The sequence below is a fragment of the Spermophilus citellus genome (genome assembly GCF_964194105.1).
Source record: "Spermophilus citellus genome assembly, contig: SCAFFOLD_301, whole genome shotgun sequence".
NCBI lineage: Eukaryota > Metazoa > Chordata > Mammalia > Rodentia > Sciuridae > Spermophilus > Spermophilus citellus.
This window is the reverse complement of record NW_027672985.1, coordinates 1,010-73,098: the sequence shown is the minus strand read 5'-3', so window position 1 is coordinate 73,098 and position 72,089 is coordinate 1,010. Positions and strand designations below refer to the sequence as shown.

The window sequence follows — 72,089 nt, the reverse complement described above, 5'->3', positions numbered from 1 at the left end:
TGAAGTCCTCCACCCCCTGCACCGCTGCCTTGTGGTCTCTGAGCCTCCTGCCATCTTTCTCCCGCTGGACACCAGCCCCAGAGCTCTGCTCAGCTGCCACCTTGTGACTTCCTGTAGGAAGCAAAAGAAGGAGGACACCCCCCTCAATGCCTAGAGTCGGCTCTTTTGGGCATCAGGGTGCCCTGGGCCTCTCCAGAACCAGCACCTCTGCCCTCTTCTAGCAGGAGCGCTGAGTGGCTCTGCAGCCGGCACTGACAGCTGTGGTCGGCCAGCACCTGTCCTCTGTGGTCAGCCACGGGGAATAGGAGGATGGGACAAGTGTATGTGAGGTGTGGCAGAGTCGGGCCTGATTCTGCTCAGTGATGAAGAGCCGCGGGACCCTGAGCGCCATGCTTGTGTCCTTCAGCCCCAGGTTTCCTGATCTTTGAAGGGGGGACTTGAAGACTCACGTGCAGTAGTTTGGGGGTGAGCCATAGTTCGGGTAAAGCACACAGGGAACCCGGACAGCCTGTTGAGTTCTCTTGACTGTTCTTCCCACCCTCCTCCTCCTCTTTAGTGGACGCGCAGCCCTGGGTGACTTCCGCATTGCTCAGATCGTGTCAGCCACTGGGCACAGAGTGCTGCCCACGTTGTGGTTCCTGTCCCAGGAAACCCCTGTGGTTTAGAGAGAGGGACATGTTGGCGCTTAGGACACCAGAGGAGAGGATGTCCGGGGGCAGGCTCCTGTAGCCAGGGGCGCTCCTGGTTTTGTGGGAGCCCCGTCTTACCTTCACCCAGGGCAGATGGCGTTTTCAGAGCTAGCTGTCAAGGCTGAACCGGGTTGACGGGAGAACGAGGAGATGTGGGTGTGTTCTTTCTGAGTCTCAGCTCCTGCTCCAGAATGCGATCTCCCTTCTGCCCCCCCCCCCCAGAACCACACAGCCTTCCTCACTGCCTCTGTGAGCAATCGGCCCTTCTCCCTATTATCCTCTCTGCTTGGACTCCCTTCCCCCCATATCAGGGGCATTTAACCCCTGAGCCCCGTCCCTAGCCCTTTTTATTTTTTATTTAGAGACAGGGTCTCACTGAGTCACTTAGGGCCTTGCTGTTGCTGAGGCTGGCCCCCAAGTCACCATCCTCTTATCTCAGCCTCCTGGGGATCCTCAGCCTGAGCCACCAGCCTGGCTGCTTGGGCATTCTTTTTTTTTTTTTTTTTTTTTTATTTTTGTACTGGGGATTGAACTCAGCAGCACTCAATCACTGAGCCCCGTCCCCAGCCCTGTTTTGTATTTTATTTAGAGTCAGGGTCTCCCTGAGTTGCTTAGGGCCTCACCATGGCTGAGGCTGGCCTTGAACTCGTGATCCTCCTGCCTCAGCCTCCTGAGCCACTGGGATGACAGGCATGTGCCACCACCCCGGCTGCTCAGGCCTGCACGAGGAAAAACTATGATCAGCCCCTGACAGCCCCACTAAAAACACTCCACTAAAAACACTCCACAGAGCCTGCCTGTCCCAGGCACAGTGGCCCCTCCCTAGTTGGACTGTGCCCTGGGTGTAGGGGGAGGAGGAGTCCTTGGGACTTCCTCATAAGAGGGGCCTCCCGGTGGCCCACAGCACATGAGAAGGGCTCAGCGTCCTCCTGTGTCTGGGGGAATGCAGACCACGGCTACAGCTGGTGCTCTTGCCCATGCAGGGGGGTGACCAAAGTGGAGGAGACGGACAGCACCCAGTGCTGGTGATGCTGTGGTTAATGCAGAATCACAGATGCTGCTGGTGGGGGAGAACAGTGGCCCAGCCCCCTGGAAAGCCGCTGGAATTGACAGGCCCCGTGTCCCAGCATGGATTCTTCAGACCCCGCAGTGGCGTTCCGACTGCCCCACACCACCAGGAGCAGGAGAGCCCCCCACAGCAGGGTCCGCAGCACGAACAGTGTCAATGCCCCCCACACATGTGACAATTAAGGAAAAGGGGCCAGACAGACATGGGTGCCTGAGACAGTGTGATTTCATTTGCCTGATGCTCCAAAGCAGCCTGACAGATCTACAAAGGCAGAAAACGGAGCCAAGTGCAGTGGTGCACACCTGCCATCCCAGTGGCTCGGGAGGCTGAGGCAGGAGGATCGCGAGTTCATAGCCAGCCTCAGCAAAATCGAGGCTGTCAGCCACTCAGCGAGACCCTGTCTCTAAATAAAACACCAAGTAGGGCTGGGGAGGGGGCTCAGGGGTCAAGCACCCCGAGTACCAAAAATAAAAAACGACGACGAAGAAGAAAATGGAATACTGGCAAGGTCAGGTTCCTTTGTGACCTGGGACAGATGTGCTCAGTGTTGAGGACCCTCTGACTGTGCACTTGGGGTTGTGCGCCTGCTGGTCAGTAAAGGGCCTCCTACTTCAGAGGAGGCGACAGGGGAAGGTGGGCCAGCAGGGAGTGCCCAGTGTCCTGCAGCAGGGAGCCTGAAGGGTCTGAGTTCCCTGTTCTGGACGCTTCCGGGCCTTGCGCACGTGGTTCTTCTCCTCTGGACTGTCCAGGAGAGCAGAGAAGCCGGGAGAGGTCAAGTGCCTTACTTGAAAGTGCCAGCCGCCAGCCCAGATCTGCTTGTGCCCAGTCCCCTGGGACCCGTCTCCTCCAGGTTCCTGTAATTCTGAGCAGCCCCACTGTGACCGGTGGGATCCCATGTCTCTTTCCCCTTCTGTCTGGTGCCTTGGGGAGGGGGCGTGGGTGCAGGGACGGCTGGGCTGGCCTGCCCCACAGGCACCAGCAGAATGGCTGCCCCCCCTCATACTCCCCTGGAGCCTGGCACCCCATCTTGGATTCTAGCACATGCCACATTGCCTTGTGCTTATTAGCATTGGTGGCTGTCTTCCCAGCTGGGAAGGTCTGTGAGCACAGAGTCCTCGCTAGTCTGACTCAAAAGGTGATTCATCGCCAAGGGCTGGGGACACAGTGTCTGGCACAGAATAGGTGCTCAGTAAACGTTTTCAAGAAGAAACAGAGGAAAGTGTGTGTGTGTGTGCAAGCAGGAGGCCATGATGCGCTGGGGTTCCGGGAGGGGGAAGGAGACTCTTGCCCCCAGGTCTTCCTGGTGGAAGCTATTTGGAGAATGAGCCAGATGCCCAGAGTAGCCCAAGGGAAGGGGCAGGATGTGAACAGGCTGGGGTGTCTGGACCCGGAGCTCAGCTCAGCCTGGCCGAGGTGCTCCGTGGGAAGGCAGGCAGGCAGTGACCAAGCTACCCAAATAGGCTGGTGTGACGTTGCCAGGGGCCTGGCTCACTAGTGTGGCACTGGGGGGGGCTGGAAGCTGGAGAGAGATTTTGACTTTACAAGCCCAGGAGAATGAGGATTCCATTAAGAAAAAACCCAGGTGAGCCGCTGCACTTAGAGAAGTCTGAGTCTGGTTCCAGACATTCTTTTTCCATGGGAAGCCGAAATGACCAGCCGGTGATTGACAGCTGTCAGGCGGGGAGTTCTGTGTCCCCAGGGTGACAGTCCCTGTGATTTTGCAAGCCTGTGCTGTGTGCCAGGCCCCTTGACATAAGTCACTGCCATCCTGCAGCCATCCTGCGAGGCAGATCACGTTACTCGTGTTTTACAGACAAAAAAACTCGATCAGGATGAACAGGCTGCCGGAAGCCATGCAGCTGATGGATGCAGGCAGGTCTGTGGCATCTCCCTGCTCCCAGCATGTGCTGCTGCCTGCCCGGGTCGGCTCGCAGAGAGGCCTCGCCAACAGAATGTGGTCGACAGTGCCCAGCGCTGCCCAGCAGAGCCAAAAGAGGCCCCTTGAGGCCCCTTGGTGGGTCGCATAGGAAAAGTGAGCCATGCTGAACGATGTCAGTGGAGACCAGAGCTCTCTGTGGAGTCAGCAGGGCCTCGGGGGAAGTGGAAGAAACAGGCTTTGGCCATCCTTTCAAGAAGTCTCACCACAGAGGGGACACTGTCCTTAAGAGGGAGGGATGGAGCCAGGCATGGTGGCCCACGCCAGTCATCCCAGCAGCTCGGGAGGCTGAGGCAGAAGGATCACAAGGTGGAGGCCAGCCTCAGCAGCTTAGGAAGGCCCTAAGCAAATTCAGTGAGACCCTGTCTCTAAATAAAATCTCAAAAGGGCTGGGGACGGGGCTCAGGGGTTGAGCATCTCTGGGTTCAATCTCAGGTACTAAAATAAATAAATAGATAAATTAAAATGAGGGCGCAGAGAGGTGTAGAAACAGCCTGAACTTCCACAGTTATTAAATTGCAGATCTGAGATCTAATTGGGTCTTTCTGAATTTTCTTCTGTAAAACAGGAATGACCGCAGTTGTGACCTCCTAAGGTAGTTGGCTGGTTTGCTTATTTATTTATTTTTTAGTTGTACAGGGACATAGTATCTTTATTTATTTACTTTTATTTGGTGCCAAGGATGGAACCCAGGGCCGCACGCACAGGACACAAGCGCTCTGTCCCCTGAGCCCAGCCCCAGCTCCTGCTGAGGCGGCTTGAAGAATTAAATGAATGAATTCAATATTGCTAACAGATCAGACCTCTCCCTGTGCAAAGCTGGTTTTCTTGGTGCCAGTCGCTGACGCTCAGGGCCCGTGTCCCAAGTGCAGAGCACTCGTCGGGCACCCTCCTGGGCTGCCTCTGTGACCTCACCATGCCCCCCAGGTTGGGTGACAGCAGTGACGACGAGTGTGCCTTGTGTTCTGAGCATGATTTGTTACAGCCCCAAGTGAGCCCAGGAGCCAGGGCCTCTCATCGCCCCCACATGCACAGATGGGGACCTCCGCAGAGTGGTGGGACCAGATGAGGCAGTCAGATTCACTGCCACGAGGCCTGACAGGTGGATCCAGGGACCCGCCACTCAGCGGCTGACTGCTCCCAGGAGTCCCCGTGACCCCATGTGAAGATGGTCTCTGGAGAAGTTCGCCCTTCATGTCCCCAACTCCAGGGAGCTGCTCTCCCTCTCCTTCCGCCCTTTGTTGAATACTTTAAAGCAAATCCCAGGGACCGTGACGTGACATCTCTCCTGTGGACCTCGGTGCGCATCCTAAAACACATGTGCCTTTTCTGACATGACCACACTGTCCTCCTGCCTCAGCCGTGGACATCTGTCCATTCTGCTGCTGTCCTCAAAACGTCTTCTGGGGCTTGGGGTTCTGTCGCCCGGTACCAGGCAGGGCCACCAGAGCCAGATCCTAGGACTGAAGCTCATCACCCAGGATGTCGCATCACGCCAACACCTTGGGCAAAGTCTGCCAAGGTTCCCAGTCCCTTTTCTCCCTGGTGGCCTTGAACCTGGCCCAGAGACGTGCAGGTAGGCTCTGGAGATGGGGATGTTGGGCAGGGTCAAGGGTCATCCCACAGTTAGGGTGACATCAGCTGCGCTGGGTGGTGTCTCCTTGAAGTGGTTTCTTCGCAGTTCCTGGCAGTGGCTGGTGCAGTGTCTCCTGCCCCAGGGTCATTGTGTGTTGGTCCCCCGCCTCTGGCACACGAAGTCTCCTAAGTAGGCACCTACCCGGGAAGAGGCCCAGGCGCCTAGTGACCTTCCCTCCCTCTAACAGGAGCCATGACTGGGAAGCACTGGCCTTGTTCTTGGTGTGCCCTGCTCTTGGGTCCTGGTGCCACTGAGGCAGGAGCAGGCTCATCCGTGGCACGACCTCCAGCATCTTGTCCCTAATACTACCGTCATCTGATAAGCCTTGCCCACCCTGGTACCTTTTCTAACCATCTTTGTTTTTTTTTTTTTTGTTTTGTTTTTTTTCTATTTTCTGGTACCAGGCATTGAACCCAGTGGGCCTCACCCCTGAGCCCCGTCCCCAGTCCTTTTCATATTTTATAGAGAGACAGGGTCTCACTGAGTTGCTCAGGGCCTCGCTAAGTTGCTGAGACTGGCCTCCAACTCGTAGTCCTCCTACCTCGGCCTCCCAAGCTGCTGGGATAACAGATGTGCTCCACTGTGCCCAGTCTGCCGCTTCCTCTTGGCAGAGCTACCACAGATGGTGGCCTAACATGGTTCACTCTGTCCCTAGAGTCCACTCTGCAGTCAGGCCAGCTCTAGCACGGACCATGTGAGAGCCCAAGTTCAGGTGGCAGAGCGTCACTGAGAGTCGCCTCACAGCACCTGGGGTCGAGGCCTTGGTATTGCACGTGCTCAGCCATGTGCCATGGCTTATCCAGCCACGGGGCAGCACTGTGCGTATGTTTTTTATAATTGCTTGTGTTTATTTATTGAGTAAAATATGGTTCATAGTAGAAAAAATGCAGAGAAGCCCAAAAAATAAAACAGAATTGGCCTGAGACCTCCCACACTGAGAGACATGACCATTGTTGACCTCAGCATGCACATATCCCGTCCAGTGTGTGCAATGGGAATGTTCAGAATGTCTCAATATCTGCAAAACTGGGATCCTCGCCACAGATTCCATTTGGTAGCCTTTTAGAAACTCAGTCTCTGATGAACTTTTCCTCCAGCTCAGATCTCTCTGGACTTAATCAGTTCTGGCTGCTCCTTGGTCTGCCGGCATCTCCCAAGCACCCCTCAGGCACGGAGCTGCCTGGGCTTGTTTTAGAGACAAGGTCTCACTGAGTTGCTTAGGGCCTTGCTAAACTGCTGAGGCTGGCCTCCAACTTGCGATCCTCCTGCCTCAGCCTCCAGAGTCACTGGGATGACAGGTGTGCACCAATGTGCCTGGATCTATTTTTTTTTTAAATACATTTATTTGTTTGTTTATTTTTATGTGGTGCTCAGGATGGAACCTGGGACTTCACACCTGCAAGGCAAGCGCTCTCCACTGAGCCCCAGCCCCTTTTCCCCCCATTTTATCCACTTCTTTAATAAGACTATATTTTTAAAACTACGAACATAGCCGAGCGTCTTTTCATAAGCTCTTGGGCTCCTTGTATTGCTTTTGGGAATCGCCTCTGCAGACCACCCACCATTGTCCTGGTAGGTTGCCTCACATAGGTTCTTCAGAAACAGAAAGGGGACATTCATAACCTTAAATTCCCACCAACAGGAAAATGTTTCAATAAATACTGCCAACCCCCTTCTTTCTTTCTTCTTACTGTCTTCCTTTCCTGTCACCGTATACAAGTGGTTTGCCTTTCACTACTATTTTATAGGTCGTTTTTACATAGTATGGATATTAACCTCTGAATAATGTGTATTACAGATTTATTGTTCTGGTTTGTGGTTTTTACTACCAATTATCACATCTGTCATAAATCTAGCTGGGCAAGGTGGCACACGCCTGGAATCCTAGCAGCTCAGGAGGCTGAGGCAGGAGGATCGAGAGTTCAAAGCCAGCCTCAGCAACTTAGCGAGGCCCTGCCTCTAAATAAAATAAAACAAAATTTTTCAAAAACCACTGGGGATGGGGCTCAGTGGTTAAGCAGCCCGGGTTCAATCCCTGGTACCAAAAACACCATGTATTTTCCTGGTCTGTTTTCATTTTATACATCTTGGTCTTGGCTTTTTATTTTTTGACGTTTTGCAATGGGCCTTGTGTTGTTAGGCTGATCTTGAACCCCTGGGCTCAAGGGTCCTCTCATCTCAGCCTTTGACCCCTTGGGAGTGGCTGAGATGGCAGGTGCCTCCTGTCATGCCCAGCAGTTTCTGACATTGGGATATTTAAAATTCTGTATGTTTTATGATAAACTTAAACTCTCCCCCTTCCCCATTTACATTCTTCCTTAAAGAACACTATTTAAAATTTTTATTGATTACAAACGGTCACATTCGTTGCTTTGTCTGTCCATTCTGATGGGTCAGGGTCACCATCTGTCGCCTGACCCAGGGTGTTTTGCTGTTGTCTCCCCAGCTGGAACCCCCAGGTGGCAAAAACTCTGAATTTGGATTCTCTTTCGAATTTGACTCCTTTCCTAAACTTTGCTGGCTGACTTCAGATAAATTTAACTTTTCCATTTCTTTCTTCTTTTTGTATTGGGATTAAACCCAGGAGTGACTCACCCCTGAGCCCCGTCCCCAGCCCTTTTTCTATTTGATTTAGAGACAGGGTCTCACTGAGTGGCTCAGGACCTCCCTGAGTTGCTGAGGCTGGCCTCCACCTTGCGATCCTCCTGCCTCAGCCTCCCAAGCCACTGGGATGACAGGCGTGCATCACATGTCCTGCTAAATGCCTCATTCTTAAGTAAATGATAAAAACTCCCTTATTGTCGCTCAGGGTGAATAAGGTGCCACGTCGTCTTATTGCAATGTGTACAGCTGTTCAATAGCGTCCTGCCACGCCCTGAGGAAGTTCATCCCATGGGTGGACATTGTACTTGTTGTTTAGCTTGAGCTGAACTCTTCCTGTATGTAGTTGTGACTGCTAGGTTCTGGTCCCGCCCTATGGCCATGGCTACTATCCCCGAGCCACAGTGTACCTGCCTGTCGTGTGACAAAGCTGAAGAGTCTCCTCTCTGTGTTCCCTTGAACTGCCATCCCCTGCTCTCAGGGATCCCTCCCAGGAAGTGAACTGGGACTCTGGTGGGGCCAGGTGGAGGCCCCTCTGTGAGGGGAGGGTGGTCTCCTGGTAGCCCTGCCTGAGGCTTCCTGGGGTCTGTCTGGGGGCTTTCTTGGTCCAGCCTCGGCTCCCATGGCTACCTCTGTGGTCCTGGGCCACATGGCCCCGTGCCTGCTACTTGGGTTTTGTGTTCCGTTGGTGTCCTGATGCGTCATGTTTTGAGACAGGGCCTCTCTAAGTTGCCGAGGCTGGCCTCCAACTCCTCCTGCCTCCGTCTCTGGAGTAGCCCAGCAGAGCGCTTGTTCTGGGCCCAACCACAGGACCTTCACAGTGGCCTGTTCACCTCTGTCTTGTTAGAACAGAGGAGGACCCAGGGTCGGAACGTGGGCCTGGCCTGGCCCTTCTTCCCAGGGCTGGGGGGACCTCGCTTGTACGTCTTGAGACAGGGCTGTGCCGGGAACCCACGGCTGCCTCCCGACCTGCAGAAACCTGCCTTCTCTTCTGTTGGCCGGGCTGACATGGTCTTGTCTTGGCCATCTGCCATTTCTCTGAGTTCCCCAGAGACCTGCAGGAGGGGTTCCAGCCTCTGTGGTTCCTCTGGGAGACGAGATGCCCCCCGACTGCACTCCAGTTCCTTCCCATCCACCTTCCACTCGCCCTTTGCTGCCTACAGATCCTTCTCCTTGGTAGGAAACGGGAGTGGAGCGTCTCCCTCTCTACTTACTGTTGACTGCCCACCTTTCACCCCAGTATGGGCCCCTCTTCTTGTTCCTATCGCTCCTAATCCAATTTTAAAAGCTTTTTATTTCCTTTTCTTGTATTTACTTTTCCCCCCCATCCTTATCATTTTGCAAAAAGCTCAGCCTGATGGGCCTCAGCTCTCCTGGCCTGTCCCCCTCCAGGCCTGGGCCACTCCTTCATGTCCCCACTTGGGTCCGTGGACACTTTCCTGTGGGCACATGGAGACTCTGCTCAGGGGTCCTCGGAGTCGGGGGCTCCCTCCTGGAAGCCCGGGGTACGAGTCACCTCTGTGGTCTCTAAGACGTGTGCCTCCCTCCCCGAGAAGACCTGAGGTGGCCCCTCTGAGGAAGCCCTGTCCCCCATCCCTACCTGTGAGTGGCAAGCCAGGGCATGCCGAGGTGGGCAGGGGCCCTGCCTTGTGCCTGCTGAGATTGCTCACCAGGGGACTCCTTTGGCAGCAGTGTTGGTTGTGATGAGGGGGGCAGGTGCGCTGGACACCAGGTGGGCAGAGCCAGGGAGGTTGCTGTCTGCCCTGTGGAGCCAGGGACATGTCCCCACAGCAATGGAATTTGCGGGAAAAGCAAACTCTAATCTTGACATCTGTAATTAACGTTTTATTTGACTCTGAAAATTTAGTTTGCTAGCAGGTTAGCTTAGCTGTTCTTTCAAGCTGAATAATGATTTTGCTACACCACATCCCAAATGACTGAGGGTGGGGTGGGGTGCTCTGGGGCTCTCTAGGGACTCTTCTCTCTTGTGCACAAAGTCAAGCTCTTGCTCTTATTATTAATGGTTGCCTAAATTTCCTTTCAATTCCTCTCCCTGTGGGTTTCCTAAGCTAAGCTAACACTTCCCTGATTTCTGATGCCCTTTACAGTGGTGTCACAGCCCAAAGTATATGTATGCATAGATGACAGGCTCAACCAAAAGCTGTGAAAATATCTGTATAATATATTTTTCCATGAAATGTAAAAATATTATCATTATAACACAGTTAAAATTGTATCTTTACCTCAGTAACCCAGACCAGTGATCACTCAGGCAAAAGCAAGTTAGGTACACCTGACCTAGATATGCATATATAAATATGAATTTTATTGTGACTAAGGCACATGCAGTTCTTGTCACCTAGCATCTTCGCCATGCATGTATGTTGTAACTCTGTGGACTGAGGTGCAAAGTGCTTGGCTGATGAACTAATAAATACCATTATTAGAGAGAACCCATCTTCTTATTTTTTATCACCTTTAAGAGATAATTTACTGATTTGACTAAGTGGTTGAGTTGTTAGAGTATTTTAGCCACTTTTCATACATTCAACAAATATTTCTTGAACTCCTTCTCTGTGGCCTGGCCTGCCATCTTCATTGAGGATGCCACAGTGACATGCTAGTCGGGGGATAGAAGCAATGAACAGGGAATGACATTAATAAAATAACAGTCAGATGGTGATATGAGCCAAGAAGGAACAAACATGGAGCAATTGGTCATAGACTGGCTGGTACTACACCAGACCAAGGAGCCAGGGGACATTCCAAAGGAGGTCACTTCTCAGCTGAGACTTGAAACATAGGGGTTTAGGTTACAGCATCATGCTCTTATTTTTGGGGTCATCTTATGACTTGGTCATGAGAAAAAGATCTTCTTAACACACATTTAAATAAAGTTATTGAATATACATCTTGTGGATGTGGTTGTACAGTACACACTTAGTCTACTTCCTTTTAAAATCTTCACTCTCAATATGCTCAGCTTCTATCTACTTCCTTGTTAAGCTTCACCCTCAAATGCTGTCATATCACTGGAATTCATTTTAGAAATGTAAGTGGCAAACCTAGACCCATTAGCTGTAATTGATATAAAAATCCACAAAAGTTATTCCAGTGGGAACAGAACTGGTCTTGTAGACAAAAATAATGAATTCATTGCTCTACCAGCTGCCCTAGACACACACATCTCTACTTCTATCACTGACCATAATCATCCAACAAAATGAATCTGTAAGTGCTTATGATGAAGAGCAGTTACCAACACATGCAGGCAAGCATTCTTACATTCATATCTTCTGTGAATTCATCAGCCAGCAGTTCCCATGCACAGGGTAAGGAGCAGACATATTTCTTTCCAGGCAGTTTATCTATTGAGATGCTGTAGGATGCTGTTTATCTATAATTTTGGACTTCATATACCATAAGTCATATTGCTTATGACTTGTAGTCAACAGAGAGAGCCTTCTGAAGGTGTCCCCAAGCAAAGTTATAAGAGAAAAAAACTAGGCATATAACCTTATACCAATCAATTATTCTACCTAAAATCAATTTTTATATGTAAAAAGAAGATATTAAACCAGACAAATTCTAAGTTCTAATTTTAAAGAAATAATATCTGAAGATTTTGAGTACTGTATCCATTGAGAATATGCTTGGTGGTAATCAATGAAAAAGTTAATAGTAGCCTAAACAAATATGTTGGGTTTTCCCACATAATAAAAAGCCTGGAGGTAGACTTCAACAGGTTTTGGTTGAGCAATACCACAATGTTCAGGCCAGACTATCTCGTGGTCTTTCCCCATCTTGTAGCCTCCAGTTCACAAACTGGCTCCAATAATTGTAAAAATCACATCCTCATAAATGTACTGAATAACTGGAAGACTGGCCCAATCTATGGTTCTATATAGCAAACAAAGTGCTTTATAGACGCCCCTGCAGCAGCCAGAACCTCTGGTTTTATGTGTCACCTAGGCAACTATAAACCCAAGGGTGACTGCAGAGCTGGGTATCTTGTATCTCCACCCTGAAGAGTGGAGATCCCTCTCTCTTCATTCTGTCTACTACAATTATTTCATTTCTGTCTCCTTAATTATAACTCCTTCTCTGTTCATTTCTGTCTCCTTAATTATAACTCCCAGGATATCATGCCAAAATATAGGCATGGAACCAATACTAAATGATGGAAGAATTTAAATATGTGAGGCATTGGCTATAGGAAACATGAGTTGGGAAAACTAAAACCAAGGGAGTCAAATGGGAAGTCCTCAATGTTGTCAAAACAAACCAAGTCTAATGGTTGAACGGTTTTTGAAAAAGTTTTTTTTTTCTAATTTTTGGAAATACAGGTTGAATAAGAATCTTTTTTAAAATTTTCCTATTTTCTATAATTAGTTATACATAACAGTAGAATGCATTTATGCACCTTGATATATCATACACAGATGGGATATAATTTCTCATTTTTCTGAGTATACATTTGACAGAATCATATTGGTCATGTAGTCACATATATACATACAGTAATAATGTCTGTTTCATTCTACTGTCTTTCTTATCCCCACATCCCTTCCCCTTCCCTTCCATCACTTCCTCTATCTAACCTAAGGTAATGTTATTCTTCCCTAGTGCACCCTACCTTATTGTGAATTAGTATCTGCATATTAGAGAAAACATTCAGCTTTTGGGTTTGTGGGATTGGCTTATTTCATTTAGCATGATATTCTCCAACTCCAACCATTTACTGTCAAATGCCATAATTTTACTCTTCTTTAAAGCTGAATAATATTCCATTGAGTATATATACCACATTTTCTTTATCCATTCATCTATTGAGGAATACCTAGGTTGGTTCCATAGTCCAGCTATTGTGAATTGAGCTGCTATAAACATTGATGTGGCTGCATCACAGTATGCTGATTTTAAGACCAAACTTAACACCAAAAAAAAAATAAATAAATAAACCCAAATAACCCAATCAATAAATGGGCTAAGGAACTGAACAGACACTTCACAGAAGAAGAAATATAATTGATCAGCAAATATATGAAAAGTATTCAATGTCTCTAGCAATTAGAGAAATAAAAATCAAAACTACTATAAGATTGGGAATGGATCCACCATTTGACCCAGCTATCCCACTCCTTGGTTTATACCCAATAAAACTTTTAATTGTAAAGAATCATAAAGAAAACAAAAGTGACCCCCAAATAACCCCTGATATAATAATTTGCTCTATAAAACCTTTCTTTCCAAGCATTCTATACATTTTACTTCTTCCTCTGCTCCATTATGATAGGTCCTTCTGAAATCTGCTTCCCTCTATTGAATTTACCCTTACCCTGTCTGCACAGTTGCTGTGTTAGATTATTATGACGTGTTGGTGGTAAGAGCAAAGATTCAAGCCAGGCTGTCAGATGTCAATCTCAATACAACTCTTACCTGCTGATATCTCAAGCAAGTCACTCAACCTCCTTAGGGCTCAATTTCTTCATCTTTCAAATGAGATAATACCATCTCTCAGAGGAGTGTTGCAAAAGTTAAGTGAGTTAATCCTTATAAGACACTTAGTACAGTGACAGCCAAATAACAGTGTTCAATTAATGTCAGCTATTTTCATTATACGGATATATGTCAAGCAGTTTTATTAATACTGAATTGATAAATATTAAAATTTTTAAAAATATTTGACTTTTATAAATAGTCCATCCATTAATATACTCGAAGGTATACAGTTGTCTAATAATTTCCTAAGGATACAGTCCCTCAAACGTAGTTGCTGGACCAAAAAACATCCACATTTTAAATTCTGAGACTTATTTCTGAGTTTCTCATCAGAAAACTTGTTCCAGGCCATGTAGGGAGTGCTGGTTTTTGTGTACAAGAACACCTGTTTTCCCACACCTTTTCTAACACAAAATATTAATTTTCCAAACTTAGAGGAAAAAAATTCCATCTTTAAATTTGTATTTCTTTGATTAGTAAAAAGAATTAAAAATTTAAATATTTTTAACCATTTATATATTTTTTGAAATGCAAAACTACACTGAGATTCCATCTTACTTCAGTCAGAATGACAATTATCAAGAATATAAGCAAAAAATAAGTATTGATTGGGATGTGGGGATACTTTGCTGGTGGGACTACAAATTGGTTCAACCACTCTGGAAAGCAGTACGGAGATTCCTCAGAAAACTTGGAATGGAACCACATTCGACTGAGTTATCTCACTCTTCAGTATATATCCAGAGTACTTTAAATCAGCACACTATAGTAATGCAACCATATCAATGTTTATAGAAGCTCAATTTACAATAGCTAAACTATGGAACCAACCTAGGTGCCCTTCAACAGATGAATAGATAAATAAAATGTGGTATGTGTACACAATGAAGTATTACTTAGCCATAAAAAAGAAAGACTTCATGATATTTGCTAGTAAATGGATGGATCTGGAGACTATCGTGCTAAGTGAAATAAGCCAATCCACAAAAAAATCAAAGGGCAAATGTTTTCTCTGATATGTAGAAGCTAACCCACAATAAGGAGTAGTGTGAGAGGAAGAAGAGAAGTCCAGTAGATTAGACAAAGGAGACTGGAGGAAAGGGAGCAGGATAGGAAAAGGAAAGACAGTGGAATGAATATGACATAATTTTCCCATGTACACATATGAAAACAACACAGTGAATCCCACCATGATATACATCCATAAAATAGGATCTTAACTAGAATAAAATATATTCCATGCTTGTATAATTATATCAAAATGGATTCTGCTGTCATGTATAACTAAAAAGAACCAATAAAATTCATATTTTAATGATTATTTTGATTATTTCCCCCAGAAATTAACTGATTTTTTTTGTTATAGGTGTTAATTGTCCGATATGATGTTTAAAGAAAAAAATTCCAATGACAAGTGAGTTTGCCCATTTCCAAGCATTTTCTTTTGCATTCTCAGTGACTGTTACCAAATTCTTCTCAGTTTGAAAGAAATGTATAGTAAAGGCAAATTTTCTACATTTGTGAGACACATCTCTTTAGTAAAACCTATAAAAATGGAAAAAGTGAAAAGATAGCAGGGGCAGGAAGAAAACTGTTTTTAATGAGAATGAGGTATTGAATTATCTGCTTTATTTATTTTACTTTGAATATGTTTTGATTTGATTTACCATTATTTTTATCTGTCCCAAATTGCTAAAATGAGCCTCAACTTGTTTGCTAAGTATTCTTGGAGTCCTTATTTGGAGGGAATATAAGTCACATAGAGTACCTTTTTCAAAAAGCTTCCATTTACCTTAACATCACTTGGAGTTTAATTATATACATACCCAATTTTGGAGCTTAACTTTCACACTAAGAATGAGAGTCTCCAAAGATATAGGCCAGACAGCTACATATTTTAAAGACCCTTCCCAGGAGATTCTTACAAATACCAATGTTGGAAGAATTTAGGAAAATGCCAGTTTAATAACATCTATTTCTTAAAAAATAATGAAAATCATTCCTAAGTACCTATGTGCCAGTAACTATTCAGGAAATTAAACACTGAACTAAAAAAAAAAGTCCATATTCTAATAGAGCTTACTTTATAATGAAGAAAGTCAAACAACAGACAAGTAAATGTATATTATTACCCACAGTGGTAAGTGCTATTACAAAGAATAAAGCAAAGAAAAAGGAGGGAGATGTGCGGTAGGTTCTTCTTTATATTCTTTATATATTGATCAAGAATCAAACTTTCCTTGGTTTCTTCTGTAGACAATAAAGTTACTCTAATATCAAACTTAGTGACATTCCAATTTCTCAATTCACTTGAGTTAGGGGCTGTTCTCTATCACAACATGTGCTTGCTTCCTTCTGTCCTCACCTACTGGTGAGATAGTCCTGCAGACTACTGGCCCTATGGAGTATTAGAAAAAGATGGATTCAAAGGCGAAAGGGCCAGCCACCTCCATAACAAGATCATTAGCAAATTAAGTGTGGTAGACAGGATAGACAATAGTAAAGCATTGGCAAAATATAAACCAAGGCAACAATGATAGTCCACCCAAGCCTAAAATAAATGTTTGCCGGAATCTTCAAGAAATGTACAGGCCATGGCACTTGGAGGCATCCAGCACAATGGGTAGCACCAGCAGTTGCTGAGGCTCTGCTGGGAAGATGAGCTTACTGAGCATTCTCACTCATGCTTGGAGTAAAGAGAGGTCTAGGGGTGTGATCTAGAGGGATAAATTGAAAGGTTTGAAAGACCTTGAAACAAATCACTGGGCAAGAACTTTTAAGACTCTAAACATGAAATTCAGCCAGAAACCCATACCAACAGCTCCGCCTCTGTCAGAAGTAGCTGGAAACAGTCATAAACGTATTCCTTGGCAGTTAGAGTTGTCTGTGTAGCCCTGAGAATTCAGATTAGAGATTGTTAACTGGTATCCATGCATTTACTGGTCCACGACCCCCTGAAGTAAGCATACCTTCTATGTATGTGTTTGCAGAGGGCAGGGGAGCAAAGAGCACTGTGCATTTTTTCTAAGATGTTCCATATATTTCACTAAAGTGAAGTATAACCCAATAAAGCTCAGGACCAAGAAGCAGCATCCTATAGACCTTAAGATGGAATACATAATCCACCTCAGAAGGCTTCTAGTTAGGATGACTGTCATGAAAGGCTTTTTCCACATGGACCCTACAACACTGAAATCCTCCCTGAGAGTTGTAAAATGCCTCATGCCTTATGAGTTAAGTCCTTTGCACAGGGTGGTAAAAGCTTCATGTTCATTATTGAAGACTTGCTTTAGGCACTTTAAGAAAACATATCACTGTGCTAGTTCTCTATCAATTGATAATAAACCACTCCAAACATTGTGGAGGTGTTTACTTACAATTCTGTAAAGTCAGCACTAAGGGCTGGGTTCCGCTCAATGATTCTTCTGCCTAGAAATCACAAAACCTGAGTTTAGAATCTCCCAACATCACTTTTGTCACATCTATTAGACATAACAGGCTAGAAGGCCAGCCTAGGTTGAAGGGGGTTCAAAAACAGACTTCATCCCCTGATGAAAGGAGCAAAAATAAGATTGCCAAGAGGCTCCACACAGAAGCATCATTGTGAACATCTTTCAAACAATAGCACACTTGCATACTGAAAAATGGTATATCATCTGTGATGTGATTGCAAACATCACTGAAAAAAAATTAGTGGGAAAATTGTTAAAACAAAAATCTCAAAAAATTATTGTTGAAGTCTGACCGTGAACACATTTGGATTATTCACATTAGTCTCTTTACTTTCATGTGTGTTTATGATTTTTTAAATAAAAATGATAAAATAAGTTATTAAAACACACCCTCTCAATTAATCCTTACAATATTTTTCTCCTCTCCTTTTACATATGGGGATATTGAGATAGGGGCAGCCGAGTGACTAGTCTTTGCTAAGGTCACTCATATAATAAGAGTAGCTAATAATGAATGAAGCACCAGCACCCTTCCAAACACATTGAATATCACATCCTATATAATCCTCACAACAGCCACAGATGGTATTATTATATCCATTTCTTAGATAAGAAAACCTTTCTAAGTTCACAGGATAAGCAGTGAAAGTATGATTTAGATCCGAGAAATGTGGCTCTAAAGCCCTTATTCTGTAAAGAAGTTAAGCTGAGATTAAAATCAAGCTTTGTATGATTCCCATTCTACAGTGCCAGCTTGGGACCTCTAAAGCTAGGTGCTTCCTCCATCATATCCTTCAGTCCAAGACCTCTGTATGTTTCCTCTCCCAAATCTGTTCATTGCAAGACTGGATGGATTTACTTGTCAGTAGTATTCTCCTAAATATCCCAATCCCCCACACTCAATCAGAAATTTAACTAAATTGTTCCACATAATGCCCTTGTTTTCTTCCTATAAATAATGTAATGTGTCTATTAGTACTTTCCATACTGTGAGGTCTGATAAAAGGTTCACTCATTTTCCAATGCACATAGTGTTCTAAACCAAAATAATTTGAAATTTATTTTAAAGACTTTCCAAAGAAGCCAAATCTTATGGTAAAAATCCGTTTTGAAATTTTCCTTTCTAATACTTATAACTATCAATGTATAAATGTATTTATTTTAGGGTGAGAATTGTAAGGTTTCAGAGGCATCATTGTAAAGTGAGAAGCAAGAATAACCATGAATGAAGCTTCTTTCCAGGGCGACCTGAAAACAACTGAATGGAGCAGCCTGGGAATTTGTCCATTCTCTTCCTTCTAAGTGGAGGTGCCACTTCTGAGTACCCTCCTATGAGTCAGAGCATCAGTTACCCCAGGCTGAAGGCACTGCTCATTATTCTCAACCCTGAGAAAGCCAAAAAGCCAGAAGGAGGGATTCATTCCTGTGTCATGTGAACTGTCACTAGGCTCTGCCTGAAGGGCTTCTTCCAATCAGCAGAAGTGTTCTAGCCTAACTGCAGTACTGGTGTGTAAATGTAGATTAGGGCTAGGGGGGTATGTGTGTGTATGTGTGTGTGTGTGTGTGAGAGAGAGAGAGAGAGAGAGAGAGAGAGAGAGAGAGAGAGATGGATGGGGTCCTGAAATCTAGAAACATGCCAAAAGTTTACAAATGAAGCACTCCTTCTAAGAATTAACTGCTGATACCGACGCCCCCACACACTCAAAAAAAAAAAAAAACCTGCCATGATATTTTATTGAAATTTAGTATATTTCTCCAAGGTAACAGAATATCTGGACTTGTGTCTCTTCCATTATTGAGAAGAAATAAGTAAAACGGTGCCTTCCTCACAGAAGTAAAATATAGGATTTGCTTATCAAGAGCATTCTCTCAAGCAGCCCAGCTTTTCAGGGAACATATCAGAGAACTGAAGATATTGAGTCACTGATTAACTTCAAGCTATCAGTGTTTTTTGATGCTTTACCTTCTTAAGAAATAAAATTAAGGAGCATGAGAAAGTGGTGTCAACTAATTACAAAATTTAGTACAGACATATGTAAAGTATATGGGCTATGTAGGTGTGAGTGTATATGCATATGTATTTGTGTGTGTATGTTTGTATGTGTGGAGGGAAGGAAGGAGAGAGAGGAGAGAGAGAGAGAGAGAGAGAGAGAGAGAGAGAGAGAAGACAGAAGAGAGACAGGACAGAGAGGCAAACTCTTTACAGACATACTCCTTAATCACCCAGGTCTCAAATTCAGTCTAAAAACACATAAAACAGTCAAATATTTAATAAAAACACAGTTGGAACTTGACCTCCAATATGTGTAGGTGCATTGTACATATCAGGTTTCCCAGAAACAGAAGTCATAAAAACACATTATTTATTAAGAAGTGTTTTCTCTCGCCCTCCAAGTAAACTCTTCCCCTGGCAACCATGCAGCTGTTGCCTCTGGACACAGGTTGGGCGTGGGTACTAACTTTTATGCCTTTTTGTTCCCTAGAACCAGACAAAAGTACTCTAAATTTTGAATTTTCTTTAGCTTTCAGAATTTCAGAGAAAATAAAAATCCATACCAGAATATAGGTAAAGTTGATTAGCCAGATACTGTGAGGAGGTCATCCTTGAGAGATTTGGGGGACTTTAACCTTAACTCAGCCTGGGATGCACTCTTGGTCACAGCTCTCAGCACATGCCCCTGGCAGTCACGGCCACCAGACATTCTTCTTTTACTGTGGGAAAGTGTCAAATCTTTTCTCTGTGTGTTTGCATATTTGGGTCACAGGAAATGGTCTTCACATCTCACTCACAGGAATGAATGAAGTGTGAAAAGATTTTAATATCACATAAATGCTTCATGTCTTTATCAGATTGGATTTGCTTTTGTTTCTTGCATATAACTGCTTAAAAATTTTAACAATTATAAAAGTAATATTAAAACATGTACATAAGATAATAAAAGAGAAGAGTGGGAGAAGCCATCTAAAGTCATGAAAAGACAAATAACTACTGATAGCTTTTTTGTTTGGAAGTCCTTTTTCTTAAAATATGAATTACACATTTTTCATTATTGAGGTCATCTTCATGTTTTTAAGAAAAGAGCCTACAAATTTATTTATAATTTTATCACAAATAATTTGGAAACTTATAAAATAGTTGTGACAATGTTATAATTTTGTTATAAATAATGCTTCATGAAATAAATAGTAAACAACAATGAAAACTGATAAATAAGCCTAAAATTGTATCTATTATATAATTGAAGGCCACTAAGGGTAATGGAAATAATATCAGCCTTGGTTAAATTCAAAAGAGATGAGTTTGTGTGCCAGATTTGACACCAACCCATAGTGTGATCAAGAACAAATTACTTATGATAAGTTCAGTTTTATTTGTAAATTATGGGGCCAGCTATTGTCCATGAAGTCCCTTCTAGTGCTAAAGTTGTCTGATACTAAGTCAAGAAGATCCAAAAGTTAAGAACTACTTCTCTATATTTTGCCTACACTTGCAGCCACATTCAAATTGCTAATTCCATTTTCCATTTATAGATGAGCTTATCCAAATGATCAAAATTAATTCTTCACCAATGAAAATACAGCCAAAGAAGAAAATCAACTTAAGAGTTATTCTGTTGGTCACAAATTCATTCATGCCTTAAACAAACTAATTGAAATATGACAGAAATGACAGAACTTTATAGCTACAATATAGCTGAGTTCTTTCCCCCAAGCAAATATCAGATTATCTATAGCAGGATTGAGAATTCCATTTGAATAAAAGAAAATCACAGAATCAGGTTGGAGGACAATGGAGCCATACCATAATCAAATCTTTCTGGCAAATTCAAATGCATACAGGAACAATGCATGAAAGTAATATAATTGTCTCCTTATATCTGACTCACCTTACTGAATAATAATAAAATGAAAAGAGGCAGTGGTGAACTGGAAAAAGTACAGCCAGACCAATACAAAGATCAGAATGAATTACTGAGATGAGGAATGTGGGTACAGGATAAAGAAACATTTTGATTTTCCAAAACAAGCTGACAATCCAAGTGTGTGTGTGTGTGTGTGTGTGTGTGTGTGTGTGTGTGTGTATTCCATACATATTCCATTTCTAATTTTGGCTCAAAGATTTTTCCTACACTGTATGTGGCAATGTTGAGCTACTAATTTGTACACAAATTTACATGGAAACCCAACTTGCTCCACTTTCTGTAACAAGTATTGCCCAGAGATAGTACTGAAAAATTCCAGAAGAACTGGAAGACCAAGACAATCGAGAAAAACAAGGATTAATCCTGGAATGTGCTAAAACAATGTCAACATTTAGGCCCAAGGAGATAGATTTTTAGAAGCATTTTCTCCAAATTGTTTTGAGTTTGTTCATCTAGGAATAAAATAGCTGATAATGATTGTTTTATTCATAAGTAAATAGAGATGCAGCTCTTTGCTTTTCAGTGTTGGCATCTTAAAAGATAAATTAACCCACTTTATGTGGACTTAAAGATCTATTCTCCACTTGATCTTAGCCAAAAGGCTGAGAATCGATGGGGGTCTATTCTCAATATATATGATTATCTTGAATTCAGGTGTGACAACCCAAAGCCTCTTTTTTTCCAGCCACATGAGAAAGGAGGAGCATGGTGATAATATGCTAATATGTAAGTGTTACAATACCTGCCCCTCCTCTTGTTCCTATAAAAACATCTGTGCAAAGTGGGCCCAGCTGATCTGCAAGTGTGTTGCATGATTCGGGCCAGCTTCAGCCCTTTCCATGGCCCCTTTGTTTTGTCTTCTTGCTGCCAATAGACATTTCTCTTTTAAACATCCAATGCTTACTGAAAAAAATCACTGTTATCAGGTTAAAAGTTAATGTGCTTCACCTGTTTCACCTCCTTCCATTAGTTAACTTGGACTAGCACTGAGGGATTTGACACTTCACCTGTTTGCCCATCTTCTACTTGGAGGAAATTATAAGGGGATGCTCAAGAGTTGTTCATCAAAATGTCAGGCACCAATTTGGTAAAATAACTACAACTTCTGCTTTCTGGAAATTGTTGTGAAATCTCACTCCTTTTCCCTTTGTGGATACTGCTGTTGCCCAAGAAATACACCAACCATGACTTTTAGTCCTTCTTGGGATGAAGGGGAGGAAGGAAATATCAGGAATGAGCTAGAGGTAAACAGTCCTTTGAGTTTCAGGCCAAAAGGCATCCAGACTGCTTAAGAAGCCTCTTGAGATTAAGGTTCTTCCAAGACTGTCAGGGACTTTGAAAGTTTCCATTAGTTCGGACTCACTAGGCTAGGAGAACAGTTCCAGCTGGGAATAATCTTAACTCCAGCCAGGGCGGAAGGTATCTGATATTCAAGTAGATTAAGGAATTATAATGTGAAAAAAGAATAAGGAAAAACAAGTTTTAAACCATAGAAAAGACTCAAAATGACAAAAAAAAAAAAAAAGAAATCCCAGCACTACTGCAGCTAGGATTCCTGAAAGCAAATCCTAGACTCCAGATTCAGGTATTCACCTCTTCTGTATCCTATCTCCTTGCATAGCCATACCCCTCCTCTTCTTTACTTTTCACAACACCCCTAGCAAAAGGAAAATCTTCTTGGCTCACTGGGGGATTTTAAGCAGTCTTTAATTCTTAATATGCTGATGCCTTTTTTTTTGGGGGGGGGGTGGCTGGGAGTTACTGGGAATTGAACCCAATGCTTAAAGCATACTAAACACATACTCTGACATACACCTCCAATCCCTGCATGTTTATCTTCCACTGATGCAGCTAGAACAGGTCAGAGCTAAAGTAAAAATCCCAGATTCTGAGGACTAATGGGATGGTGCTCTCTCCAATCCAAATTTGGCTGCTGTCTTTCCCAAGGATAAGCCATGTTCTCCTACCAATGAGTGTTTCCAAGCATGCATAAGGCACTGGTTTTGATTCTCAGCACAGCATATAAATAAATAAAACAAAGGTCCATCAACAACTAAAAAAATAAAAATTAGAAATTAAAAAAATACAAGGTTCCAGTTCAATTTGAATTTCAGATAAACAGTAAATAATTTTTCTTATTCATTGCAAACATTGCCTGGGCATACTTTTAAAAAAGTTTCATTTATCTGAAATCAAATTTAACTGGATATCCTGTATTTTATCAGGCAACACTACTATTGCACAGAGATTTGTGAAAATGTTTGAACTTTAAGGCCTAATGAACTGAAGAAGAAAATTCATTCCACAAAGCTATTGAATAGGAATTTTAACAATGCATAAAGCTCTTAACAACCAGGAAAAAAAAAGGCTAAGGGACTCACTTGATCCTACCTCTTTATATGATCAGCTGGTCCAGTGATTCTCCACCATGGCTGAATATTAAAGTCACAGCTCAGTTGGTATAGAGTGCACCAGGTACTGGGTCAATCCCCAGCACCACAAGAAAAGAAAAAAAAAAGAAAGAAAGAAACAAAACAAAGATTTGACTGCATGGGCTATCTCAAGCCCACAAAGCACTTTCTCCTTTTCTCATATTTTGAGAATACTTTGGAAACATTAAATTATATTTTAGAAAACAACTAACATTTCTCTAGCATTTCTCACGACTGTGCTTTTGGGTCTTTTTAGTTGCTCATAGCTAAGGGATTTTAAGGATTAGTGAAATCATACACTCAAATATTTTCTATGTGTGAAAATGAATAGGTCATGTACCACATTGTTTTTACCAGGATATAAATAAACCTGCCCAGGACCTGAGGAAATATTAGAAAAGTACAAGTTGTAAAACTTTAAATTCATCAAGCATAGTTCTCCTTTTAAGAGAACTTAATATATAAAGCTCTGTATTAGACACAATGAACATTTACTTCTGCCAAGGTTTCTTTGCTTTGTAGTCATCTCCAAAACAGCTATTTTGCATTCTAAATTCACTATTTCATTTTAAATGCTTGATAGGGATCTAGCACTTGACTAGCATCTGCAAAGCCCAAGCTTGTTCCCTAGCACTGGAAAAAAAAAAGAACAAAATGTTTGAATTGGAATCATAACATTAAGGGGTGAATTCTCAGTGAGGAAATATTGGTTCAAATGAAGAACACCTATAATGTCATAGGTAGATAAAGCAATTGAAATTGCAGAGGATATCAAATAATCCGAACACTTATTTAGTATACACTCCCAGGGAGATTTTTTTCATGAAAACTGATTTTTAACAAATGTTCAGTATTTTCCACTAAGGATAAATAATAATTCTTTTACAAGTTACTTTAATCTCTCAAGGAGATACAAAGGTTTACAGATTCATTATTTATATCAATAAATTGCATTTAATATTAGTGCTTTGAATATGTATTTTTTATTCACTCATCAGACTCAATCACCGGGATGTCCTGGACAATGTGGCACTTGCTGGGAGAAACTGTAGTGAGGTGAGCATCCTCCAAGAGCTTCCAGTTTAGTGGAGGAGGCAGACATAAACTACTCAAATTATGAATCATAAGTGTTTTAAAAGATAAGCACAGAGTGCTATTAATTCTATGTAGAAGACAAGCCCTAGGCTAGGAATTCAGAAAAGGGTCCCAACAGAAAAGACATTTGAGTCAAGACAATGCTCTCAAAAATAACAACTAATATTTGCTGACACTATGCTAAGTACTTTAAGAGTGTTAGCTCATTTAAGCTTCACACATACTAAATCAGGTACACTGATTATCCTATTTTGTACATAGAGAAATGGAGGCTCTGAAAGGCCAACTAGTTGGTTAAAGAAAACCACGGCTAGGAAGTAACAGAGCCTGCAGTAGGAACACAGATCCTGACTCTTGAATGTGTGTTATATGCATATGACTTAAACATTAGTCATAGATCTCTTCAGAGGAAAGAATGAGAAAAGTGAATTAAGTAGAGAAAGAGTATTCCAGATGAGGGGTAACTATGATTTTGAAGAACTTCAAGGGCTGGGGATGTGGCTCAAACGGTAGCGGTAGCGCTGCGCACCTGGCATGCGTGCGGCCCGGATTTGATGCTCAGCACCACATACAAAGATGTTGTGTCCGCCAAAAACTAAAAAAATAAATATTAAAAAATTATTTCTCTCTCTTTCTCACTCTCTCTTTAAAAAAAAGAACTTCAAGTCTCAGGATTTAAAAAAAATATGTGCATTTGGCTAATCTAACTGAAACCACCTCTTCCAACAGAATTTAATTTCTGTGCCAGGAATATGTTTTGTTCAGAAAAAATATTTGCAAAGACTGTCACCTAGTGGCAACAAGCAGGAGACCAGGAAATTGAATTGTCACAATTCCCACTGTGATAATTAGATATCAAAATGAATAATTGTTCCAGGCAGGCAAATTTGACTGTGTAATAGTAACAGCGGTAATGAAACCCAGTCTCTTTGGGAGCTACAGTGTGTAGGACCATCTTCAGCTCTTCAAAGAGCTCTATTTTGCTCTTCATAGATGAAGTCCTCACTCAAAGCAAGTGTGTGCTATCCCAATATGGTCAGCATTTGTTGGTTAACTTCTCAGCATCAATTTCTCTCACTCCTGCCAAAAGCACTGCATTTGTTCTTTGAGTGATTCATCTTTCCTTTCATTTTCAGCCATGCTTGTTCCTTACAATTTATTCTACCATTCAGCTCTGGGATACACATCACCTTGATTCCATGATTGTTTAAAAGATGTGTATGTGAATGAATCCAAGCCAATGAGATTTGTCACTGGGACTGCAGAAAAGTGGATTTTTTATTAATACCCTGTGTTATGGACTAATTTGTACCCCCAAATTCATATGCCAAAGCCCTAATTTCCAATGTGAGTTGAGATAGGGTCTTTAAGGTTAAATAAGGTCATAAGCGTGGGACCCTAAAATACAACTAATGTCCTGTAAGAAGAGGAAGAGACACCAGATATGTCTCTCTGTCTCTATCTGTGTACACACATAGGAAAGGTCACAGGGAGAAGGAAGCTGTAGTACCTAAAACAACTATTAAATAAGTTTGTGTCAAAATAAACACAGCTTGTCAATGCAATACAACACCTCCTTCTACACCACTTCTGCTAACTAAATGGTCTAAAGCAGTCACAATGAAGGAAAGATAATAAGCGAGCTACATCTGTCTATCTACAGTTTGAACAGCTATAATATTAGGAGTTATGATGGGAAGTAGGCCGGATTTTTTTTGTTGCTGTTTCCCAGTATCTAGAGTCCCCTTCTATGCTGTGTAATCACTACTGTGGAGGAAATGGCCTCTCGTTATATAAACTGAAAATTACAGATAAAAGGTTATGTTTTTATTTGTCTGGCCTTTGGCATTTAAGGAATGGTATCTGGACCTTATCGGGGTATAGGAATCTGCATCTATAAATCCGAAGTATGTTAACAGAAGCAGAGACTTTAGAATTCATTTCACTTGTGACATCTAGTGTCTAGTGGTGGTACTGGTAGCACTCTCATTAGACCATTCCTAGACAAATTGCAACTAATTTAAAAATCATAACTGACTTTATCAACTCTAAAATCGGGCAGCCTGCACGACCACAAGTTCAAAGACCTCCTTCCAGCAACATGATCAGATAGTTATTTACGGATAGTAAACAAAAATAAGGCATATTGATAGCTTAATGGGTTACAGCTCAGCACCTTGACTGATTTGAATCAGGTAGCTACTTAGGATACACTGAAGCTCAATCGTAGAAATTGACTGAAGGCCAGCTATTCATTAAACATTTAGCAAGAGTGCTTTCATATTGGTTTGGTTTACTGAACCCTGTACAGGAGTCTACTCCAAATTTATATCCTCCTACAAATTTTATCTAACAATTTTTATATGAGTAGCTTCTATGATAATGCTGTTCCCTCTTCCTGAATTCATTCCTCCTTAGCTCTGCCATCCCTCAAGACTTTTCTTAAAATGTCACCTACACTGCAAAGTCTTAAATGACCAAACAAAACATATCTGTACATATAATATTTACTGTAAGGCTTATACCACGCAAGTGGCGTTCATATACAGCCCTATAGTTACTTTTATATTTCTCAATACTCCACTATGTTGTAAGCATCTCCCAGAAAGTAGTTATCTTATCTCTGAATTCCTTCCGCTATGTCTACCTCATGGTGGCCACTCAATCCTTTACTTAAATGATGATACTGAGTTTACTTTCTCCTGTAAAAGGAGGAGGTAAAAAAAAAAAAAGTTAAGAAAGACCTTTGGATTAGCTTTTTCATTTCATTACTGGTCCAGGCTAGAATAGTGTCTTCCTGACTTCTGAGTTGAGGAATCTTTGTTAAATGACAGGGGAAATGGTATTTATTTCATTTATCAAAGAACACAGGGTTGATTAAAAATGAATGAGCATTTGGTTCATTCAGGCCCCAGATGCATCTGTTATCTTTGTTGCTTATCTTAAAACTGAGATTAGTCTTTTGTAATCTGGTCTACTCAGTCAGAATAAAAGTATCCAAAAGAAAGTGAAAAGAGGAAAAATCAAGGAGAGTGCGGCACCCCAAAACATAAAACAAAAATTCAATGAAAGCAATCAACTCTTGACAAATTTCAGCAGAAGGAAGAACTAATTATTGACTACTTGCTGATGCAAGATACAAATCACTGGTGGATTTGAGGTGTAGCTCAGTGGTAGAGCACATGCTTAGCACATACAAGGCAAGTAGTCCAATTCCCAGTACAAAAAAAAAAAAAAAATCTCTGGTGATCTTGAGGTGTCATTTCACTATATTGGCTGGAATTGAACCCCAGCTAAAGTTGGAGCAGGCAGGGATAAAATGTAAGAAAATGAAGTTAGTAATTGTAAACATTTTTTTTCAGGTGTTTTGTTACAAAGAGAAGCAAACAAATGGGGTTGTACCTGATTGGAGTCAGTGAAATTGTTGTTGTTGTTTTGCAATGGCAGTTATTACAAAATTTTGTCTATTATTATTACTATGATCACTTTGCAATGGCAGTTATTACAACATTTATTCTGTGGAGAGGGACCGTCCAACAGAAATGAAAAAAAGCTGATGATGGAAGGGAGGGGAGCCAAAAACCAAGTCCTAAAATAGGAAAGAAAAGATGACCCCATAACGGTTACTAGGACTCAGCAGTGTTCGCTAAATGTTGGACGCCATTCTTTATGAATGCTTAAATTTTTAAATAAAGTATAGACACTAGGTTAACAAAATAAGATTATTTAAACACGCATGCTCTCAAGAGCCTGGATTCTGGAATTGGACTGCATTAGTTCATACTGAGATTCTGTCACTTAAGGCAGCCATTTTTTCTTCCTGGGGCTTGGCTTTCCTCTGAAGGTTACAGGTATCGTGTGCACCTTATTGGGCTGTTTGCGGTGTGCAACTTGGCGCCAAGGCGCTACAAGGTGGGGCACAAAGCCACATGGTAACCGTGGACCCACGTCGCCACCCAGACTCCGGGTCCTAGAACCACAAGAGATTCTGCGGGAAGGTCCTCCGAGGGCACGCGCGCAGTCCGTTGGTGGGTGGACAACGCTGACAACGGCCCCCAAGGTCAGTCCCACCCATCCCCGCCAACCGACACTATCCCTCCAGAAGGCCCTGTCATAAAACCACAAGCCCCACAAACAGCAATTTTAAGCAGACACCTAGACGAAATCCTGGAAAACCACCTGAGGTAAAACTGACACGCCAAGAGGCCAGGTCCGCGCCTACGCCAGTCCAGGGCTCGCCACTCGCACCTGCGCAGTCGTTGCGGGGAAGGGGCGGGGCGCTTCTGCCGAACACTCCTCGGAGTTGGCTTTTCTCGCGCTGTTAGAGGAACGTTTCGTGAGAAGTGAGAGTTCTCGCGGGAACTGTGTTCAAAAAGCCCTGGCGCTTACAGGACTACTAGGTAAATGAATGGGAGGGCAACTCTCTGGCAGGCTGAGGTTAGCATCACGGATCTGGACGCCCGGACCTCTCAGCTCTTGCCAGCAGCTGGGGGAAGGAGTGAGGACGACAGAGGTAAAGACTAGTGAGAGTGGAGAGGAGCGTAGGCGGCGGGGAGCAGGGCTTGAGGAAGCCTGGGGCCTGGGTCTTGGCGGAGGCTTTGGCCCGGAACCCTAAATTCTTATAAGCTGGCTTCCAGTCGGGCCCCAGTCTTCGGTTGGACGTTCTCGCTTCTCTGGGGAACTCTGGATAAATATGGAAGGCCAGGCGGCTGCCGGGGGCCTCAGACTGATGGCCCCTGGAGGTGCGTTGTCCAGTACGATGGCCCCCTAGCCACTGTGGCAACCCGAATTAAATGTAAATTATACACTGGATTTGAAAGGTAGTATCCCACAAGAGCTGTATCTCTGGCAATTATTATGATTACGAGTTGAAATGATATTTTGGATGCATTGGGTCAAGTAAAACGTCAAGATGAATTTTGTCCTTTGTTTACTTTTTTAAAATGTTGCTCGAAACTTTCAAATCATGCGTGTCTCCCTGCCCTATTTGTATTCCATCCATTATCATGTTTAATGTTCTCAATAAGCCTGTAAGATGGTTATTACCCTCCTTGTATTGAAGATGATGAAACAAGGCGTTAAGTTACTTGCCCGAATTCGTGCCACCAGTAAGGGATGGAGGTGGAAGGGCCTAGGCAGCTTTGACTTCTAGAGCTTCCTGTGTTCCAATGTTTTTTGTATGCTGTTTTTTGGGGGGGCGGGTGGAGCGGTGTACCGGAGATAGAACTCTGGGGCCGTCAACCACTGAGCCACATCCTCAGCCCTGTTTCGTATTTTATTTAGAGATAGGATCTCACTGAGTTGCTTAGGGACTCGTCTTTGCTAAGGCTGGCTTTGAACTTGGGATCCTCCTGACTCAGCCTCCCGAGTCACTGGGATTATAGGCGTGAGCCACTGCGCATGGCTTGTATGCTGTTTTGAGAGGCCAGACAGAAATGTGAGCACCAGGCTTTGGAAATGGACTCTGGTTCCCATCTCATTTAGCTCCTGAGTGACTGATAACCCTGAGCAAGTTACTTAACCTTTCTGTGCCACATTAAGATTGCATGTTTAAAATTTAAGTTCTTCTACCCTATGAGATCTTTGAGAACATTGCTAAGAAAATGTACATAGAGTACCAAGCAAAATGTATGGCACATATTAGTTTTAGTTCGTCCATGGCTAAAGGATAGATTAACTGTTTGCAGGTTGATAGATTAATTCTTTTTTCACTCATTAGAGCTCAGCTGAAAAGTCACGTAATCAGGGAACAGTTCCCTCTTGTTATAGGCTTAGATACCACCTTAGTTACAGCTCTCCCTTTTGCACTTATCACACTTGTAACATTATAGTTTAGTTATTTGATTTGATGCCTTTCTACTAATGGACTGTAAAATTCAAGAAGACAAAATATTTTCTAGTGTTTGGATCATTATTTTATCCTCAACACTAAGTGCATTGTCTGACATATAATAAAATTCCAGCAAATTTTTTGAATGAATGAGAACTAATGTTTTGGCTTCCTTGTGTATTCCTTAATGGGAGGCCTCGAGGTTAACCTCATTTTTATTTTGATAGATGGAGATGATAATAATGGCTTAACGGGCTCATGAAGAGCATTAAATGAGATGATGTATTTGAAGCACTTCTTTTAGCAGGTGGTAAATCCCCAACAAATATAAGTTATTGTTAATAAAGCAACAGTTAGCTGGCTAGCTTCACTGTATATAGGTTTTGAAAAGGTCTTGCATTTTAAAGTAGTCTGCACTGGTTAGTTTATGGTATCTATTTTACCCTATTATAAAACCCTATATCTCCTACCTACTGATTCTCAGTTAAGAACTTTGTTTTCTAATTCAGTGATAAGTGAGGCATTTAAAAGGTCACACTAGGGTTGGGGATGTAGCTCAGTGGTATAGCACTTGCCTAGCATGGGCCAGGCAGGCCCTGGGTTCAATCCCTAATACCCTGCTACCAAAACATAAATGAACAAAAAACCAACTAGGTTTACTTCAATATACTCCCTACTATATCTCCCTAGTTAATCAGCATCTATATTGTATGCTTTGTTTTCATTTTAGAGAAGATATCCATGCTACATTCTCAGTACATTAGACCTCATCCTCTAGTCAAGGACATCACTCTGGCAGTTCTCCAGTATCTCCTATGTCATCTTCTGTCCTGAATTTATCCTAGGGTATACACACATATTGTTTTGTATCTTTAAAATAGTAAGTAAATTTGTCTCTACTTCCATTCCAGCTACTATTCTATTTGCTTTTTGAAGCAAAACTGTATTTTCTGTCACTTTTTCATCTCCTACCATTCTCTATCATACTCATTTCAAGTGGGCTTTTACCCCATCTTCCCACCAAAATTCTCTTGGGGTCACCAGTGACCTCCATAAATTCAAAATCCAGTGGCCAATTTGACTTAGCAGCAGCGTTTGGTATGATCTCTCCTACCTCCTTAATACACTTTGTTTATTGGCTTCTAAGACAGCACATGCTCTTGATTTCCTCCTTACCTCACTGTTAACTCCTGAATATACTTTACATCTTTTTCCTCACCTTCTAGTAGGGTTCAGTCCTTCGTCCTCTCCTCTTTGTTATGTTCATCCTCTGTTGATACTCAATCGGAAGGACTTGTGCTGATAACTTCCAAATTTATATCTCTAGCCTACACCCCTCTCCTACACATGTATTCATTCAGCTGCCTGCTTGACATTTTTCATGCAAAACTTGAAATCCTGGTCCCCCTGGCCCCCCAAAAAACTTTATATCAATATCTCAAATGAGGGCAACTCCATTCTGCTGGTTGCTCAGGGCAGAGCCTTGAAGGTATTTTTACTTTTTAAAGGCATTTTTTATTTTGCTATATTCCATATATAAGAAAATCATGTTGGCTTTACCTTTAAAAGATAGGCAGAATCTGGGCATTTCTCACCTACTATGCCACCACCTAGCATGAGGCATTATCTCAGATGGTCTCTCTGCTTCCAGTTTTGTTCCATCCTAACTATTCAACACAGCAGTGAAATGATTCTTTTAAATTTTACCAAATTGTCTACTTCAGACTTTGAAGTGACTTCCCATTTCACACACGCTAGAAGCCAAACTCTTTATAATGGACTGATCTGCCGGCTCCTTTATTATCTGTGACCTAAATTGTAGTTCATATCTTGGACTCTTTTTCCATATTAGGGTTTCCCATCTGCCTGGAACATTCTTCCACACAATGATGCATACCTATTTCCCATCTTTTGCCTCCTATTTACACCACCTATCTCTTTTGAGCTTTTTTTTCTTCCAATTCTATTTTCTAATGTATTTAATTATTACGCTGTTACTTATTATTTTCCCCTCTTGGAATGTAAGTTTAATGAATGAGTAACTTTGCCAGTTTTACGCCATAATGATCTGAAGTGCCCAGAATGAAGCCTAGCTAATGGGGCATTCAGTAAATGTTTGTTAAATGCATGATTCTATAAACTTAAGACATAGGGAATCATCTGATGCTCTATAAAAGCAAAGTCCAGTTTCAGTTTGGCTTAAAGGGACTAGAGCCAAAGAGGAAGGGACAATAAATGAGGTTAAGTTAAAGTACAGTTATCCTATGTATAAAGTTGTAAGGCTTAGCCTGGAAATTGCTCTGAACATAGTTTCTATTTTACATACTCTGTTAAGAGTAATTAGAAAAATACTGTGAATCTGATTCCAATGAAACAAATACATTCAGCAAAGTAGTACTACTATAAAAAATAAGACAAGATATTCTTTACTTTATCTTGTGAGTCTGATTTAAAACTGTCTTTTTATACTCTTAAGTAGCAGTCATGCATGCATACCATAAAGTTTCTTGGTTTCTGTCATTGCTCTCTTTTTACTTTGATTATTTTGACAGTAACACAATTATGAGACTAATTCTACCTTAGTAATTACCAACATTTAACATATAACAATTGAATAGTTTCCTAATGTTGAGTTTCTTAGGAACACAATTGAGTGTATTTTTTTCTGTTCTTTTTGGTTTGGTCTCAACTCAAGTAAAAAAATTATCAGAACAATTTTTGCTCTTAGAACAAGAATGCAAATTTGACTCCTTACAAGTCAGGAGTAAAATCTTAATATTATGTTTTTATATGATAGTAGCACTGGGGATACATGGTTCCTTTATTATTGGTTTTATTGTAGGGGTTTTTTTTTGTTTAAGCTCAAAAAATTATATTTCTTCTATTTATAATAGTCTAAAAACAGGAAAAGAACATGGAGGCAGATATTGCAGATCTTCGAAGCAAGCTGAAAGAGGTTGAAAAAGAGCGACTAAAAGCTGCACAGTATGGTTTACAACTATTGGAGAGCCAAAGTGAATTGCAAAATCAATTATATAAATGTCGTAATGAAATGATGACCATGACTGAGGTAAGACTGTGGATTCTTCTGTTTATGAGGGTGTGCTTAGCTATTGAAGGTTTATTTTGTCTAGCAATAATTATTTTATTTTCTGAAGATCTAATTTCTTATCTGTGCCATTTTCATTAAAGGTGAATAAGTTAATGAATTCCTGATATTCTTTCCAAAGCAGTGTGTTCTGAGTTTCAATTATGTTTACTCTTTCTACCACAATTTACCTACCATATTTATCACTAAGTTTTGTTTGTCCACACTCTACATAGGTGACCTCACTTATTTTGGAGCTTTGAATATCATCTAAATGCCCCCATAGTAGTTAAGCAACCTAAACTGTTTAATTAACAATTAATTAAGAGTTCAAGGGAGGAGCAATAGTCCTCCCTTGAACTCTTAATTAATGTATTCAATTGCCCACTTAAGAGTATCTCAATCTTGATATAAACAGAATATTTAATTCCCTGTCTATTAATCAAACATTCTCTGTCTTTAGCTTATTTATTTAGTAAATTGAATGACATTCAGTTGCTTGACCTAAAAATCTAGAAGTCTCACATTTAGTCCACAAATTCTTAGGGACATGATTTATAAAACATCTATCTAGGCCACTGTTTTCTTTCTCCCAGCCTTCTAACCAGATTGCCTGCTCCATCATTGCCATTCAGATCATTCTTTCTCAACATAGAATCATTCTTTCTCATGGAAAAGCACAAGAGATCATGTCATCTCCTTTCTCAATCTGCATAAGGCTTTCAATTGTATTTACAAAAGACAGTCTGAGGGTTTATACATCCCTATGTGATTTGACTTCTGCTGGACTTTTGCAAACATAGGAAACTGCTTTTCCTTGTTCAGGCTATCCTAGACTTGCCTTATGGGTTTATATGAGCTCTTTCCTCCTGCTTAGTTGTTCCTCACCCGCTCTTCATAGATTGAATCCTCAATCTTCAGATTTCAGTTAAATGTCACTCATAGAGACCAGCCCTAACTAAAGTCGGCATCACTCACTCTTTTGTGGAGGGAGATCAGGGGGTATAGTTACCAGGGATTGCACTCAGGGGCACTTAAGCCACACCCCTAACCCTGTTTTGTATTTTATTTAGAGACAGGGTCTCACTGAGTTGCTTGGCACCTTGCCTTTGCTGAGGCTGGCTTTGAACTTGTGATCCTCCTGCCTCCCTCCTGAGCCGCCAGGATTACAGGTGTGCACCACTGCACCTGGTAGCATCACTCACTCTTAATTCTTTGCAGTACTAATTATCTCCAGGATTGCAAGGTCCTTAAGAATTTTGTCTTGTTCACTGCTATATTCTCTAGTGCTTTGCACACAAATATTTACTGAAAAAATGAATAAATCAGTTTAATTTAGTAAATCCTCAGTGGTATAAACTAAAATTGAAAATTATAAATATAGCAGGTAAAAGTTACTAATGACAGCTCTTGTTTTTCCATGTGGTACTGTTCTTGACCACAAGCTCAATACCTAATTATAAAGCAAAGCAAAGAATTAAAAATCTAATAGAAAATAAAACCATGATATATATAATTATTTGGAGAAATAACTTATCAAAAGTGGAAGTGCTTTTGGAGAAATAATGTTACTTGTTTTAGGTCCTTTTTCTAGTTTCATTTTATCTTATACTTTAAAGCTTCATGAAGGAGTTTGAACTAATACTTCTGTGTCAATGCCTTCTACAGGGTAGTGAAGCAATTACCATATCTCTATCATGGACTTTACCATACAGTAGGCCCCCTCCTTATTTCTAGTTTCACTTTTCTTACCTCTGGACAACTGTAGTCTAAAAATATTACAGAGAAAGTGCCATAAGTAAATAATAAATTTTAAATTGCATGCCATTCTGAATAGTGTGAGGAAATCCGGTGCCATCCTACTTTATCTCACCTGCTCCACCTCACTTCCTCTCCTCACCTAGGCATAGTACAATGAGATATTTTGAGAGAGATCATATTCACATACTTTTAATACAGCATATTATTATAATTGTTATTAGTTATGTTACCAATCTCTAACTTGCCTAATTTAAAATTAAAACTCATCAAGATGTGTGTACATATGTATATATGGAGTTTGGTTCAACTTGTGGTTTCAGCTATCCACCCAGGGTCTTGGAACATCCCCTGCATATAAAATGCAAATGATATCTGATTGTGTGTGGAGCTCAGACACCTGAATGATCTGACTAGTTAAACAGTTATTCACTTTATGATGTTCTCTGCATCAGAACGTAGTATGCAAGCATGTGTCCTAATACTTTAAAAACCAATATAGACATTACTTCCTTCAGGAAGTGTATTCTGAGCTAGCACTTACCAGTTACTGTGACTTAATGTAATTGCTGAATTGTGTGTTTATTGTTCCTTTAGACATTGATCCTCCTTGAAGTCAGGCATCATTTTTTATATTTATCTGAGTTTCTCTGTTACCTGGCATATTTGCTGGGTTCTTAGTAAGTATGTGTGGAATAGATGGAAGGTTGAATGCCTAAGACCTTGTTTCTGGTCTTTTGTTACCAAAAGTCCCTTTACTTTTTCATGTTCTCTGTCAGATGGACTCCAGATTTGAAGGTTGTGCTATCAAACTGTACGAAATAATAAGTAGCTTATTTTCCTAATCGTCAAACAAATGCCTAGTTTTGGGTCAGCATGAGATAAGACATGCTGCTGTGACAGTTGATAATGCAGCCAAAATCAGGGACATTTTAACGTAGCCTGATGGTACTCATCATACAAAGTTTTATTCAGATTTTGGAATCCAGAGAATGCCTCCCCAGTTACGTTTTGCATTGCGGGTTACTAGGGCATCAGAGCCCCAGATTGGAAAGTGGTAACCTTGCATCTTTTCTAGAGTTGATGCCTGTACTAACTTCAGCCTGAGTGTTTTTGACATTACTGTACTTTCAGAATATACCTTAGGGATTCACTAAAACTGATGAGCTACAAAGTTATTCCAGATTTAACATGTGGTTGTACCTCAGAAAGCAGCAAATGTATGAAACAGGAATAAGCCAGTTGAAGGTGAGAACTGATTATATGTAATAGCTTTAAGTGATTTTTTATGTAATTGAATTGTAATTGAATCTATTTTCAGAATTATGAACAAGAAAAATATACTCTTCAGAGAGAAGTTGAGCTCAAGAGTCGCATGTTAGAAAGTTTGAGCTGTGAATGTGAAGCTATTAAGCAACAACAAAAAATGCTGCTAGAACAATTAGAAGAGCAGCTAAGCAGAAGCCATGGACAGGAAGTGAATGAACTAAAAAACAAGGATTGAATATATGTATGTTTTCAGAGCAAAAATACCCCATGTTGATGCAACCATCTGTTAATGTAAGGTGATAAAGATTTTTCTCAAGTACCACTGTGAAAATAGCATAGATCAGTTTTCTGTCATTTTAATGTTGAAAGTAGAAACACTGAGAAACAAAAACTTATAAAATGACTTATAAAAGTGAGACTTGTATCAATATAGCCTTCTAATTACATACAATTTTCCAATTTTGATAGCAGCAATTTTTTATGATCCATTTATTTAGTAACTACTGAGGCATCCTTGGTCATAGTCAAGCAGTCTCCTTTCAGAAAGAGTGGTCCCTTAGCCTTTACTGCAGCTAGTGGTGTGCTTTGTAATTCTGTAGAACAAATCAGTAGTTCCTTATAAATTACTATATATTAGTATTGATACCTTATAATTTATTTTTTGAGGAAAAACATGATCCAGTTCTCAAAATATATTTTTAAGGGAAATCCTATTGTTATCTCCATATTACTGATGAGAAAACCAGTGTTTAGGTAGATCAAGCAAATTGGACAAGGTGAGAGCTAGAAATTGTCAGTTGTGAATTGAAGCAAGTCTTCCTCACACCAAATTCTGTGTCACTGAGTGTGTACATAATCTGACACATTACATACTAGCTCCACTTCATACATAAACACGAAATAGACAACAGCTGTTCATGAATGCCCATTCCTTTCTAGCACCCCCACCCATCCAGCCTTCAGATTGCTACTTAGGAATCCAGAACTTCACCATGGCTCTTCTTCGTGTGGAATCCAGACTTTTACAAACCCTTTCTTTCAAAACCCTTTCAAAACTTGCTTGAATTTTTATTGTCTTCTCAGAAGTCTCTTTCAATTTTTAGATTTTTTTTTATGTAACATCTTCTAAGATTTTTTTCCATGTCAGTACAAGCTATACTGCTGCCTTAATTCTTTATTGATTTAGCTCTAAGTGTTTTTCTATTTTTAGTAATGAAATCACATATTTGAGTTGGTTTATTTTTTCCTAATAGACGGTAAAACAAACAAATAATGCTTTTGTGAAATACATAGTCATCCTGCACATTACTGACAAATAGTCTAGCTTGTCTGGAACTAATCTGGTTTTAGACAGTAACGACTGGTAATGATGCATTTTCATTTCTCCTGGTGGGTTTTTTTTTTTTCATGTAGCTTTCATTACATAAACAAATGTAGCAGTATAGGGGATATTTTTGGGGGGCCTGAATTAAGGACCAACTGTAGAGATGGCTTAGGTGGTAGAGCAAAGAGTATATCAATACAAAATTTTCAGTCTTACTGATGTTCTTAAATCACTTTTGCCAAAGGTTTGGCTTTTTTTTCCCCCAGTATCTTTCTCTTACTTCTCATGTTGAATTCATCAGCCTGTTGTGGGGATTTGGCCAACAGAACCTTGATGTAGGCTACTGTGGCTCTAGTCCCCACCATCCCCTCTCCCCTAGACTGTTGTGGTGGCCTTCCAATCAGGCTTCTGCTTCTGCATGGCTGGTCACAGCATCGTTTACACAGCTACACAGTGCTTCTGGTAGCTTTAATGCATCCAAACCACTTGGATGGCTAGAATGGACTGTTTATAAAACAAGGTGGGTCACTATTGGAGTGTCCTTGGAAGCTCTACTAGTCTCTTGTACAAGTTTGGATCATTCAGTGATATTTTACAGAAAGAAAATACCTTTTGATTTATAAAATTGTGATTTTTTTATACTTTAGATAGAAAAACTGAAAGGAGAGTTAGATGAAGCTAGGCTTAGTGAAAAGCAGCTAAAGCACAAAGTAGACCACCAGAAGGAACTCCTGTCTCATAAATCGGAGGAAATACGGATGATGTCTGAGCGAGTCCACGAAAGCATGTCTTCAGAGATGCTGGCTCTTCAGGTCGAGCTGACTGAAATGGAAAGTGTGAAGGTAATTTTTATGGCATGTGTTTTCTTAGATTTTTAAATTTTTCTTTTGCATACATTTTATGTGTTTTTATAATAATTCTAATGAGCTAGTGTGGAGGAAGAAATGTTTTTTTGACCTACTTTGATCTAACTATCCAAAAAATGTTTTATGTAGTTTAGGTGAATTACTTTATTTTAAAAAATAGTATTAGGTGACCTGATTAAATAAGGCAGACAGTACCTTTACATTAATGAAAGCTCTGAAAGGACGTAGACATTTTCTGATCCTAGTTTGTGTCATAATATAAAATGTTAGTACAGTAGAAGTTGAAATTTGTGTGAACATAGATTTCATTTCAGACTATGAGTCATTAAAAATTAAAGCCCTGAATTCACAGTCAGAAAGAGCAGTCTCTAGAGCCTTTTGTTTGGTTCCCTGCTGAAAAATTAAGTAATTTTTAAAATTTTAATAGGTATCTGACAACTTTGACAGGTTTTTGTAGTTTTAATTTGAATGTGAACCACTACAGATAAGTTAGCTGAGCAGCTGCTAAATGAAAGCATTTTCAAGAGAATTTTGTCTTTTGATTTCTGTTGAATAGAATGCTCTCAAGGAAGAAGTGAATGAACTACAGTACAGACAGGAACAACTAGAACGTCTTAGTACTAACTTAATGCGCCAGGTAGATCGACTTAAAGAAGAAAAAGAAGAGCGGGAGAAAGAAGCAGTTTCATACTATAATGCCTTAGAGGTATTATGATTACAGTTGTATTGTTTCCAGTTTTTAAATTGTTTTCATGCTAATTTAATCTCTATTAGCTAAATTGTTTTCTTTTGAATTTAGAAAGCTCGTGTAGCAAATCAAGATCTGTAGGTGCAATTGGGCCAGGCCCTCCAGCAAGCCTTGGATCCCAATAGTAAGGGCAACTCTTTGTTTGCAGAGGTACTTACAAGTATTCTAATAATTGAATTGGGTAAACTATTATTTCATTTAGTACAAGAACAATTAAACATATCAATGTTTTCCAGGTAGAAGATCGAAGGGCGGCAATGGAACGCCAGCTTATCGGTATGAAAGTCAAGTATCAGTCACTAAAGAAGCAAAATGCATTTAATAGAGAACAGATGCAAAGAATGAAGGTGTGGAATTACCGATCTTAAATGTTTGTTAAATCTACTTCATATTAGCATTATATAGATAAATATATCACAAAATCCATCTTTTCCTTCAAGGGGTATACTTTTATATTTTTTTCTAGAACTGCATGATTTTTTTAAAAATTAGAAATTCCAGGTAGATCATAAGATACTTTTATGTTTTCAAAAAGTTAATCTTGGAAAAACATTAGTGTGTTTAACAACTACTAATTGTTTATTTTAATGATCATTCTCTAACCTTGCCAGGGAGGTTTAAATCTTTATAGAATAGGGAAAAGGAATTTAAAAGTGTTTGTTTCTCACGTATTCTGAGTCTTTCTGGGTTCCCGCATCAAATGAGACTAGCTTTTGCCATTTCTCACTTCTCATGAAGGCTAATTTTAGATGGAAATTTGAACTATTTAGGGTTCCCTTTTCTTGCAGCTCCTCAAAGCATGTAATTAACCCCTTTAATTTTAAGGGTTTTGTTGGTTGTTGCTGCACACAAATAAGAAGTAACAGAAAACCTTATGGCAATTAGAAAGATTCCAAGATTATAGCAGTCCTTAGAATTCCAATGTATGGTCTGTTCTGCCTGATGTTCCTAAGGTGGTGTTTGGAAGAAAGTTTAGATTTTTTTTTTCAAGATGTCAGTTTTACCAGAGAAATGGGAAAGGTCACTGATTGAACTTGGAATTAGATGGGCTGGATTGAAGCATAGTTGTCATTTGCTAGTTGTGGTTAACTGGGACATATATTCTGAGAGCATCTAAAAGGCATACCTCATTTACAAAGTAGAGGTGATAGAACTTGCCTCTCAGAACTGTCTTGGGGTTAAAGTGTAGAAAAATACTCATATGGTACTTCCCATTCTTATCATTGTGAATATCATGTTTGTGACTGAGCTGCTTAACAATTGCCCCTACTTAAGTAAAGCTAATGGAGAATTTTGGTGGTGAATAGCAGGCCACATTTGTCCAGGCTTACTTACCAGTTAAATGACACCCTCTGGACCACAGTCATGCTGTTCAATTTTGTATCACAAACTAGGTAAAACTATATTAAAGACTTCAGATATCATTAAAAAGTAGAAGTACTCCAAAGTTATGTCTACAACAAAACTAATTGATGTATATTTTCCAATTATTAGACTAGAAATAACTAATTAGTTTTCAAAACAAGTTCTAAATAGTATTAGTACAAAATACAAATTGTTCCAGAAATATGCTTATCAGAATATCTCAATTTTGTTGTGGTGGGGGGATTCTAGTTACAGATTGCTACATTGCTACAGATGAAAGGATCTCAAACTGAATTTGAGCAGCAGGAACGGTTGTTTTCCATGTTAGAGCAGAAGAACGGTGAAATAAAACATCTTTTAGGTGAAATTAGAAATCTGGAGAAATTTAAGGTACGTATAATATCTTGAAAAGATGTGGCTGGATTTTTATTTGAATATCTTAAATTTTCAGTTTAAATAGGTTTCTCATCGTATAATTGACTTTCAGTTTCAGTACATATTGAGCCAATCTTTAAATTATTTTTTTCTTGTCTCTGCTTTTCAGTATTATTGACCATGCTTCTTTTACTAAAGCAAAGACAAACCAATCTATTCTATTTGTGTTGTTATTATCAGGTTATTGTTTGTAAGTACCTATATCTTTAGTGTACAACTCAGTGAGTTTTAACATATATATGTTTATATATATATACACACACACACACATATTTATATCTGTATATGTATATTCTTACAATTACTATCAGATTACATAAAATAGTCCTAGCACTCCAGAAAAGCCCCATTTAAATGAAGTGCTCCCACCTCCTAACTTTGTGTCAACATCATGTGAACATTCTGTTGAACTTCATATAAATTGAATCATGTAATATATATACCCTTGATTCTGTCTTCTGCTCAGTGTTATGTCAGTGAGATTTCTTGCCTGAATGTCATCAGTAATTATTTTTTAGTGCTATCTGTTCCATTATTTTTAGAGCTTTGTCAATTCAACATTGTATATCCACTGGAATTTATGGATGTCTTTAATAAATTCTAATAAATTTATTTTATTTTGCAATTAGTGCAATCTTCCAGGAAAGTGAAAGTACTCCTACATGCCTTTGACTCAGAGCTCCCTATTTCTTATTTGTATGCTTGATTTATAACTTTTTCTGTTTTTATATGTTTTTTCTTAAACTTTGAGAGTGAGTTCCAAACCAGATGTCCTTTTACCCCTAAGCACCATGATGTTATTGGAGATATAAGCAAATGGTCAAAATTACAAATTAACATTGATATGCATTGAACTATGCTATTAACCAAGCTACTTTTTACATTTTGCCAGTTATCATTGATACCCTGTTATGGTTTAGATATGAGATGTCCTTCAAAAGCTCTTGTGTTAGTGCAATAATTTTTAGAGGAGAAATGTTTGGATTATGAGAGCTTTAACCTGATCTGTGGATTGATCCACTTATGGATTAACTGAGTAGTAACTTTAGGCAGGTAGAGTGTGACTAGAGGAGTGACTGGAATTTTGTCCCTGGTGAGCAGAGAGCTCTCTATCTCTCTGCTTCCTGATTACCATTTTCTAAGCTACTTTCCTCCCCCACACCCTTTCACTGTGATATTCTACCTCACCTTGGGCCCAGAGCAATAGAGTTGGCCATCTGTGGATTGAGACCTGAAACCATGAACCCCAAGTAAACTTCTCCTTACATTGTTCTTGTTAGATCTTTTGGTCACAGAGACAAAAAAAAAAAAAAAAAAAAAAAAAGCTGATGAAAACATACCCTAAGCAAATTTTAAAAGAAAAAAAAAAATCTAGTGTTTTCAATTCTAGGGCCTAATCCAAGGTTGCATGTTTTACCATGAAGTCTCTTCAGTCTTCCTTAATCTGGAACAGTTTCTCTTTCTTTATTTTGACATTTTTGAAGAAAAATTTGTTTATATGACTTTATCTCTGTTTCTTCTAAAAACTATTAAAAGTATTATAATTTTAGCTAAATTTGCAGTGTGTCACTTGGCAGGTATATGTAGTCTATCCCTGGGGCTTTGTGCTATACTTTGAAAACTGTGACCTTAAATTAGGAGGATTTTTAAATGTGCAATCTCTGAAATTCTTTGCAAGTTTTTAAACATCTGCTTTTTTTTTCCAGTAAAGAAAATATTCAAAGAGTGAATCAGAATATTTAAAGCGTGGATACCAAAAATAACCTCAGGAATCTCCTCTCTTTTTCATATTTTTCCATTGTATAGCTTTGTCATACCAGAATTCAACCCAAAAAGCATTTGCTTCTCTCATTCTAAAAGCCAGGAGAGTGAAATCTGAAAGACAGGTATAGTTGGAGTCAGAGATACGAGTGTGAGTTACATTTGGATTCACAATCTAGCTCTTGATTTACTTGCCGGTAGTACCTTGAGCCACTTTTCTTACCTGAAGAAGGACTGGTGGTTCTTGTACCTACTGCACTCAGGTAAGTGGGTGGATCTTTGAAGAGTATTTGTCAAAGGATGAGAGATTAACATGTGGCTGCTGCCACTGTTAATAAGCATACAGTAACCTAATTTGTTATGTAAGTAATAAGAATTTTTGCTTTCTTTAGAATTTATATGAAAGTATGGATTCAAAACCTTCAGGCAACTCTGGTGCTCTGGAAGATAACACCTATTATACAGATTTACTTCAGCTAAAGCTTGAGAACTTAAAGTAGGTGTCTGGGTTGGCAGATGGAAGATAAAGACTTTTTATTTATTTTAATAGATGGTATTCATATAATAACAAATTTTTAAGTTCAAATTGCCAAAAGAAATTTCCACAGAAAAGAAAGTCAATAACATGTCTGTGTAATACATGAGTTTTATGCAAGATTTAATAATTACTAATTACTGAAGAATACTTTCAGTAAATAATTTGTGTTTAGCTTTTTAGATTGGTAAGTAAAAAGGACTTTCATGTAGAAAATATTCTTATAATCCAAATTTTTCAAGAATAAGTATCTCATAACTTAAAGGGAATTTATGCATGAATCACCTTGGAATAATGCATGAATTTTGGCAGCGGGGGATGCTATTGTTAAACTTTAATTATTTGTTGTTTCTTTGTTACTAGAAATCCCAAAGAAATATATTTTTAACCAAGTGTTCAAATATAAAATTAAATTAAAGATTCATCCCACTAAGTTATTCACAAAATTATATATTAACATTCCTTGGTTCTTCTTTTCTGTTACGGTAGCAAAGAAAATGAAAGCAGCAAAAGTGAATTGTCCATACAGCGGAGGAAAGCATTGTTTGAGAGCCAGCGGGCCCTGGATATCGAGCAAAAACTTTTTGCAAATGAAAGATGCCTTCAGCTTGCAGAAAGTGAAAATATGAAACTGAGAGCTAAGCTAGATGAATTAAAGCTGAAGTATGAACCTGAAGGTATGCAAGTTTCCTATGTTTTTGTCTTTTAAGTCCTAAGTAGCTCAGAAAGTGTATCAACATTTTTTTCAAACTATAGCTTTTAGCAAATCTCATTACAAACCAATTTTGTGGTTATCCATCTGTAGTTAATAAGGGAAATTTACAGCTGAAAAATTCAAAGGGAACTAGGTATGCATGAATGTGATATGTGGCTTTTTTGGATGTCTAGGCTTTATCATACTGACACTTGAGGCTTATCCACTTAAAATCGTAGCATATTGTCATACCGAAAAGTTAAATAAGCAGCTAATGTTGGAAGTTATGCTAATTCAGATTATTTATAGAAGATCTAAACACAGTTTAGGTTCAAGTGCTTGTGATTATTCTTCCGCCGATGAAAGTCTGAGGAGGCATTGCAGGATTCAGACTCCTTTTGTGTTTGTCTGCCACCATCCCATTGAGCAGAGTTGATTTATGTGGCCTTGCTGTCACAGCAAGGCAAGATTGAGAAAATTCAATCTTGATTCTCAGGGACCATGTTCCAACTAAATATTGGGAATTCTATATTTTTTATTGACACATAATAATTGGACATTTATTATGTTTCTATTTATATATACATTGTGTAATGATTAAATGAAGGTAATTAGCATGTGATCACCTTAAATATTCATTCTTCATTGAGAACACTCAACTTCTACAAAATCAACCTGGTTTGGATTCCACAGATGAATAGGAACGTGTAGTGTTTGCCTTTTTGTGCCTGACTTATTTCATTTAACACAAGATCCTTAGTTCATTCAAGTTGTCACAAATGACAGGATTTCATACCTTTTTTATGAATGCATAGTATTCCATTACTTATACATATCACATTTTCTTTCTCTATTTATGGGAGTTCAGATATCTGGAAACACACACACACACACACACACACACACACACACACACACACACACCTACCTAGTATTGGGATTGCTGGGTCACATATTAATTCTATTTTTAATTTTTGAGAAACTTCCATACTATTTTCCATAATGACTACTAATTTATAGACCCACTCACAGTATATGAGAGTTCTCCTTTCTCCATATCCTCACCAGAATTTCTTTTTTTTCTTTTGGATAATAGTTATTCTAACTTGGGTGAAATAGTTTCTCATTGTGGTTTAATTTGCATTTTTCCTGATGTTTAGTGATTTAGTGGTGTTGAGAATTTTTTCGTAAACCTCTGTATTCTTTAGAAAAATGTCTGTTCAGGTCTTTTGCCCATTTTTAAAATCAGATTATATGAAGGGTTTTTGCTATTGAGTTCTTTTAGTTCCTTATAGATACTACATAGTAATGCTTTGTCAGCTGTATAATTTGCAAGCAATTTCTTCTATTCTGTAGTTTTTCTTCACTTTGTTGATTGTTTTCTTTGCTATAGAAATTTTTTAGTTTGATATTATCCGGTTTGCTTATTTTTGCTTTTGTTTCTCCTGCTTTTGAGGGATTGTCTAAAAAACCTTTGCCCAGACCGAGGTCATGTAGCATTTCCCTATGTTTTCTTCAAGTAATTTTACAGTTTTTAGTTGATTTTTGTATATGATAATAGAGAAGTCTGGCACAAAAAGACAAACACTACACGATCCTATTCATCTGTGAAATTTTAAAAAGGTTGATTTTGTAGAAGTTGAGAATGTTCTCAATGAAGAAACAATGAATATTCATGGTTCTCCATGTGGAGATCCAGTTTTCTCAGCTCCATTTATTAAAGGACTGTCCTTTCCCCAGTATGTGTTCTGAGCTCCATTGCTCTCTTCACTGTTTTTGTGCCCATACCATGCTATTTTGGTCAGTTTAGCACTGTAGTATATTTTGAAGTCAGGTACTAGGATTGTTCTAGTTTTGTTCTTTCTGCTCTTTGACTATTTGAAATTTTATTGTTTAAGACAGGTTAGGATTATTTTTTTTCTTTTTCTGTAAAGAAAATTATGGAATTTTGATGAGGATTGCATTAAATTTGTAGATTGCTTTGGGTAGAATGAATATTGCCGCAGTCTTGGCTGGGCACAAGATCACAAGCCACTCACAGCTTTGTCGATTCAAACAGCAATTCTTTATTCCCGAACTCACACCAGCCTCTACACACATTCTGGGGCAATTCCAGTTCTCCTCCGCCCAATTCACCTACTCCACGAGGCTTTTTTCCAATATCCCATTTGAATCTCACAAGAACTCAACGGGAACAAGCAGCAGGAACACCCTAATCCTGACAGCAATAATCTTCAACCTCCAACTTCCCTAAAACCCCTATTGTCTTAAACCGGGAATGCCCTAAACCCAAGGACCGGGATACTTCCTCAAACCGGATCAGCTCTAAACCCAGATCCGCCTTGGTCCTTGAGCAAGGTCACCTTACATGCAATGTCAACAGCGAAATCCATTTAACATGGGGTACGCTAGCAAGGAAATTTTGATGCGTCATTCCTACTTGGCAATGGCCCTCAGCAGAATATTTTAACAATATTAATTCTTCTAGTTCATGAATATGAGATATCTTGCCATGTTTTTCTGTCTTTTCAGTTTTCACCAGTGTTTTATGGTTTTCACTGTAGAGCTCATTAATCTCCTTGATTAAATTTTTCCTAGGTATTTTATTTCACTTTTTTTTTAAAACCATAGCTTTTATAAATGGGATTACTTTCCTTATTTCTTTTTCAGATAATTTGCTATTGTTGAATGGAAACACTACTGACTTTTATATATTGGCTTTAGTATCTTATATCCCTACTGTATTTATTAGTTCTAATAGTTTTTAAGTAGAGTATTCAGAATTTTCTGTAAAAGATTGTATTATCTGAAAACAGGGACGGTTTCCTTTACAATTCGGCTGCCTATTATTTCTTCCCTTTATCTAATTTCTCTGTCTAGGACTTCAAGTTCTGTGTTGAGTCATAACAGTGAATGCTGGTGGCATCCTTGTCTTGTTCCAGATCCTAAAGGAAACACTTTGATTTTGACCCTGTTGAGTATGATGTCTGTGGGTTTATCATCTATGGCCTTTAATATACTGAGATGTGTTCCTTCTATGCCTAATTTATTCAGAGTTTTTATCAAAAAAGGATGTTAAGTTTTGTCAATTTTTTTTTCTATTGAAATGATCGTATGGTGTTTGCCCTTTTGTCTGAAATGTGATATATCAGCTTGTTGATTTGTGTTTTAAGCCATTCTTAGATCCTAGGGTGAATTCCATCTGATCGTGGTATTTAATTATTTTGATATGCTGTTGCCTTCTGCTCTCCAGAAATTTTTTTTTCAGGTTTTCCAATTTGTTTGTATTTACTAGTTCTTAAAATTCTTTGTTTCTGTGGGGTCAGTTTATGTTTCCTTTTTCACCTCTGATTTTTTAAAATTTATTTGAGTTTTGTTGTTGTTGTTGTTGTTGTTGTTTTTTGTCTGGCTAAAGATTTATTCATTTTGTTTATCTTTTCAAAAACCAATTCTTCATTTATCTTTTATTTTCTTTTTTTCCTCTATTTTGGTTATTTGTGCTCTGATCCTTACCATTTCTTCCTTCTACTAATTTTGGTCTTATTTTTTTTTTCTTATTTTTTTCTAGTTTATTGAGATGAGACATTGAGATCTTCCTTCTTTTAAAAAAAAATTAAATTGTTTTTGAACCTTTATTTTGTTTATATGCAGGGCTGAGGATTGAACCCAGTGCGTCTCACGTGCTAGGCAAGCACTCCACCACTAAGCTGTTCTCTTCCTTCTTTTTTTGAAGTAGGAGTTTATTGCTATAAACTTCCTTCTTAGAACTGCTTTTGCTGAAAGCATAAAGTTTTGGTATATTTTCATTTTTACTTGTGAAAAGAAATATTTAAATTCATCTTTTAAATTTCCTCATTGACTTATTGGTTGCTTCTAAGTATGTTTAATTTTTACATCTTTGTACAGTTTCTGATATTCTCTTTTGTGGCCTGACATGATACCCTTGAGAACATTTCATGTGCAGTTGAGAGGAATGTGCTGCAGCTGGTGCATGGAAAGGTCTGTAACTTCTGTTAGCTCCATTTGGTCTAGAGTACAGTTTAAATCTGATGTTTCTCTGCTGGGTTTCTGGCTAGATGCTCTTCCATTGCTAGAAGCGGGCTGTTAAAGTACCTTATCACTGCAAAAAAAAATTGCTGCCTATCGATCTACATTTAATAATGCTTGCTTTATGTATTTAGACATATATTTACAATTGTTGTATACTCTTTTTTTGTTGTTGTTTTGTAATGGCCTTGTCTCCTCAGTTTTTGACTTGAAGCATATTTTATTTAAGTATAACCACTCCTACTCTCTTTTGGTTTCCATTTGAATGGAATATCTTTTTCCATTTGTTCACTCTCTGTCTATATTCCTTACAAGTGAGTGTCTTGTAGGCAGCAGAGTCAGATTTGGGTACTGTCATGTAATTACTTGTTTTCTGGTTGTTTTGTACATCTTTGTTCTTATCTTCCTGTCTTCCTTTGTTAAGTGATTTTTTTTTTCCTATCAGCATGTTTTGATCCCATGGTTTTTATTTTCAGTGTATCTATTTAAGGTTTTTGCTCTGTGATTACCATGAGGCTTTCACAGAACATCTTATAATTACAACAGGTTATTTTGAGCTGCAACAACTTAATTTCAAAAGCAAAAAAGAAAAAAAAGCCTTCTACTCTTCAACTCCATTTCTCTCCCATATTTTGAGTTTTTGATGTTAAAATTTACATCTTTTTATATTACATATCCCTTAACAGATTACTGTATTTGTATTAGTTTTGTCCTTTAGGCTTCTTACTAAGGATATAAATGGTTTACATCCCCTAGTTCCCGTGTTATTTTGGATTTATCTGAATGCTCACTTTTACCTGTGGGTTTTTATACCTTCAGATGTTTTCATATTAGACATTCTCATCTTTTTTTTTTCTCTTTTGCATTTGAAGAACTCCCTTCAGCCTTTCTTATAAGATAGGTCTGTTGCCATGAGTGCATTCAGGTTTTGTCTGGGAAGGTCTGTCTTCCCTTTACTTCTGAAGAAGCTTTGGTGGGTACATTATTCTTGGTTGGCAGATGTTTTTCCTTCAGCAGTTTGGATATCATCTTATTCCCTTATGTCCTTTGGGTTTTTGCTGAGAAGTCCACCAGTCATATTGGAATTCCCTTCTGTGTCACTTGCTTCTTTCTTTCCTCTTACTGCTTTCATAGTCCTCTTTGTCTTTGACCTTTGAGAGTTATTTGGGTTGAATCTGATTGGCAACCTTTGATTATCCTGTAATTGGGTGTTTGTATCTTAGATTTGGAAACTTTTCTATTTTTGAATAAACTTAATTCTAACCTTTTGTCATTCTCTAGATCCTCTTGGACACCAATGACATAGATTTGCTGTTTTAATGGTGTCCCAGAGATCTCATGAATTTTCTTCATTCCTTCTCATTCTTTTTTCTCCTCTGTTTTCAAATAGCCTGTTATCAAGCTCACCAATTCTTTCCTCTTCTTGATCAGTTCTGCTATTAATGCCCACCAGTGGCTTTTTTATTTCATTTATTTATCAGCTCCAGAATTTGATTTTTAAAAATTATTTCAATCTGTTAAATGTCTCCTTATAAAATTTTCTTAATTAGTCCTCTGTTTTCTTGAAGTTTCTTGAGGTTTTTTTTTTAAACCAGATATTTTAAATTCTTTGTCTGCCAAATCATGCATATGAATGTCTTTTGGGTTTATCTTTGGCAATATGTTTTGTCCATTTGATAAGGACATCTTTCCTTGGCTCTTCTTAGTACTTGTAACATATATCTTTGTCTCTGCATTGATGAATTAGGTATCTCTTCCTTTTTTTTTTTTCCCGGTCTGGACTTGTTTGTGACTATTCTACTCCAGTAGGCTTGTTTAGACATTTTTAGCAGACTGCCTATGGTATTCCATTTCAGCATTAGAGGGCACCCTGAGCTCAGGTTAGATGTAGGTTTTTTGACAACTCTGCTGCTGGTGCAGTTTCCAACCTGGATGGACCCATGGGAGATTCATGGAGTACACTCAAGGCATGTGGGAGAGCCAGTCAGGCTCTTGAGTCCAGAGGATCTATGAACCCCGCCTCCAGCAGTAAACATTTCTAAACATTCTGTCTGCTAGCATGTCTCCTCTGGCAGGGATGGAGGGCCAGTGCCAAGTTCTGTGTGCTAGTTCGAGCCCTACTTCTCCTTCCTTCTAGCTGGTCTCAGGAGCATCCCACAGAGTATTCTCAGTGCTTGCTGTGAGCCCATGCAGTGAGACTCCCACAGAGGGACTCTGATGGTGAGGAAGTCAAATATCTATTTCTTGCTTACTTTTTTCAGTGTACACACTGAGTTCTGGGGGCTTTCTGCAGGTGGTACCATGAAAACTTGGGAACAAGGGGTTGCAGTAACAGGGAACCTTTCCCCTTGTGGGCTTCACAGTCTAACTTACCTGTTCTGGTTTTCTGAGTTCTTGTGAATGTATTTTTGTGGCATATAGTTATTTAGCTTGGTCGTTCTGTAGGGGATTTATCACTGGAGATTTCTACCCGACCTCTTCTCTTACAGTTCTAGCCTTTAAGGAAAAATGTTTGGACAGTTATTAGAGCAAGTCACATCACCGAGAAAAAATAGCCGAATACACCCTCTGCCTCTTGTATACTACAAAAAATGAACTTTACTATGTATAAATTTTAAAATAAAAGGCCAAATGTAAAGAAGTCCATGAATGTGATGGTCCTAACTCCCTCCCCTCCCCAAAAGGCATTGTCAACATGTTTTAGGTTAAGGATTCTCAACGGGTTTCTGCCCCCACCCTGTTGACAGGCTGAACTCTGTTCATTGTGGTCAATAGTGGGGGAAATGTAAACAATGAGAAGTTTTTTATATTGTTTTAAAAGACTTTTCTTTCTTTTGTCCTTTTTCTCTTCCCTGATCCTAGTAAGCTCCTGTGAGTAAAAATTACCCATTAGGAATTTCAGGGGTAGTGTGCTGAACTGAAGACAGCAAAGGGACAGGAGGATGGTTAGTAAATCCAGATGATCTGGGTTTCAAAGGAGCAGCAAGGGATATCCAATATTTAGAGTTTGACCTGTTCTTTTCATTTAATCCTTGTAACAGACAAAGCAAAGTAAGTATTTTTAATCCGCATTTTGCAGATTTAGAAACCTTAAAATGTAGGATGATTAAATACTTTCCTAAGGTCATCCAGCTGCTAAGTGCCAGACTTGATCCTAAACTCCCTGTTTGCCACTGCATCTTTATCTCCATGGCACCAAGGTCTCCCTTAGGAACCATCTCCCCTTAGAATTTTTTATCAAAATACCACAAGAGAACATTTTATTTATTCCTAGAATTCCTGTATTGAGTTCCCAAGGAAAAATTTATGGTCAAAATAACCTATAAAAACTTTAATTAATGCAGTCTATGAAAAAGAAAGAAAAAGAAATAGATTTCAGTGAGGTGATGAGTGGATTTTGAAAGAATAGAAAAAAGGAAAAGACTTTATGTATAACTGCTCTCCCTTGGTCTGTCTTTTGTTCATTGACTGGATTAGGCGGGAGGTGCTACCTCTGGATGTGACCCCTGCTGAAGACGAATGTGCCAGCGGTGCTGCCGGGGAAGGAACTTCTAGATTCCCACCTCACAAGGAGACACAGTCCTGTCCTAATCCTTCAGAAGGTGACTTGCAGTTAGAAAAGTCGGTGTCTGCAAACACTCCCACTGCCCCTCTTTCTCCTCACAAAAATCTGCCAGTGGATGTGCAGCCAAAGAAGGAGAAGAAATGTGTGAAGTTTGCTCAAGCCTTAAGTGAAAGAAGTGAGAACACGCCCGGCTCTCTCAGGTCAGTGTCCTCTTTTCAAGGCAGCCAGCAGCCCTCCCTTTCTCTCCCTTCTCGATGCATGAGCTATGCTCTTTGTCTCTTTATCTGTCTTCTCAATATTGCATGCAGTCTAATCCCCCAGTTTCATCTGCCTGCCTTCAACTTCTCTAAAACTTTGAGAAAGACAAAAATGATTGCAAGGGGAAAGGACTCCTGAAGAAGGGAGTCATTAGAAAGCCACACATCTCTTGTTGGTTTGAATAAATGTGCTATTACTTTTCTCCTGGTAAAGGAGTAGCCATGAAGGAACAATCAACTTACCTTCTCAAAGGTTTTCCAGTAGTCTGAAGACAGTTTAGTTAAGAAAATGTAGGTGAAGTTTTCTATGGCTTTTGATGATGTTTATACCAGTCCTTCAGACATTACTTTTAATTATTTTGACATTTTTAAATATCCAAGGTAATTTGTTTCTATTTTTTCTAAAACATCAAAGCCTCCAATTTCTGCATAATTGAATTTGTGACTTAAAAGAGAAAGTGTCAGATATGTGTATCTGAAGGACCAGCTGAAGGGCCTTGTCCTTTAAAAGGAATAGAAGTGAGAAGGTAAGAGCAAGTGAACAGAGGGAAGAGGATGTAACTGGCTGCAGCTGGAGTTCTGGGCATGCACAGCAGGATCTAGGTAGGATAAACAGAAGTGAATGAGGGAAATGGAGGGGAAATCAAGATGAAGGTTGTGTAATGCAATGGCAGGTATATTAAAAATAAATACTTTTAGACATGTAAAATTCAGACTTGTTTCTGTGAAAGTAGCCAGCTTGGGTTGTCTCCAATGAAGTGAGGTTTTTAAGGTGCTACTAGGGCTACTTTGTTCTTAGAAAGAAGGGAACAGAGTCAGGCATTTTCTGTGTGCATTTGATCGAAAAAGTAAAACAGTCCATCGTATGTAAAAGAACTTCCTTGTATGTTTTATCTGATTTTTCTTTAAATTTTCAGTGCTACTAAATGTACTCAACAATGATAAAACTCTAGCTGCTGTTGTTATTGTAAGGAAGACTAATTAATTATTTCCTTCCTTGAGTTAATATCAAGCTCTTATTTTATGTGACTTACAACATTGTAAGTCACATAAAATAAGAGCTTGATATTCTTGAGGAAATGACAATTGGATGCTACCTGACAGTACCCATAGCGCTAACTGTTCTGAGGCGAGTTCCACAGGCCGTGCATGTGTGTGTGTTGCTCACTGTGGGAGTGTGCATATGGCCAGTGCGGGTTTGCGTGGCTCACGGTGTGGGTGTGGGTGTGGCCTGTATGGTCTTCCAGAGGTGGATTTCCAGAACCGATCAGTGCATATCTTGCCAGCTATGTTGCCTTCATTTCTTCTTCTGCCCTTTTGTGCTTGAAAAAAATATTGCTTCAATGTATTTAATTAAATTGTTTGACTCAAATTGCATATTGGAAACTATTTGCCTTGATAGTTAAACAAAAACAAATAAAATACCACAAAACACTTGATTTTTTTTTTTTTTTGCGTGTGTGTGAGTCCATCTGCTCACTGCAGACATTCCCAACCTTGTGTCTTGCATGCTTAACTTAGATACACAATCTAAAGATGATTTTATAACAAAAGTGGCTTTTATTGGAAACTTCACTGTTGCATGCTTTATAAATTTAATTGATGCTGTTCTTTAAAGTGTTCGCAGGCCTATTTTATTATCTCCCCACTGTTTATATTTTTCTTTAACTATTCTCCTAGTTGAAACTCAGTTTGAGTGTGTTTTCATTGTCTGAGACAGACATCTGTGCAGCCAGGATCCCATGGTGTTTTCATCTTGTGCATGGGCCTTTGTGTGTCATGTTATCTTTAAAATACTGCTCCAGCATTTCAATTTTTGTGTTATGTGTACTTATCATGATAGATATCTCCTCAGATTTAATTCTTTAATCTAGGCCTTAACAGGCCTTTTTTATCAACCTTAACGTATTTACTAGACATTTAAAAATTAAGTATTGATAAGAATAATTCCTTTCAAGAGTCATTTAGTATTTTAATGGTACTGGAGTCAACTATTTTTTTTTCTTATTAAAAAAAAATAGCACCATTCCTCCGTAGAGGCTCAATATATTATGGGTTTGTTTTTCTCTATTTTTTTTCCTTAACTACATTTGAATTCAGAGTGGATGCTTTAATGCCTGTAGGTTAGCCGCTGAGTCAATGCTTCAAAGAGACGTTAATGAAGGGAAAGAACCTGCAAGCAAATTGGAAAAAGAACCTTGTAAGAAATCACACCCTATTGTATACGTGTCCTCCAAATCCACTCCGGAGACCCAGTGTCCTCAGCAGTAAGGACTTCTCTCTGATCAGAGGGAGGTACTACTTGCCCTGAGGTTACTGAGGAGTTTAGTTAAGAGCCAGAGTGGTGTCAGAGTTCGAGTCTCCTCATTGTATCAAGAGCTGGCATTTCCATGCTTCTCAACCAGGCTTTCAATTTTGATTGTGATTCTAAGGAGAGTTTCTTAAGTGATGACCCTTATGGATCTTCTGTGATTCACACTGAATAAACTGTTAATGGAAGGAAGACTATACTTAATTTAAATCTACATGCAGTGTAGTGTCTGGATTTTTTTCAAGTGAAGTGAATATTTTAACCTACCTTCAGAGCCATATATTCAGAGAATGAACTAATATACTATTATATTTTCGTATGTAATCTTTTTATGAACTTAGTTTTTCATTATATTGTAAAAATAGGAAATTTTATTTGAAAATATATATTGTTATAGATTTTGTCAGTGTTTAAAGCACCTATATGTATCTTTATTTATATTCACTTTATGACTGAAGCATATGAGACAAATAATTTTTAAATATAAAATAAAATTGCAACAATTTCTCCTCTTTGTGTTTTCTTATTCTGTGTGGATAACAGGATATTATCAAAAAAGAATAAAGGTGTGGTCAAAAAAAGAAACTTCAGGGATTCTCAATTCCTTGATACCTATGATCTTACATATAACTTTATATTTTGTGAATATATACCTATATATTAAAAAAGATTTAATGCTAAACTTTCTAAATGAATATAGATTGGTTCATAGCAATTTCATGTATATTTTCTATAGGTGGGTGAATTAGGGTTCTTCCATGTACATATACCTACATATTTTCACATTCATTCATATTCACAAGCATTTCTGAATCCAGTGTGCTGAATTAGAAATGTTTTATTTAGTAAATTAAGTCTGAATAGAAATCTAGGAGCAACACCACAAAGAGTTTGGGAAATGTTTTTTACAAAGAGACTTGCACAAATATTTAAAGAAATTAAGCAGCCAATTGAAGGTTGAAGAACTGTGCCAACAAGGTAATCTCATACATTGAGGCTCTGCCTTAATCCCTAGAAACTGAGGCAATTCTGTTGATCTTGAGTCTTCTAGGAATATATTGAAAAATCACTGCTGTAGATGATGGGAAACAAATAATGGATATAAGCAAAAATAGCGTCCTCACTCAATTTATTTTAGTAAAAGCTTTGCGAAGTCATAATGGAAAATGGATTTAGAAAAAGCTAAGAATGGAGGCCAGAAATGGCAAGGTTTGTCACTGGATAGTACAGTTAAATACACAATCAGACTGAGGTGGTAGGTCAGTAATATAAAATGAGAGTTGGATTCAGGAGACAGTTTAAAAGGAGCAGAATGGTCAGTAAGTATTGAAAATAAGATGTGGGACTCAGATATTAGTGGATAAATGATGGTGGTAATTTTACTCAAGTACATGCAGGGAGCTGGGCAAAATGGCGCACACCTATAATCCCAGCTGCTCAGGAAGCTAAGGCAGCAGGATTATAAAACACCGTCTCAAAAATTAAAGGAGCTTGGGATGTACCTCAGTGGTAGAGCACCCATAGTGTGTATGGTTTGCAAAAGTAAGTTTTTTTTATTGAAACTTAATTTTGAAAGGAAAATGTGAACTAACATATAGCCTTGTTCTAACAGGCACATTTCTCCCTCATCATTACTCCAAAAAGTAGCCTTGGTTTATTCACTATTAGACAGAACCTGGAGTACAGATGGCAAAACTATTTTGCCTCCTTGAGAAAGGTGTTAGTAGGAGGGAGCTAATGTTTGATTTGCTAGATATTTTATGTTCTGCTTCTCTTAGCATAATAATAAGATTGTAGCATTCTAGGATATCTGAACCCAAATCTCAACTTCTCAGCAAAAAGTTAGACTTGGGCAACTTTGTCTCTGGGAATAGTTGCTTTGGGTATTGCTTTTTTTTTTTTTTTAATAGTTGTAAGTAGACGCATTACATTTATTTTATTTGTTTATGTGGTGCTGAGGATCAAACCCAGCACCACCTCACGTGCTAGGCAAGCATTATACCACTGAACTATAACCACAGCTCCTGTGTATTGCTTATTTAATATTTTATTTTTTTATAATTATTTATAATATGTAGATCCACAATCTACAAAATAAAATATACTTATAAGAAAGGTTGCTTTTATCCTTGTGTATGACTAACTTTTTCTCCCCTAACTTTTATGTAGACAATATAGGTAGATTGACTTTTCACCTCCTTTCTTAGATTAAAAATAGAATACTGAGAGATGTCAGAGAAAAATGGTGTATAGGGAGCTTCAATGGACCACCTGTTCCTCTACAAAATTAGCCAGTTAACTAAGGAATTGTAGAAAGCATAATGTGACTGTAGGAACTCTGGAGATTGATCAAGAGTGTATAGCAGTGAGGGAACAGTCAAGGAAAAAATCAGCCTGAGTGTCGGCATTGAAGGAGATCTCTGATGATCACTACCAAATATTATAAGTAGCAATTACACAGCACACGCTTAAACCACCAGTGGGGTCAAAGAATCACAAAGAAAATACTTTTAAAGACGAATTTTAAATACTTAAGATGAATGAAAGTGAAAATGTAATAGAACTTAGAAGGAGATGTAGCAAAGTCAGAAGGACTCAGCAGGAAATTTATGGCTGTAAATTCCTGTGTTTAAAAAGGATCTCAGGCCAATAACTCAACTTTAAGGAAGTAGAAAAGAGAAGATTGAATCCAAAGCTAGGAGGAAAGAAAAAATCAGAGAGACAATACAAAAATAATAAGATGTATGGAAACAAAACGTTCATTCTTTGAAAAAAAATCAATAAAATTGGCAGACTCAATTAGACAAACAAAGGGAAAAGAAGAAAAGACTCTAATTGATGAAATTAGAAATGAAATTGAGGCAATACTAACCATTTTATAGACATAAAAATCATAAAAGAATACTATAAACAGTTATTAATTAGATATACCAATGAAGTTGTCAAATTCCTAGAAAAAAATACCAAAATCTAAGGAGAAACAAAATTATAATATGACATAACAAAAAAGAGATTGTAACAGTCAATAGTTTAAATAATAATTTTAAAAATAGATAATATTTTTTTAAAAAACTTTCAGAATAAGATTCTGGGACCTACTGACTTCACCAGCAAACTCTATCAAATGTTTTCCAAAACTTGCCAAAAAAGTAGAAGATCATTTCCTAACTCATTCTTTTAGGAGAGTATTAGCCTTATACCAAAACCAAACAAAAACTTTAGAAGAAAACTATAGACCAATATCAATGATGACTATGGCTGCAGAACTCTGTAAGGTAAAGGAATAGATACCATGGCTGTCTGGGCTTGCATCTGAATTGTCCCCCAAAGGCTCATGGGTTGAAGACTGTCCCCAGTGCAGATGTGGGTCTTTGGGGAAGTAATTGGATCGGGAGAATTCTGACCTTCTATATGGGTTAATCCATAAATCCATAGCTGAATGGGTTATTGGACAGTGGTGGGACCTAGTTGGAGGAAGTGGGTCCTTGGCAGTGTGCCCTTGAGGGCTGTATCTTGTCAAGGGCCTCTTCTTCCTTCTGTGTTTCCCAGCTGCCATGAGGTGAGCAGCTTTGCTGTATCATACCTTTCTGCCATGATACCCTACCTCACCACAGGCCCAGAACAATGTAGCAAGCTGACCATGGACTAAAACCTCTGAAACTGAGCCAAAGTGACTCTCTTCCCCCAAGTTCTATTTTGTCAGAGCAATGAAAATCTGACTAACACAATGACCAAGTAGGATTTGTTCCAGGAATTCAGATTGGATTAGAGTGAAAATCAATGTAATATAAATAGAAAGCTACCCCATGTTCAGGAATTGAAAAGCTCAATATTGTTAAGATGGCAGTACTCACTGTCTTAGTCAGTTTGGGCTACTGAATCCTAGGTGGTTCAAGCAACATTTTTCACACTTCTGAATGCTTGGAAGTTCAAGACAAAGGTGCTAATAGATGCAGTGTCATGAGGGCCCACTTTCTGGTGTGCAGAGCAATCATTGTATATTCTCATATGGTGAAGAACAGAGAAAGTAAGTGCATGTCTCCTTATAAGGTCACTAGTCCCATTCATGAGGACTGTACCCTCATGACCTGATTACCTCTTGAAGCACCCCCTGCCCCATACCATGGCAGTAGGGGTTAGCATTTCAACATAGGACTGGGGAGAGGGCACATTCGGTCCATAAGATGACCCAAGTGATCTGCAGAATCAATGCAATTCCTATCAAAATCCCAATGGCCATTTTTTTTTTTTTTGGCAGAAAAGCTAATTCTAAAATTTAAGTGGAATTGAAAGGCATCCCAATAGCTAAATTCAACTTTAAAAAGAAGAAAGTTGGAGGTCTTTCACTAATTTCCATTTCAAAACTCACTGTAGAATTGCAGGAAACAAGACAGATACATGCTGCAATGTGGATGAACCTTGAGAACTGGCACAGAAGACATTTGTTTTATAATTCCATTTGTGTGACATATCTAGATAGGCTCATCCATAGAGAGAACAGCTTCCTGGTTGGCAGAGACAGAGAGGAGAAGGGAAAAGGGAAAAACTGCTTGATGGACACAATTTCAATTTGAAATGAAGAAAATGTTTTAACTAGATGGTGGTGATGGTTTCACAACGTTGAATGTACTTAATTCCGCTGAACTGGACACCTTAAAACAGTTAAAATGATGACTTTTATGCTGTGTCACAGAAAAATTCCTAAAATCTTGTAGAAAGCAGCTTTCAGAATGTGTAGTATGCAAAAAGAAAAGCCTCAAATTAACAGTTTAAACTTTGAGGAAAGTAAAAGAAAATCTAGCAATTAAACCTTTAAATTTTTTTTGATAAAGAAAGTACATTAATAAGAAGAAATCAATGAAATAGTGTATAAGTATGTATAGAGAATCCACAAAGCCAAAAATTGATTATCTAAAAAGATTATAAAACTGATAAACTCCAAACCAGATTTATGAAGTCAAAAAGAAAATACAAGTTAATAAATATCAGGAATAATGAAAATACATTACAGAATTTACTTATTTTTAAAAGATAACAGGTGGATGATCAGGTTACACCAACAAATCTGACAATCAGGATAAACTGATTAAATTTCTTGAAAAACACTATTTTAAAAAAAAAACATAAGAAATAAAATTTGAATTACCTGATATTAAATTGACATTTTAACTAAATGCTTTTCCATAAAGAAAACTCTAGGCCCAAAACTTGAATGCATTCTTCTAATCATTTTAAAAACAACACCAACCTTAAAATTATTATTATTTTTATATGTTTGTTATTGGTAGTTATGAAGGGTGCTGAACCACTGAACTACGGCCTTTTTTATTTTTTATTTTGAGACAGGGTCTCACTAAGTTGCTAAAGCTAGCCTTGAGTTTGCAATCCTCTAGTTTCAGACTACTAAATCACTGGGATTACAAGTGTGCACCACCATACCTGGCTTAGAATAGTTTTTGCTTTATATATAAAGCAAAAAGGCAAAGAAAAAGAAAATTAAAATGTACAGCTTTGAAAGGAAGAAGTAAAACATTTTATAGGTGACATCATTGGGTAGAAAATCACAAATAATCAACAGAAAAATACATGCTGACAAGGCACCATGGGACACACCTGTAATCCCAGTGAACCAGGAGGCTGAGGCAGGAGGTTCAAGCCCATCCTTACCAATTTATTGAGAACCTGTCTCAAAGTATAAAATAAATAAATAATTAAAAGGCTGAGGATATAGTTCAGTGGTAGAATGCCGATGGGTTCAACTCCCAGTACCCCCAAACAAAATCTGCTGAATCTAATAAGCAATTATACCAAGTTTATAGGATACTTTGGGTTTTGTAATGGCCCTTTAGATACAACACCAAAGGCACAAGCCATGAAAGAAACAAAAATTTTAATTAAAAATGGGTAAAAGATCTAAATAGACACAAAACTACAGATGATAAATAATAAATAAACATATGAGAAGATGCTCAACATTTGTATCATTAGAGAATTGCAAATTAAAACAACAATGAGATCCCATTAAATTTCTATTAGAATGGTTAAAACCCAGTACACTGAAAACAGCAAATGCTGGTGACAATTGGGAACAACAGGAACTCTTATCCATTGCTGACAGAAGTACACAGTGACAAGCTACGTTGAAAGGCAGTTTTCTTACAAAGGTAAATACAGCATTACTACACAATCCAGCAATTGCTCTCCTTTCTTGGCATTTACCCAACTGAATTAAAAAAACAACAACAACAAATGTTCACAAAAATGTTTATAGTACACATACACCTACATTCAGTGCATCTACTCAGAAGTGTTCACAGTAAATTTATAATCGTCCAAACTTGGAAGCAACAAAGATGTCCTTCAGAAGGTGAATGGATAAACAAATGGATATGCCCATACCATCCAGTCTTATTCAGTGGTAAAAAGAAATGTTATCAAGCTACAAAAAGACATGGAGGATCCTTTGACCTAAGGTTTCCTAAGGGAAGGAAGCCAGTCTGAAACTGCTACAGACTGTGATTCCAAATGCAAGACATTGTGGAGAAGGCAAAACTACAAAGACAGAAATCAGGGGTTGCCAGGAGTGAGGGGAGAGGGTAGGAAGTGGGATGGTGAGGTGGAGCACAGGGAGTTTTTAGGGCAGTGGGACTACTCTGTATGACACTGTGTGGGAGGACTCATGTCTGTCATTTGTTAAAACTCATGGAACTGCACAACACAACATGAAGCTGAGTCCCTAAGGTCAACTGTGGACTCCATGATAATGTATCAGTATGGATTCATTAATTCTAACATGTTCTAACATGCTCCATGTAGCAATTACATAGCACACGCGAATTATGAAGAAAATACTTTTAAAGATGAATGTTAAATACTTAAGATGAATGAAAGTGAAAATGTAATAGAACTTAGGAGGAGGTGTAGCAAAGTCAGAAGGACTCAGCAGGAAATTTATGGCTATAAATTAAAAAGGATCTCAGACCAATAACTCAACTTTAAGGAATTATAAAAAAGAAGATTGAACTCAAAGCTAGAAGGAGGAAAGAAAAAATCAGAGAGACAATACAAAAATAATAATAATAACCATTTTATAGACATATAAAGATCATAAGAGAATACTGTAAACAATCATTAATTAATTAGATATATCAATGAAGTTGGTGGAGGGCACCATTTTATAGGGAAAACTGCTTGTGGGCAAGAACATGTACAGGGGAACTCTATTTTTGGCTCAATTTTCTATAAATTCAAAACCACTACAAAAAAAGTAATAAAAAAAAGAAACAGTTTCCACCAAATAAAACAAGAGGGGCTTTCTTTTAGATTAGAAATACCCCTCAAAAGCAGATAAATCTTATTTACTCATGAGAACTGTGTACAATGTTTCCACTTACCCAAAAGTAGAGCTATTTTTTAAATCATTTTTTAATTTATATATGACAGCGAATGCATTACAATTCTTACTACCACATATAGAGCACAATCTTTCATATATCCAGCTGTATACAAAGTAGATTCACACCAATTTGTGTCTTCATACATGTACTTTGGTTAATAATGATCATCACAGTCCACCATCATTTCTAACCCCATGCCCCCTCCTTTCCCCTCCCACCCATCTGCCCTATCTATAGTTCATCTATTCCTCCCTTGTTTCCCCCACCCACCCCACAATGAATCAGCCTCCTTATATCAGAAAAAAAACATTCAGCATTTGTTTTTTTGGGATTGGCTAACTTCACTTAGTACTATCTTCTTATTCTATTTTATTGCTGATACACACACACATACACACACACATACACACACACACACACACACACACACACACACACATGCTTAAACTGTGGAACCAGCCTAGATGATGTGGCATATATGCACAATAGAATATTACTCAGCAATAAAAGAGAATAAAATAAGAAGATTTTATATATATATATATATATATATATATATATATATATATATATATAATAAGATTATAATATATATATATATATATATATATATATATATATATATATATATTCCAAGGCTTTAAATATAAAGCCTTGGTATTTTCTTACTTTAAAAGGAAAAGGGGCTGGGGTTGTGGCTCAGTGGTAGAGCACTTGGCTAGCATGTGTGAGGCACTAGATTCAATTCTCAGTACTACATGTAAATAAATGAATAAAATAAAGGTCCATCAACATCTAAAAAATATATTTTTTAAAAAAAGTGAAAGGAAAAGAAAAGTGATAGAACACTCACCCAGCATGTGAAAGGCCCTGGGTTTGATCTCCAGCACTGTAAAAAATAAAAATGGTTATCCTTTAGTTATAAAGGCTATAAGAAAATCATTTTATATATGTTACAACTCAGGGAATTTTGTAGCCATAAACCCTCCTTGAGGGATTTCCTAGAATGTAATCATCCCAACAGAAGGTGCCTGGAATAACTTTTGCAATAGGATTGAAAAATTGAAAAATAACTACACAAGTTATGGATAACGGAAGTCAGAATGTGCAAAGGAGGAAGGCTAAAACAAACTCTGTGGTGTTGAATTGGAATTGAGTTTTATGAACTCCTGGATATGTCTACTGAGAGGTCCTGGCAGCAGTATCACCTGAGTACTGGTGAGTACCCTTGGCACCCAGATCTTGATTTCTTAATACCATTCTCCACCAAAAAGGAACCAGAATTTTTTGAAAATTAGTGGACTCCAGGAGTATGGCTGGGAATGAATGAGATGAGCCTTGAGCATCTTATGCCAAAAAGTAAGAAAGTGCTCAGAGAATGGTGGGGCACATTGAAATGAACTTATCACCTTGAAGTGGCTCCCATTTGCCAAATCTGAGGACATTTTGAGCATGTAAGTTGACAATAGTAATGGGTCATAACATTGAGTAAAATAAGAAACCACAAGCCCATACAATTATAAAAAAATTAAAATACTAATGAATAAATAAAGAAAATATTTTGCTCACAGTAGAATTGCATTGCAAGAGCTCAGAAGAGATAATAAATTTCAAAAATCTCTAGTACATATACTAGGTCATTTAGACAAGAATCACCAATAAATGCTATAATTAGTGGGATAAAAGTATAATAAGTTATAGGATATTTACTTAGCCTCAGAATATTTACTGAGTAGCATCTTTCCTGGCTTGTATACTTCAAAATGCAGAGCATGAGTGATAAGTAAATGTGGGAAACCTGATTCTGATTAGAGACATATATCTGATGAATGCAATTTGTGATAGGAATAGTGGAACAACTGGCAAATTTGTACTTTGATTAGCTGATAGTATTGTGGGAATGTTCATTTCCTGATTTTGATTCTTGTACTGCCTTGTTTTTAAGAAATGTACAATGAAATATTTAGGAGTGAATATTACTTATTCTCATGTCTGCCCTTTATTCACAAGTGGTCCAGGAAAAAGAAGGTAGTTTTATATATTGAAAGGGACATAAAAGCAACTATATTGAAATGTTAACATTTGGGAAAGGTACATAAAGAATCTACAGGCTCCATTGTTCTTGTAACTTTCCTGTAAGTCTGAAACTATGTTAAAATTAGAAGCTTTTCAGTGTTACTATTTGCATATGCTTTGTAGAAAGTCTAAAATACTTTGTAGATAACCTATTAAAATTAATGATGGAATTTATTAAAGTTGCCTATCAAATGCAGGTTGAATTTTTAAAAATCAGCTATAGCAGCTATAAACACATGGAGAAATTTTTATTCAGTTTTATTAATTCTTTTTAGTTATGCATTACATTAGGATCCGTTTTGATGTAACTATAAAAGTCTGAAATATAATTTGCTTGAAGTCAGTCCCTAGTATTTCCCCTTTTCCCTTCCATCCTCCCTTCTCCCATTCCCTTCCCTCTTCTCTACTGATCTTTCTGCTATTTACTTGTATTTTTTTCTTTTCAATTAGTGCCTTATGAATATATGTAATGGTGAGAGTCACTGAGGTATATTCATATATGTGTCTAGGAAAGTTGTTCATTCCACTGTTCTTCACTTATCCCATCCCTCCTGCTTCTTCCTCAGTCCCCTTCCTGATCTTTCTCCTATTTTGATGAAATCCTTCCCCTTTTCTTTTCTATTTTTCCCTTATTTTTGACTAGCTTTTGCATATCAGAGAAAATATTCAGCCTTTGACTTTCTGGGTCTGGCTTATTTCACTTAGTACATTAGTCTCAAGTTCCATCTATTTATTGGCAAAGGCCACAATTCCATTCTTCTTTATGGCTGAGTAATACTCTCATATGTAAATAAACCACATTTTCTTTATCCATTCATCTGTTGATGGGCATCTAGGTTGGTTCCATAGCTTGGCTACTGTGAATTGTGCTGCTATAAACACAGATGTGGCTGCATCTCTATAGCACACAGATTTTAGAGATTTTGGATATACTGAGGAGTGAGATAGCTGGGTTATATATTGGTTCCATTCCTAGTATTTTGAGGAATCTCCATACTGCTTTCCAGAGTGGTTGTACTAATTTGCAGTCTCACCAACAACATTGGAGTATACCTTTTCTCCTATATCCTCACCAACAGTTCTTATTTGTATTTTTTATAATTGCAATTCTGACTGGAGTGAGATGAAATTTCAATGTAGTTTTAATTTGCATTTCTCTGATTGATAGAGATGTTAAACATTTTTCATGTATTTGTGGGCCATTTGTATTTTTTATATTTCTTCTTTTGAGAAGTGTCTGTTTAGTTCTTTTGCCAATTTATTGATTGGGCTATTTTTTTCATGGCCGTGTGTGTGTGTGTATTGAGATTTTAAATTTCTTTTTTCTTACTGGATATTAATCCTCTATCCAGGGAATAGCTGGCAAGATCTTCTCTTATTTTGTAGACTCTCTCTTCACATTCTTCATTGTTTCCTTTGCTGTGGAGAAGCTTTTTAATTTGATGCCATCCCACTTTTTAATTTGTGATTTTATTTATTACACTTTAGGAGTCTTGTTAAGGAAATCAATGCCTGTGCCAGTATGTTGGAGTGTTGGGCCTACATTTTTTCTAGCAATTGCACATATTCTGGTCTAATTCCTAAGTCTGTGATCAGCTTGATTTGTCTTTTGTGTGGTGTGAGAAATAGGGGTCAATTTTCATTTTTCTGCACATGGAATATCCAGTTATACCAGCACCATTGGTTTAAAAAGGCTACCTTTTAACCAACACGTTTTTGGCACCTTTATGTAGTATGAGATAACTGTATAACCAGGCATGGTGGTGCATGCCTATAATCCCAGCGTCTTGGGAGGTTGAGACAGGAGGATCACAAGTTCAAAGCCAGTCTCAGCAATTTAGTGAAGCTGTAAACAACCTAGCAAGACACTGTCTCAAAATAAAAAAATAAAAAGGCTGGGAATTTGCTTAGTAGTTAAAGACCCTTGGGTTCAATCCCTGACACAAAAATGAAAAATAAAAAATGACCGTTTGTATGTGGGTTTGTGTCTGTGTCTTCTAGTCCATTGGTCTTTGGGTCTATTTTAGTGTCAATGCCATGCTGTTTTTTTCTGTAACTCTGTAATATAATTTGAGATCTGCTATTAAGATGCCTCCAGCATTGCTCTTCTTTTTTCAGGATTGCTTTGGTTATTCTAGGTCTCTTATTTTTCCAAATGAATTTTAGGACTGTTTTTTTTTTCTATTTCCATGAAGAAAGTCATTGGGATTTTAACAGAAATTGCATTGAATCTGTATAGCACTTTTGGTAGTGTAGCAATTTTGACAATATTAATTCTGCTTATCCAATAATACGAGTGGTCTTTCCATCTTCTATGGTCTTCTTCAGTGCCTTCAGTATTCTATAGTTTTCATTGTAGAGGTCCTTCATCTCCTTCATTAGATTAATTCACAAGAAATTTATTGTATTTTTTGAGCTTATTGTGAATGGGATAATTTCCCTAATTTCTTTTTCAGCAGATTCATGATCACTAATGAAGTATATAGGAAAGTGATTGACTTATGTATGTTAATCTTGTATTCTGCTACTTTACTATATCTGTTTTTTTAAACTCTAGAAGTCTTCTGATGGAGTTTTTTGAGGTCTTCTAAATATAAGATCATGCTATCAGCAGACTGATAATTTGGCCTCTTCTTTTACTATATGTATTCCTTCATTTTCCTCCTCTTGCCTAATTGTTCTGTGTTTCAAGGACTATGTTGAATAGGGTGATGAGAGTGGGCATTCTTGACTGGTTCCTCATTTTAGAGGAAATGCTTTCAGTTTTTCTGTGTTCAGTATGATGTTGGCCTTGGGTTTGCTGCAAATAACCAAGAAGAACAATGTTTGATCATATAACTGTAAATATACCATATGCCTAGAGATAAAGCCAACAGAAAAAAGTATAAGACTTCTCTGTTAAGAACTTCAAACATCCCAGAGATAAAGAAGATCTACTTGGTGGTTTATATTAAATTAAAAAATATCACTTCTCTCCAAATTGTTCTAAAGATTCAACACAATTCCAATAAATTCCCAGAAAATCCCCCCTCACACTGGAACATAACAAGTTGATTCTAAAATTTATATGGAAATTCAACAAGCCAAGAATAGGCAAGAAAATCTTGAAGAATAAAGGGTGGGGGATGCTTATACAAACAGACAAAGAACATTAGTGTATAAAGAAAGAAACTGAAGAATACCTTAGAAGATGGAAAGATCTCCCATGGTCTTGGATAGGCAGCATTAATATTGTCAAAATGGCCATACTACCAAAAGTATTATACAGATTTAATGCAATTCCTGTTAAAATCCCAATGACATTCTAGAAAAAGCAATCATAAAATTCATTTGGAGAAATGAGACCCAGAATAGCCAAAGGAATTCTTAGCAAGTAAAGCAGGAGATATCACAACATCAGAACTTGAAGTGTACTACAGAGCCATAGTAACAAAAACAGCATGGTATTGACACCAAAACAGACATGTAAACCAATGGTACAGAAAACATAGAAAAAATCCCACATAAATACAGTTATCTCATATTAGACAAAGGCACCAAAACATTCATTGGAGAAAAGACAGCCTCTTCACCAAATAGTGCTGGAAAAACTGGAAAACCATATGTAGCAAAGTGAAATTAAATCCTTATCTCTCACCCTGCACAAAACTCAAAGTGGATCAAAGATTTAAGCATTAGAACAGAGACCCTGTGTCTAAAAGAAGGAAAAGGAGGCCCTCACCATTTTGGCTTAGGAACTGACTTCCTTAATAAGACTCCTAAAGTGCAAGAAGTAAAATCAAGAATCAATAAATGGGATGGATCCAAACTAAAAAGCTTCTCAGCAAAGGAAACAATAAATAATGTGGAGAGAAAGCCTACAGATTGGGAGAAAATCTTTACCACATGCAGCTCAGAGAGAGCATCAATCTCCAGGATATATGAAGAACTCAAAAACTTAACACTGAAAAAAAACCAACCCAATTAATATATGGGTTAAGCAACTGAAAAGATAATTCATAGAAGAAATACAATTGATCAACAAATACATGAAAAAATGTTGAACATCTCTAGCAATTAGAGAAATACAAATCAGAAGTATCCTAAGATTTCATCTCACTTTAGTCAGAATAGTGATTATCAAAGATACAAGCAAGAAATAAATGTTGGCAAGGATGTAGGGGAAAAGGCACACTATTACATTGCTGGTGGGACTGCAAATCGGTACAACCACTATGGAAAGCAGTTTGGAGATTCCTCAGATAATTTAGAATGGAACCAACTTTGACCCAGCTATCCCACTCTTTGGTTTATACCCAAAGGACTTAAAATCAGCATACTACAGAGATGCAGCCCTATCAATGTGTATAGCAGCTCAATTAAAAATTGCCAAACTATGGAACCAACCTAGATGCCCTTCAACAGATGAATGGGTAAAGAAAATATGGTATACACACACTAATGGAATATTACTAAGTCTTAAAGAAGAATGAAATTATGACATTTGCGGTAAATGGATGGAGCTGGAGAATATCATGCTAAGTGAAATAAGCCAATCCCAGAAAACCAAAGGCCAAATGTTTTCTCTATGTGGGTGCTAATTCACAGTAAGCGGGTAGGGGCTAGGGATGAGTAGAGGTACTTAGGGTTAGAGAGAGGGGAATGATGGGAAAGAAGGAAATATGGGAATAGGAAGGACAGTAGAATGAATTGGACATTATTATCCTATTTCCATATATGATTACGTGACCAGTGAGATTCTACGTTGTGTACAACCGGAAGAATGAGAAGTTGTACTCCATTTATGTATGATGTGTCAAAATGCATTTTACTGTCATGTATAACATTAGAACAATAACAAAAAGAACCTTAGTGTAAATAGTAATTGATTCAGCGTGGTTTAAGAGCAAATAGAGACTCAGTCATAAAGAAGAATGTAATTATGGCATTATTTGCCGGTAAAAGGATGAAACTGGAGACTGTCATGCTAAGTGCAATAATCCAATCCCCAAAACCCAAAGGCCAGATGTTCTCTCTGATATGTGGATGGTAACACATAATAAGGAAGGGGGAGGGAAGAATAGAAGTTCATTGGATTACACAAAGGGAAAGGAAGGTGGTGGGAATAGAAAGATAGTAGAATGAATCAGACAGAAGTTTCCTATGTTTGTGTATGAATGCATGATCAGTGCAACTCCATATCATGTACAACCACAAGAATCCTAATTAGAATAAGTTTTACTCCGTGTATGTATAATATGCCAAAACACACTCTACTGTCATTTATATCTAAAAAGAACAAATTATATATGTGTGTATATATACACATATACATAATATATACATAATAATATATATGCCCAGTATATATATATATATATATATATATATATATATATATATATATATATACACACACACACACACACACATACATACATATCTATTTATGCATACAGAGAAATAAACCAAAGAAAGAATAGAGAACTTGTAAACAGAGTCAAGCATGCACATGCTCTCCTATTTTATAACAACAGACCACATAGGGCCAGAGGGAAATGATAGTTTTTTTGAAAAATTGTGCTGGGGAAATTTGTGTAGTGCATGGAGAAGACCCTTGATCCTCTCTCCACTTAACACAGTTATATGGGTGTTACAAAGGCAAATGTAAGGCCCAGTCAGTTTACTTGAGAGGCTAGGCTGAAATCTAGACTCTCTGGCCCCACATGGACTGTTGCTTTTAGTAATGTTGATACTTCCTGTGAGCCTTGAGGGATACAAAGAAAAAAGAGAACAAAGAAAAGGCAGTAAAGAAAATATAAAAGAGGCGCACACACAAAAAAACAATTACAAAGAAAATAAGGATAGTGAAATTTAAAACCTAAACAGGCGATTCCACTTAACTTAACAGGTGGCTCTTTGAAACCCTGCTTTTTTCCTATCTGGTTAGAATAATGCTTTACCATGAATCATCTGTTCTTTACATTTCCTCTAGGTCTGTTCTTAAACTCATTCTTTCTCTTTCTCTTAAAAATAACTATAAGAAAAGGAAAGTTGGCATACCTGTTTTGACTACAAAATGGTTACAACGTTGAGAAATACAGAATCAACTTATGTCTAAATAGCATATTATTTATAATTGCAAATAATGTGTCCCACAAGGGTTCAGCAAGATACTTTTAAATTAATGAGTCTAATTGGCAACCTGGAAAAAAATCATAAAAACAGGGAAAAAGTATGACTGTATATTTTTTTAAGATTAACAATTAAACCATTAAATTTAGAATACTCCATCCCAAAAGGTATCAGAATGATAAAGAATAACATATTGGGTGTGTTATTTTACAAAGCAGGCAACAACTCTTGAACAATGTGTTTATCCCATCTTCAAGGACTTTGTGGACATCTTGTACGGTAAAACACTTTTCCACCGGGTTTAGCACTTTTCTACCTCACCTAAGCAGCACTGTGAGTGGTGACTTCAGGTGGCACTGCTGAATATCTATGTGGCCTTCTCTTATTTCATGGTTCTCTTTGCTCTTTGAATGCTGACTGGACACAGGAGCAGGGCAAGGACAAGGGTGGGAATGAAAATTGCTAAGCCTAGTTCTATAGTGGAGCCCCAGCAAGTATCCATTCCTGGAAATCCAGTCTCACTTCTGCCCTCTCATCAATTCTGCAACCCACTTAAAACTCCATAATGCTTGCTTTCCTACGTAAATAGGTTCAAGTAGATCCTGTTCTCTTTATCTGAACTGTCAGCACTGTGATCCTTTTAGAACAAAACCACTTTAAGTCAATAGGATTCAGATACTAACCTCTACTTGGACATGGAAAAAAAAGAGTCCTTGGAGCAAAGATAATTCCCCTGTGGCGCTAACTGACTTAATTGTTTGTGTTGCTATTTGTTCAGTGGAAGTGGGCTCTCACAGAGGCCTCCCACTTCTGTTCTGGAAGCTTCTGGCCCTTGACTTACCACTTTTTCATTCTCTATCACAAAAGCCCTCAAGTTTTTCCTTATCTTAGATTCTACTCTCCATAATTAGCCCTTCCATTCATGCCTGAATACTCTTCTGAATTTCCCTGGGAAGACCCCAATCCTAACTTAAACCCAGCTCTTCCCATGCTCTAGTTTGAGTTTAACTGTCCCCCAGAGGCCCATGGTTACAGGCTGGATCCCCAGCTTGGCACAATTGGGAGGCAGTGAAAAGAGGCAGGTCTGCTAGGAGGTCTTCTGCTCACTGGGGTGTGCCCTTGAAGGGGAGAGTGGGAGCCCAGCCCCTTCCTCTTCTCTCTCACTGACTCGCAGCCCTGACGGGAGCAGCTACTCTCGAGCATGCTCAGCTGGCCATGATATGCATCCTCAGGACAGGTCCAAAGACAATGGGGCCACTCCATCATGGACTGAGACCTCTGAAACTGTAATTATACATGGGTCTTCCCAGGTATTGGTTACAGTGACAGGAACATGACTAACACAACTGGGTATCTTCTAAAGTCTCCTGGACCCTCTTCCCAGATGACTGCAATCAGAATTGGGGTGTGGGGGGCACTGAGACTGAGATTCCAATGTACAGCCAGAGTGGAGACTCCCTGGTCTAATCCATGTCTGCACTGAAGTGATTAAATGTGGCACAAGAAAACCATTTGATCATCTTGAGTCTTTCATGTGAATCTTATGACCAATAAGCAGATGGCTTCCATGTCTTCAAGATGACCTTCATTTCACTTTCACTCTTCCTAGTCTCAGCTGATGACCTTCATATTTTACTGAAAATATAATAATTTGCTGCATATTATGTGAAAAACACTAGTGTTCTACATATATTTCTAAATTGTTCTGAACTCTGGAGTAGGTGCCACAAGATTGTTTCATCTTCAAGAAGTAAAAACTGAGTACAATAAACGTCACTTTCTGTGAACAAACTCACAAAGCTTGGACTTGAAGTAATTTACATTTGAACCTGGAATCCATCTCTCACCCACCTCACACTCCTTTTAAGGAGTGCTGAAACAAAGAGAAAAAGAACACCTTTGTCTGATCTCACATTGACTGACCAGTCTGTCTCTGCATCAATGTCTTCTCCTTTCCCCACCTTTAGCAGACTCTATGCATCCAATCCACCTCCTCTAATTCAAGACTTGTCAGCAATAATGATATCGTCTACTTTGAGTGGAATACTTCCATGTTCCTGCGTGGATTATGAAATGAGGATAAAAGCACAGTCCACTGTGGCAGTTCCATATTACAGAGCTAACATGAGCCAGATTCCAAAGAGAGCATAAATGAACTACAAAGAGAGTACTGGGAGACACATATGAGGGAAAGTTGAAGGACACAAGAGGAAGTACCAAGTAATGAGCATATGTGATTCAGGTAAGGGGAGGAGAGGAGAGAAAATAAAAAGGGAGAGACAAAGAGAGAAAATGGAAAAAAAGAAGGGGAGTG

General features: G+C 38.6%; 1 pseudogene across 1 annotated transcript; it reads left to right on the top strand.

Annotated features, from left to right (window-relative positions):
* The first annotated feature begins 28,713 nt into the window (after positions 1-28,713).
* LOC308640289 (protein Spindly-like) lies at positions 28,714-54,148 on the top strand (annotated as a pseudogene). The gene is made up of 12 exons: positions 28,714-28,848; positions 33,060-33,235; positions 36,333-36,509; positions 38,252-38,446; positions 39,027-39,176; positions 39,270-39,368; positions 39,455-39,565; positions 40,833-40,973; positions 43,172-43,275; positions 43,804-44,030; positions 51,533-51,820; positions 54,001-54,148. The product of its transcript is annotated as a protein Spindly-like (transcript).
* Positions 54,149-72,089: the final 17,941 nt, after the last annotated feature.